This window comes from Bradysia coprophila, unplaced genomic scaffold (assembly GCF_014529535.1).
Source record: "Bradysia coprophila strain Holo2 unplaced genomic scaffold, BU_Bcop_v1 contig_373, whole genome shotgun sequence".
NCBI classification, from domain to species: domain Eukaryota; kingdom Metazoa; phylum Arthropoda; class Insecta; order Diptera; family Sciaridae; genus Bradysia; species Bradysia coprophila.
Window position 1 is genome coordinate 2,740,756 of NW_023503632.1, and position 72,089 is coordinate 2,812,844.

At 36.2% G+C, this 72,089-nt stretch overlaps 1 protein-coding gene and 2 long non-coding RNA genes across 3 annotated transcripts; 2 read left to right on the forward strand and 1 right to left on the reverse strand.

Moving 5' to 3' along the window:
* Positions 1-22,350: 22,350 nt before the first annotated feature.
* Positions 22,351-35,075, reverse strand: LOC119081998. The gene is made up of 4 exons (XR_005088559.1): positions 34,761-35,075; positions 34,511-34,539; positions 33,439-33,441; positions 22,351-22,361 (listed from the first exon to the last, which is right to left on the reverse strand). It is a non-coding gene; the product is annotated as an uncharacterized LOC119081998 (long non-coding RNA).
* LOC119082000 lies at positions 25,682-40,529 on the forward strand. Its single transcript, XR_005088561.1, has 3 exons — positions 25,682-26,016; positions 29,136-29,137; positions 40,516-40,529. It is a non-coding gene; the product is annotated as an uncharacterized LOC119082000 (long non-coding RNA).
* A 6,349-nt stretch (positions 40,530-46,878) lies between these two features.
* Positions 46,879-58,300, forward strand: LOC119081977 (sphingolipid delta(4)-desaturase DES1-like). The gene is made up of 4 exons (XM_037191290.1): positions 46,879-46,980; positions 56,944-57,119; positions 57,212-57,429; positions 57,553-58,300. The coding sequence occupies exons 2-4, from the start codon at positions 56,989-56,991 to the stop codon at positions 58,167-58,169; spliced, it is 966 nt and encodes a 321-aa protein (XP_037047185.1). The 5' UTR covers positions 46,879-46,980; positions 56,944-56,988; the 3' UTR covers positions 58,170-58,300.
* Positions 58,301-72,089: the final 13,789 nt, after the last annotated feature.

Sequence of the window (72,089 nt, forward strand, 5' to 3'; positions counted from 1 at the left end):
TAGTAACACCGATTTTAAAGTCAATCTCACTGAACTAGGAACTCCAACCGCCGGCTCTAGTCCCTCGGCCGATGTACCGACCAAACCGTCTGTTTCTGCACAGGTATCCGATGAAGTCAAAAACCCTACAGTACGACCGCGATACGATTCAATGGGCTCACCAAATATTTCAATGCCGTACGAGAGACAAAGGGTTGTCTATGTTTCCAATTTTCATCCGTCTGTTACCGAGAAGGACGTTGTTAAGTATCTATTGCAGAAGAACGTAATATCATCGGCTGAAGACGTGTCATGCAAGATATTGCTCTCATCCTATGTAGATATAAACAGCGTTTCCTTTGTATCGTTTCGGATCACAGTTAACTCTAACATTTTTCACTCAATAGTCAATAGTAAACTGTGGCCCGACGACGTTGTAGTTCGTGAATTTATGAAACGTTAAATAACCAGTGAATTTTGAACTTTCATTTTGAACTTTAATTTCGTCTTCTTTCAAGAACTAACTTATTGTCATAATTTTAACTCAGCCTAAACCTAACCTCCGATTAAACTAAATGTTGATTGTACTGAATGGTTCTAACTCTAATCAGAATATGATTAGCCAAATCGAGTCTCACGACTTTAAAAAAAACGAACTCCAGGTCTAGTCGACCTGTGCAAATATCTGCTGGTCTAGTCGACTGGCTGTTGCTAATCATTGCTCTTTCAGATGGGCCATTGAGTACATCCAGTCAGTCAAATTAAACAACGCAAACGAACTTAACAGTCGCCGCTGTACTCCTCAACCACGTTATAAGCATATCGTCATTATTAATGAATTTATTTAAATTATTTTAATTGTTATTTGCAAATTGTCAATTTTATTATACCGAAAGTAGTCAGGGGGCCTATGCCATTGATGAAATAAATAAATAAATATAATATAATATATTGATTAATACTACAATTTTAGCTAACCACCGATGCCTCTTAAGTTGTATTGTCTGCTAACAGACCCTGGAAAGCGGCGAATTTCTCGCTTACCTCTTAAATAAAAATGGAACTCGTGTGATTACGGCCCTCGCTTCGCTCTGGCCGCTCGTCCAAACTTTAATTTTTTTTCTTATCATCGATACCAAGATATTACACAAAAAAAAATTGGAATAAATCCTAGAATATTATTCCAGTACACGCACGGAATTTTGAAAACCGACACGTTTTCTGTTTCTGTGTTTTGCTTGAGTTTTCGATTTCTCCGTATAAAAATACATTCAAAATTCACAAAAAAACAGTAAACCACAAAACAGCCAATGTGTCGGTTTTCAAAATTCCGTGAGTGTATATTCCATTAACGAACTTAACCCAAAAATTTCTTTTTTAGTATTTATAATTTTCCTTTGTGGAAAACCATTAAGAATTACTCAACTTAAACACGATAATATCACGGGACGATAGAAAAATTCTTTTGGGAATATCTCTCAGATCCCCCGACCGTTATGTTATAGCCCATCTTTGAACTTATCCTCGGGAATGGAATTCCCCGTCTAATAAAAAAAAAGTTTTTGAAATCTGTTGAGGATTACGTGAAGTTATCGTGTTATCTAGGAACGAGACAAAAATTCTTTTGTGAATATCTCTAAGATCACCCGTCCGTTTTATGACCTATCTTCGAACTTAACCTCAGCAATTTAATTCGCTGTCGATTAAAAAAAAAACATTTTGGAAATCCATCGAAAACTACTCGAGTTATCGTGGAATCAAGCGACAAGCCAAAAATTCTTTTGAGAATATCTCTAAGATCACCCGTCTGTTATAGTCTATCTTCGAACTTAACCTCAGGAATTCAACTCCCCGTCGATTAAAACAAAGTTTTTGGAAATCCGTTGAGAATTAGTCAAGGAATCATCAAAGTGTGACAAACATTTTAGGGTGTTTATCATCCATAAGACCCATGACTTTCAGCCAAGGGAATTATAAATGTGGTTATGGATTATATGAATCGTGTTACTTAAAATTTCTTCGGCTAATGACTTTAATTTTGACTTGTTAAGTTTGAAATGATCGACAAATTGTAAAACACTCTTCCCAAACGTTCCTCTGCTACCGAACCATAATCCTTTCACGGTCCAATCGTCATATTCATAATTGTCTTTGTATTTTTCCTTATAAAACGGAATACACTTTTCGTAAATCACTTGCATCTCTTCGACAATTTTTGAATCTTGATCATTGATTTCGTATCGGATTGTTGGGTCGATTATATATGCTTTTCTTGCTTTTGTATCGAATGCAATTATGTCACTAAATCTCGACCTTCCATCTGAATCGATTGCGTGGACTTCTTCGAAACACGGAAAAAGATAAATGGCTGATTACATATCCTTAATATGACGTGGACGCAGGAAGATGAAGTTGCTGAATTATTAAGATTATCGTTAAAAAAAAAAAACAAACAGATAATAACTCTTTACCAAGACAGAGTAAAGTTAACCAGGCAGGAGCGCTGATTTGACTAGGGACCTGAATAATCTAGTAGCCCTATATTTTTTGCGAATATTTTTTTCAATTTATGTCAGTGTTCATTTGAGTTCATTTTCACACAGTGAATTAGAGCTCTTATTTGACGTCTCAAAAATGAACCTCTACTGCCTGGTTTATTTTACTCTGTCGTGCTCTTTACATATTTCTGTATTTTCAGTTTTTTTTCGACAACATTTACATTTCATGAAACAGATTATGTAGCGAATTTCTCCAGACGTATTTCTGACATAAAACCATGTCTTTATGTCAAGTCGGTCTGATCCATACCATTTCTTACTTATGACCCTGCCATAAAAGGTTGCATCAGTGTGCTAAAAAACAACTGAAGTAGATCGCGTCACAAATTTGGTTGGGTTTAACTGTAGATATTCGAAGAAGTATTTTGGCTGCTGACTAAATCAATTCGTTAGGCTGACAAAATACTCTCCAACGACAAATTTCGTGTGAAGCAGCCAGAGCAACGTTAAGTTGGTACACATGCGGCAAGATATGTAGAAGGAACATGTGAATGACTGCACTGGCACCTATGGGTGAGAATTCAACGTAATACACTGTATAAAAATTAACTCAAATGAACACTGACATAAATTGAATAATTTTTTTTGCAAAATATTGGGCTACTAGATAATACAGGTCCCTAGTCAAATCAAGCGCTCCTGCCTGGTTTACTTTACTCTGTCGTGGAAATATTGAAAGTATGATGTGTCAATATGACAAAGCATAGCCCTGCTCCATCCTAGCATTAACACTGAATTGACAAGTGTCAAATTTGGAAGCTACAGCGTAGGTATCTTTAACTCATACAACGAAAAAAGTCAATTACAAAACAAATGCAGTGTCTATGTGAGAAAACACCAGGGGTCCGTGGTTAGGAACTTGAATGAAATACGTGTGCTCTTGAGTAATGACAAAGAGATAATGTTTTATTCATTCTTCAGGTTGGCTCGATATAAGACTAGCAACTTGCAACTTGCAACATCGCTTCCTTTTCCATCGATGTCACTGGACTCATAGAATTGGTTAATTTTTGATTCGGATCAGCTGGTGTCATAACAGGATTGCAATCAGCCATGTTAAATTTCTCTAGCAAATCGCAGATGTGTCGACGTTGATCCAAATATAAAATTCCATTTACTCGATCCCGGGTTATACGTAAACCGAGACAAAATTTTACCGTTCCCAGATCCTTCATGAAAAAACGTTTAAACAGCTCAGCCTTTAGAAAACGTTTCATGTCTTGATCATTCGAGAATACCATGGAATCATCCACATAAACAGCTACATATGTTCGTTTATCCCCATTGATATGAAAATACTAATACACACAAGGATCCATTGCCGATTGATGAAAACCAATTTCTTTCATCGCGCCATCCAATTTTTTGTTCCACTGACGGCTTGCCTGTTTCAAACCGTAAATTGCCTTGTAGAAATGCTGTGACAGCATCCAATTGATCGATATCCAAATCAAACTGTACAGCCAACGATAGTAAATATCGCAATGAATTATATCGAACGACCGGCGAAAATGTTTCTTCGTAGTCGATACCACGTTGTTGAGCGAAGCCTTTTATTACTAACCGTGCTTTGTACCTTTCGATAGCTCCATCGCCATCGCGCTTTGTCTTGAAGACCCATTTGCACGGAATCGCTTTACGATTCGAAGGTAAAGTGACCAAATCCCATGTTTTGTTTAGTAATAACGACCCATATTCGTCCAGCATCGCTTTCTTCCAATGTTCTCCATCAGAACGAGACAACGCCTCCTCAACCGTTTCAGGATCATTCAAAACGATTGCTCTTGCCGAGTAAGTGATAAAATCGGGCCAAAGTTTTGGCTTTGGTGACCTTTCTGATCGCCTAACCATAGGCTCAACCACCAATGGAGCATTTATCGTACTTGACGTGCCTTCACCAGCACCATTCACTTCTTCAGCATCAGTCAATTCACTCAAACCGTCGAGCGTAAAATTCCATCCAGAATTTGACTGATCAGCCACAAAATTTTCTTGTTTCTCGTCAAATTGTACAACGACTTCATGTGAATCGTCTGTAATAAGAACGTTAGAATTTGTTTCGTTTTGAATCACCTGATTTTCCAGAAAAACGACGTCTCTGCTTTTGACCAATCGCTTTGTTATCGGGTGAAGTAGACAATGGGAAGAAGTACCAGAAGCCTGGGAAAATGCGGTAATTACATTGCTGCATAAAAAAGGAGACATAACAAAGCTGGAAAATTACCGACCCATAAGCCTATTGTCAACACTCTACAAGTTGTTTATGAAAATCATTACGAAGAGGAACACTAACAAGTTCGACTTCTACCAACCTGTTGAACAAGCTGCTTTCAGATCTGGTTTCAGCACAAACGACCATTTGCAGGTGATGAGAACGCTTATTGAGAAGTGTCGTGAATACAACATCGACATAGTCTTGATATTCATAGACTTCGAAAAAGCTTTCGATTCAGTAGAAACATGGTCGATATTGGACGCATTAGACGAATGTAGAGTAGACTCAAGGTACTCCAACACAATTCGATATGTGTACAAAAATGCTACTTCATGTATAAAACTTCATAAGAGCACGGAGAAATTCAGAATTGGCCGAGGTGTAAGGCAGGGTGACACCATTTCACCGAAATTATTCACGGCGATTCTGCAGAGTATTTTTAGGAAGTTAAACTGGAGTAAAATGGGAATAAAGATAAATGGAGAGTACCTGAGCAATCTCCGCTTCGCTGATGACATTGTACCGATAGCAGCGAATCTAGGTCAGGCTCAGCTTATGCTACAGCAGTTAAGTGAAGAGGCGAGCAAAGTTGGCCTCAAGATGAACTTATCGAAAACAAAAGTCATGACCAACATCGGGGACGATAGAGAAATCAAAATTGGTGACACTGTCATTGAACGAGTCGACAGCTATGTATATCTAGGACATAAACTGAAGTTAGGTCTGGACAACCAAACTGCAGAAATAAGACGTAGGATTGGTCTTGCATGGGCAGCGTTCGGAAAACTCAGACTAATTTTCAAAAGCAAAATGAATAATAGTCTGAAACGCAAAGTTTTCGACACTTGTGTCCTTCCAGTGCTCACTTATGGAGCGGAAACGTTAACTTTAACAAAAGCATCCGAAGATAAATTGAGAGTGACACAAAGAGCCATGGAACGGAGTATGCTCGGAATAACACTCAGAGACAGAATGACGAATCAATGGATTCGACAACAAACCAGGGTCGTTGATGTCATGGAAAGAATAGCATCTCTGAAATGGAGCTGGGCGGGACATATTGCAAGAAGGACAGACGAACGTTGGACCAAAAAGATCATGAACTGGCGACCATATAAAAGACGAGCTATAGGTAGACCACCAGAGAGATGGACAAACGGAATTAAGAATATTGCAGGTACAAACTGGCAGCAAATGGCAATGGATCGTACGAAATGGAAAGAAGTTGGAGAGGCCTACATCCAGCAGTGGATAGAAACAGGCTGAAAAAGAAGAAGAAGAAGAAGACGATAACCCTTAGTTTCATCGCAATAACCAACGAAAATGTATTCTTCGGATTTCGCATCCCATTTTTTACGATGTTGTTTCGTACGTGTACCATCGCCTTGCATCCGAAGACTTTCAAATGAGTTAAATCTGGCACCTTTCCCGTCCAAATTTCTTCCGGTGTGTGGCCATCCAAACCTCGGCTTGACGAACGATTTGTCACGTAGACTGCTGTGGCAACTGCTTCTGCCCAAAAGCTTTTATCCAAATTGGACCCAAATAGCATGCAGCGAGCTTTCTCCACAATAGTTCTGTTCATCCTTTCAGCAAGTCCGTTCTGTTGTGGCGTATACGGTGTTGTTGTTTGAAAGCGTATACCATGTTGCTTCAAATAAGTTTCCAAATCACGATTGACATATTCCAAACCCTTGTCGGTTCGCAAAATCTTGATAGTCTTCCCAGATTTTTCTTGAAGAATTTTTGATGAACAGGTTTGTATCGATTGAATTTTCCGTCCAACTTGATTCTCGACCATATTTTTGAATTGTTCAAATATTGCACGAACACCAGTCTTGTTCTCCATAAAATAAACGTAGACATTTCGCGAGAAATCGTCGATAAAGGTGATAAAGTAGCGAGCTCCTCCCAATGATGACTCCTCCATAGGACCGCATAGATCAGAATGAATTATCTCCAGCGGAAATGTAGCTCGATTTCTTGCCTTTGGAAATGGAAATCTTGATTGTTTTCCTTTTAGACAATCAACGCACGGATCAACTGATTTCGGAGTTTTAAATTCAATTCCGTTGACAACAGACCTCAGCTTACATAAGTCTTGCAAATTCAAATGGCCCAAGCGACGATGCCATAACAAACTTTGTTTTGTTTCAAATGTCAACAAGCAGTGATTCGTTGATCTGTTCAACACAAACATATTATTCACATGCCGTCCAGTGCAGAGCCGGTTATAAGGCGGGCCAAGCGGGCCGGGCCCGGGCGCTGGGAAAATTTAGGGGCGCTGAGAAAGTAAGACTAAAATACACAAGCAAAATGTACACCAATCAAAGTGAGGTTTAGATCTCGGTTTTGATACAGTGTTCTTGCTCAGGTATTATCGGTTAACGTCATTTTTAGCCCCGTACGAAGTACTGGGGGCTTATAAGATTAATATGCCGTTTGCAACACGTCGAATTGGAAGCAGACAGTAAGGGCAAAGCATTTGGTTATGTTCATAGATGACGAATCCGCAATAAAAAAAATGTCCGTCCGTCCGTCCGTCCGTCCGTGACCCCTCTAGCTAGAGTAAATCACAACCTTTTTTCAAAATTCTTTTTTTCCCCGATTGGTAGCGACAAAAGTAAGGTCAAGTTCGAAAATGGGCATGGTAGGGTCGGCCCTTCTAGAGCTAAGGCCCTATAGGTGTTTTTCAGTCTTTCGACGATATCTACCGAAATACGCACGCAATAGCTGCTTGTGATATATCAAATGAAAGGTATTGACGAGTAGAACAAAGTTGATGAACATTGTTTTTGGGTAAGATGCAACGTGGGCTTGTTGGGAGGGCTCAAAGGTCGTTACTCGGCCCTAAGTGTTTTTTGCACATAAATCGAGTAATTCTCATCCGATTTTGCTAGTTTTAGTTTTTTATGGAGTCTAATTGAATACCGAAAAGAACGTGACGAAAAACGTTTCAAATTTGGGCCCTTGGACTAAGGCCGCTACTCGGCCCTAAGTGTTTTTTGCACATAAATCGAGTAAATCTCATCCGATTTTGCTAGTTTTTGTTTCATTTGAGAGATAATTGAATGCCGAATAGAATGGTGGCAAAAAAATTTTCATATTTGGGCCCTTGCACTAAGGCCGCTACTCGGCCCTAAGTGCTTTTTGCACATAAATCGAGTAAATCTCAACCGATTTTGCTAGATTTTGTTTTATTTGAGAGATAATTGAATGCCGAATAGAATGGTGGCAAAAAAAGTTTCAAATTTGGGCCCTTGCACTAAGGCCGCTACTCTGCCCTAAGTGCTTTTTGCACATAAATCGAGTAAATCTCAACCGATTTTGCTTGTTTTTGTTTCATTTGAGAGGTAATTGAATACCCAATGGAAAGTTGGCAAAAAATTTTGGGTTTCTAAAATAATGTCGTAAATTGTTGGTTTTATTTGAAAGGTACTTCGTACGGGCTTTCGTAATTGCGCCATGCGCAATTTTAAAAATGAACAGTTTCAGTAAACTTGACAATGCCCAACTTGACTTGCATTTTGGTAACATACGCATTAGAGGGTTGTAGACGTATTAGGGTTCCGGGCTTATTAGGGCTACGGACGTATAATGGTTGCGGACGAAATTGGATTACGGGTTGTACGGGGCTAAGTCGCAGCAAACGCTCCGACTGTTCTGATGCCTTGTTTTCTGTATAAATGGAATTCGTTTAAAAACGGTCCTATTGAAATCGGACGCATTTATATGTGCCTAGATAGGTAATAATCCATAGAAGCCACAACTATTTTTTTTTTAAGTACTCAACTCTTATCCAGTGGTATAACTAATCGAATACTGAAAACATTCCTTTTTCTTGTGGAGGTATCTCCATATACATGAAACGTACAAGGTCGTGTGAAGTGGCATTACAAAGGTAATTGCATGCACTTTCGGGGCAAATGAGGTCTTTGGTTTGGTTTAAACTTTATTTGAACTGAGATATGAATGGCTGGAAAAATGCTTTAAATTTGATGACACCGGTGAACATCTGATGGTTACTATGCATACAAAAAATAACAAAAACATCAAAGGCTGTTGCTACTGCTTTCCAATGACACCAAACATGCATGGGTTGTGACATGATGAATGTCCCTTTGAACTTCAAAGTTTGAAGTATAAATCGGAGACTCAGTTAATCTACTCGAATATTTCCTGGCATTGTCAAAATTTTATCAAAAAATATTTTTTCTGTGGAAGTAAGAGCTTCTGACTTACGTTTGCGATATCAGCGAACATCACCAAATTTAAAACTGTTTTAAGTTACAAATTTCTGTTCACAATTACCTTTCCAATGACATGTATCTGGAGATACCTCTATAAGAAAAGTGCATGTTTCCTGTTTTCGATCAGCTTCCGCTGTTGAGGATTTTTAATAAAAATAGTTTTGCCTTCTATGGGCACGTCTGGTAGGACTGTTTTCAAAAGAATTCGGGCATTCGGGTATTAAATGAGTTGCAAGCGATAAACCTCGCGGGAGACAAATTACAAAGAAAAACGTTTGATAACCGGAAAATCGGGTAATACGTTGAGATCATTTTTCACTAAGTCGAGCTGGTGAACCAAAAAAAAAAAAAAATCGCTCGCTCCGCTCGCAACTCTACGTTCATTTCTATCACAAGAAATCCAAGTAGGAATTTATTGGTCGTTTAAAATTAAAAATTAACAAGCAAACATAATTTAGACAACTTTTCTTAAAGTTTAATTTAATTTTGTTTCTAAAAAAAATTGATAAATTTCGTTTTTCACATTTTTGAGCGGTGCCGTAATCTTACGGCCCAGGGCGCTGGAAATGATAAGCCGGTTCTGGTCCAGTGGCAACCAGGTCCATTTCTTTATCAAAAATTTGACAACCGTCTTTGTTGAAAATAACTGTGTGATCCTTTTGACATAGTCGGGAAACTGACAATAAATTTGATGATAATTCTTCGACATGCTGAACATTGCTGATCGAAATTTGATTTTCCTTTCCTTTGTTGTCGACATAAACTGTCACTGTACCAGATGATGTAACGGTCATCGGAGAATTGTTCGCAGCAATTACTGTGTCAATCGATTTCTTCCCATCCATAACAAGCCAATCGTTACGATGTGACATGTGAAATGAAGCAGCTGAATCTATGAACCAGTCATCATCGTTAGAAACACCAGGAGAAAAAACTCCAAACGCACCATGCTTTGATTGTTGTTTGTTGACATTACTAGATGATTTGTCATTTGACTTCTTCTTTCTTTCAGGACAATCAACGGCTTTGTGTCCTAATTCACCACAAATAAAACATCGAATTCGATTCTGACTGGTAGATGTCTCTGTAGATCGTTTTTCGAATTTTCGAAACTTCTTCTTGTTCGCTGATTTCTTTGACGTCATAAAGGCTTGCGTCACTACACTGCTGGTTTCATTCGATTTTGGCTCTTGCAGCAATTTCGTTTTGATAGCATCGGCCTTTATTGCTATTCCAGAGTTTTCGATCGCCATGATCATTGGACCATATTTTTCCGGCAAACCAGCCAACATGAACACGCCAATCCATTCATCAGACACATCGCAGCCAATACCACGCAATTTGTGAGCAGCATTCATGATGTTCTGAACATAACCTTCCATACTGGGACAAGCTCCAATTTTGTTGTTGTTAATGTCCGTACCAGATGTATACGTCTCGATAAACCAGAATCATCGAATGTTCAATTTCTCCCATACTTCTGATGCAGTTTTACAATCTTGAACATGCGCATAGTTGGTCGGATCTATCAGCAAAATTAACTTTGATTTGGCTTTGGTTAATTTTTCCTCATCAGCTTCCTCTCCTTTTATGCATTTCCATAGATGTTCATGCTCTAGGTAAGCCTGCACTGCGAATTTCCATGTGGTAAAATTGTCGCGACCGATGAGTTTAGCAATGGCGGGTAAAAACTGTGTGTTGGATGCCATGATCAAGGTAAATATAGTGAGGAGGTAATGCCATTCAGACGCGCGACCTAGCACATAAGTTCGATGCCAATGACATCTTTTTTTAAAATGGTTGACTACGATTTACTTGTATTTCACAAAAATATTTTTGCTATCTCACAACAGATGGCCCGACTTTCTATTCCATTTTTTGCTTTCAACGAAGGGATGAGATGGCGTTTATATCGAACTTTCGTGCCACCGCACATCTGATTCGGTTATATATGGCATTACCTCCTCACTATATTTACCTTGGCCATGATGACTCAGCACATACGTAACTTTCACAATACACGACGCACTTGAACGAAAAAACTGACAAAACTAATCGTTCACTATTTTATCTCCACTCAAGTAGCATAAATTCCTTTTTTAAGCAATAACTAATGCCCATAACCTGTGAGAAAACACCAGGGGTCCGTGGTTAGGAACTTGAATAAAATACGTGTGCTCTTGAGTAATGACAAAGAGATAATGTTTTATTCATTCTTCAGGTTGGCTCGATATAAGACTATAGGGTCGGTATGTAGATACTTGTTACGAATTAAGTTGTTAACGTTACACTAGTCCAGCATATAACAACAGTCTACTGTGATTTCATCAACCTCCGAATAATTTCTTATGTTCTGGTTATGGACAGTGCTTTGGGCAAAGCCATAAGAAGAGCACATATAAGTCACCTACAGTAACTTTTCGTGAAAGATAGAATGAACGCTATGAGATATGAACCAATTGAATCTCCCAAATATTGTGTCAATGAAACTTAACATCTGCTCACAATGCTTCGTTTGCTATTCTAGGATAAATAACAGTAGACTTGACAGTACTGCGTTTTGATAACGAGATACGATGAAATACCATCACTATTATCGGCGAGAGCTTCGACTAGCCACACGTGAGAATTTGTTGCATGTAATATTAGGTAATACGCTTCCTGGCACCACACAATAATGAACATTTTTCTTGTTATATATTGTTCACTGCCTACATACCTATGCCCGTCCATATGTATGGTGAAGTGCTATTGTAGTAACACAAACCACTAATTTATTTAACTAACCGATTTCTCAGAGCCGATGTATAGGCACACAGAGAGAAATCCTGGATTAGGTTTAAATCTTTTTCGGATTACATATAGGACCAAATTTATTTTTGGATTGAAATCTAATTTTTCGAAAGATTACTTGCATTTAATCTTTCGAAAATAATCTTTCGAAGGATTAGATCGAAATCTCCCAAGAGATTTAATTTTTTTTTATTTTGAAATTAAATTTTTTTTTCCAACATTTATTTGAATATTGAGTCAGATTTACTTGTTTTATTTATTCTGAAATTGGGAATTTTATTTGTTTAGTTGAAATTAAATGTTTTCTTTTTACTTACTTTGATCAGGATTTGAACTCTTTCACCTCGGTACCTCATTATCTCCAGTCCTGTACTTTACCACTGAGCTATTGGGTTCTTAATCTTAGCAAGATTTAATTTCGAACCGTTGTTACGGAGATTTAAATCTTTCAAAGATTAAAAAATAATCTTCTGAACGAAACCTTTGTACCGACTGAGGTAACCATCATAGTAAACGAGTTCAAATCCTAATCGAAGGCAACATTTTTTTCTTCATTTTTTTAATTATTCAATAAACGATTATTATATTTCATAAATCTGGATAAGCAACGATAAGGAAGTTGAGCCTGGCAAAAGTATTGAAAAGTAGGAAAATATTATAATAAAACGATATTTTGCGCCCCATATTTAATTGTACAATTGATTAAGAAGTATAACAGACCAATTGGCATGGAAGAATTTATTCAATTTTTTAACGATTTTCAACTCAAAAATCAATATTCCTAAAGAAAAGCAAAAAAAAACTCCAACATTTCTGTGCTGTGGTTTTTAGTTTTACTTTGACTAGCTTCTAATCATAAACTCTAGATACCATAACAACGAACTTTGAAAAAAAAAATCGTGGCAAAATGTTCTATATTTAACTTCACTTCTCACTGCTACTATCAATTTTAGCCATTTTAATCCGAAACGTAATCTATCGAAAGATTTAATTTTTGTAATCTTTGAAAAAAGATTGAAATGAAATCTTTAGAAAAATTTAAAATGTTCGTAATCTTTCCGTAGATTAAACATTTAATCCGACTTTTTTCTCTGTGCAATAGGCACTTAAATCTCATTATTTGTACCGCAAAATTCAGAATGGGCCAACATAAATCAATCGTAACGATAATTTATTACAGATCTCGTAATAATTATTTAATTAACCTATTTCTTTTGTACTCCACAGAATATTTACCGATAAATTCGGTTCGGTCAGAATTAATCTAATAAAACAATTACTTCTTAACCATCATTGTTTCCAATTTGTTCTTCTCGGTTGTGCACCATTTACGAATTAAAGGAGAGCAAAAAAAAAACAGCTCGACTGTAGCACGATGAAAATCTTTTAGAAATTTAAAAGTTATTTGTATTTAAAAAGAACAAAAAAAAAGAAACTTTTATTAAGCTCGAGTGTATGGTCTCGTCGGAGAAGTGTCCGGTGCGACGAGAGACTGTGAGGTCTAATGTTCTTACTGTTCTTTCATTTATTTTATTGGTTTTTATTTCATTTATATGATTTTGCTGAGAATGTATAGTAAATATAGGGTTTTGCGGATTTTATCCTATTGTGTACAACCACCAAAGCGAATAAATAATTTTTTTGTTGATTAATTGATAGCAGTCGTATATATGTGAATGAACATTGGAAAAGGACGAGTTTGCCTCACAATTCCATTCGTATTTTAGGGTTTTTTTCTGTAGCAATTTTGATTTAGAGAGACAGAGAGAGATATATATAAGCTAAAACGAATTGAATTTGTCGATTGAATTGTTTTTTAATTTCTGGCCTAACATAATTGATGTCCCCCCATAAATAATGATATCTCATATCCGCATCCATATTCAAACAATTTCTATTAATAAATATGTCAGCTTTGTTCCACCAACAAGACCATTGTGTCATTAATAACATCAGTCACACCAAGGACAACGTCTCTCTCTACTTAGTATACGGGATTATGTTGAAAAGTGTTATAAAATTGATGATAATTCGGTATTATTAATTTCAAATTGTCAATTTAATTTAAAATTGATTTGACGCTGCAAATACAGTCATCACTAATTCACTTGACTGTTAAGTGCAGGTCTTACGTCAGAAAATAAATCTTCAATTTCACTATGATCGGTTTTAAGTGAAACGCTAGCTTTTGGAAAATGTGGTTTCAATCGGCTAGGAATAAAATTCCTGAGGTTAAGTTCGTAGATAACAATATCGACCAAATAATCTAGGAGTTACTGTCATAAAAAAAATTCGATTAGGTTTTGATAGCACGATGACTTGAGCAATCCTGAACCGATTTCGAAAATTTTGGTTTTAATCGACTAGAAATTAGTAGATTATGCACCTCTGTCCAAAATGTTTATTTTGACGATTTGTAAGTTATGTACCGAGACGAAGGCGTCGAAGGCGCTGTTTTATTTGCCGAGAACATATATATCGATATAAACAAATTTGTCCTAGAGACAAGAATCTATCCGGTCAATTGTTTTACAGATGTTTTTAACACATAACAGTGTGTCTGGTAGAGATGTGCGGGTCTACCTTTTCCGGAAAACCGTCAAACCCGAGCCCGCCCGAACATAGACTTTCAAAACCCGCAATTTTTCGACCCGAAACAACCAGACACCCGCCCGAAGCCAGAAACTCGACAGAAGTTCAAAATATCAAATTGGATCATAAATGAATTAACGACTACTCTGAATTAGTTGCGTTTATATATTTACAACACAAAACAATCATGACATTGTGTGTGCGTGATGCAGAAGAACGTTGAACTAACGCGATATTACATCCCATCTACTCTGAAATGGTTTCGCGCATTTCTTTTAAATTTTTCAATAGTCTTTCAATTCTTTCGGGCCGACCAGTACCAGACGTTTTTAGTTGAAACCCGACCAGATCCTACCCGACTTAATTATATTAGAAACCCGCCAGACCAGAACCAGTTCGGGTCGGGTTGTCCGAAAATTCGTTCGGCCCCGCACATCTCTAGTGTCTGGGCTTGTGCATTTTACGGCCTTAATTTAGCGAATGAAGTTTTTAAGTTAAATATTCTTTTGTAAGCGTGTTAGTTATTAGTTATTATAATTTTTGAAATACACGATAAATACCGCTATATTATTGTCTGAATGTCAAAATCGTACCAATGGTTCGAACCGGAAACTCTGTAAAAATTAAGGGTTACACAATCTAAAAGGAAGTTCGGTAACAAATTTTTTGATAAAGATTTTTTGCGGCAAAAATTTCAATTCGTTGTTCAAAGTAGAAAAGATTTAAAAAAAAAAGATAAAAAGAGTACAGCAGAAGCCATCGTAAACTGAAATTACAATCTTTGGTCTACAAAATGTGCGCTAAAAACCGCCGTCACCGTCTATGTATAGAGCTGAAATCTGAAAATTTGTATGGAGATTTGTACCGGCAAATTGGCAAGAATTAAGTTTAACAATAAATGCAATTACAAAACTTTACATAAGGTCGTCTATCTACATACATACGGATGTACCGTGCACGTAAATATATTACTTTACCCAGCTTCAAAGTTTCTCATACGTATGGTAGTTTAAAGAGTTTATGGTTCGAAATTAGTTTACATTCGAATATGGAATGTCAAGGAAATAAATTTTTAAGTTTTCTGGAAATCCTTTTCTTCCTCAATTTTTATTTTACGCCTCAGCGAGCTATTGTTCATTGCGATTTATGACCTTTCTCATCTTCAGGAGATAACAAAAAAAAAGTTTTTTTTTCTTTCTTCTTGTGCCCACATCGAAAGTATACACACGATTTCGATGATATGTTTTCCAAATGTCCTTACATCATTTTGTTAAAAAAAAGAGAGAGAGTAAGTTATGGTAGGTTTTCGTGTTAGATTTATTCACACGGAAAGCGATTTCGTTTCGTACTGTGTATATATGGTCTACAATCAAATGAATCTCAGAACAATTCGTTGGCGTATCAAAATATTTTTCGCAAATTTAAAAAAATAAATAAAAAAGTTTCCAGAAATGTGATAACCCGACAGAACATAAATCTGGAAGAAAGCAAAATATTTATTTTTAACCAAATATCAAATCAAGTTACTTTTTCGATTTTGCGACTATTACCTTCATTATAAATGAAACCGGTATCCTTGCAACCATGTCGTAACCATGTTGATGAAAGCAGAAGTTTAGTTACGTGTCTCATTATGGCTCGTATGCCAACTACACATGCAGAGTTATTACATTTGATCGAAGTCACGTTATTTATTATGAATGTAATGTTTACTACTTACCGAACGCTGTGTCTTGCATAATATTTAATAATGGAAAATGTTTTGAGTGCGACCACACGCTACACGGCACATGTAAATTTAATAGCCGTAAACCATCATGGTTCGTACAGATCGTAAATATGGCAATATTTCGTCAACTTTTGACATTTCTCTCAAATATTTTATGTCAAAAATGTGATAATGATTTACTCCTAATAACACTGAGGAGTGATGAGATTTTAGGAACTGACCTCAGGAGGCCTTCAACTATCCTTAAACTTACAGTCAAATAAAACTGATGAAGCTCACGTTATCCTTGAGTTCTACCGTTGGGAGCAGTTGGGAGCACTTAGAGGACATTCAAGATTTGTCATATTGTGGGAAATTATTCAAAAACACTTTGCCCTAGTAATTCATTCGGTGAAAATGATAAAAAAGACATTAGAAACGTTCAGGTAATTTGTCATTTTATTTAGAGAAAAATGTCTGTGGGAAGGGTGGTGCATCATAGCGGTATATCTCATGTTCTTCTGATACGTACAAGCTCGGCCGGCTAGATCTGAACGTACTAGTCACCAGCTTTCCAACGCACCCCCTAACGTCAAATTTTATTTAGAACTGGCCAGTGAAATTGAGTTAAAAGTTAGCGGTTTTTCCGGTACACTTTTCAGGGAACACAGGATAACTCAGTGAACTTTAAATTTAAAAAAAAAATTGTACTAGAGATTTTAGGTATTGAGCCAACCTTTCCGATTCTGGTCCAACCATAAAAAAATATTCAGTTTTGACCGAGATATTTCACTTTTAAGTTTTACACTAATACCGGTTTTTACCGGTATTTACCGGTTCAAAACGCCAAAAAAATATTAGTTAGGAAAGTCTGGCCCCCGATCATATACAGTCGTCAAAAATCAAAAAAGTTCTGAATCGAGTAGAACGCTTTTTTTCGACATAAGAAACCAGACTATACAGCCAGCGGCAGTAAAATTTCAGCATGAATTTGCTTTAGCCGTTTTTCATCTGATCCACACATACAATCAAAACTGTTTATACGATTGAATCTGCTACACGCTCGCGCTTAATAGTTTAATAGTTGTAAAACCGTATCAAGACGTAATCTTTCTAATGTCGAAGTTTTGCTTTAAACAAGCTTTATCTGCTGCTAAAATTAAGACAATTTCTGGGGGTAGTTGGTGTTGACAATTTCTTGTTACCTCTGCTTCCGTGTTATGGAATAGTGTCGAATAGTACATATATGAATATATGAAGGTGATAAATAACCTACTGTTGACCCATTAATCAATCACATTGACCAATTTCTCTTCTTCACAACAATTGTCATAAAAAATTCCCACCGGAAGCGGAAAATCCAAGTCAAAATCATTTTTCATTAAATTAACATTTCACTTTCGGATGGATAAAGTCATCTGATATGTGCAGTGTGCATTGCATGGAGTAACAACAAACGCAAGGAGTACATAAAATATCGTTTGGAACTTTGTCGGAATTTTAAATTGCACATTCGAAAGAAAAGTGGTAAATTATGTTGTCTGTGGTCGGTTATGCTTAAATAATTGATTTTAATTTTTTGGTTAAAACTGTTGCCAGAACATAAAGTGGTTTGGCAGAAAGAAACACACACTAAAGCAGTTTATTCGCAACCGAAACACCCCACCGAAGAACCGAAAGAGTAGAAAATATGTTTACCAACCGAAAATGTCTTTTTATGGTGGGGCATTTTTTTCATTCACCCAGTTATTTATAGAAAAATGCGTGGCGCCATAAATTTTAGTTTATTCGGTCGTACGATACGTAAATTTGTTTTTATTTGAACCCATGAAATGTGCAAAGTTTAAATAAATAAATTTTGTGCAAATCTCTGAAGAAGAACAGAAAAAAGCGGATACGAATAATAGACTTGTGATATAAAACATAAACATTATAAACAGTATCGACAGAACAGCGTTTAATATTTATAAAGTATTGAGATAGATTTGCCGGATGGAATGAATGAATGAATGGTGTTATGTATATGTACGCTTCCAGATAAATAAATTTAATTTTTTTTTCATACATACTACAGTTCCTATGAACAAGATTAATACGTTCACTCCATCTTCATTATTAAATGGTGCTGTGTGTACGCATTTAAGCAAAATGTACGCGTAAAGAGTTCCTCTTGTTAATGATGATATTGTTAGGTAGTTCTTAGCCAGCATTTAGCTAGCTATATTCACAAGAAATATTTTTAATTTTGATAAATTGTCAAAAATGGGCTGCATGTCAACGGTTCATTTATCACGTTAAATAATTTTAAACGGTTTAATTAAAACTTGCGTCGTTTATAGGCGCAAACATTTTCCCACTTAAATTTTTCTTCCTTTTTGTCGGAAAATTTATTATTTATTTTCCATAATGGAAACGTATTTGTTTTCTCGTTTTTTTTGGACCAATTTCGGCTATTTCGGGGCCTTGTATATATTGCTACACATTAGATACAGAATTTCATTTTGACTAGTGTATAATGAATGGCTATGAATGGATATGTCCCTTAGGAAAAGGCCGCACAGTGCTTCATTTACGCATTTTGTATGAAAAACGGTATTATGATTGATAAGGAGAGAACGAAAAAAATACAAAAAGCTGTTTGTATTAATTAGGAAAATAAAGCAAAAGGTACCGACACCAACAAGTATATAAATGTGCGTACACATTGGGAACATTTTTCAGACTAAAATTATTGGAGGAATTTTATTTGGATTTGAGATTCCGGAGAAATGAAAGATGCCCCGTTTTCAACGATTATTTGAATTGGATTGATGCATTCATTCCACATGCAACATCCACGTTATAATACATGCTTAAATATCTATAACGTTGTGGACTGCCAATTTTCGCAATGTAATTTTGATCAGTTTCAAATTATTTTCCATTCTTAAACTTCCGAATTTACATTTACATATAACTTATTTTTTCAAATTCGAAGAAAAATCCACACATTTATAGCTTGCTTAGCACCCTGAACCTTTCGTAATATAATCGCCTCTTCTTCTTTTTATGTTTAAATTTTAGGGCAGGTGTTATGTTGTTCTTTTACTGTATGTAAATATATTTCGATATTTAACGCCATAACCTTTCCTTGCAGCCTTTTAGCAATGCCTGAATTTTCATTTTAAAACTCACTACATTCTAATTTGGGTTATTGGTCAATCTTGGGCTCTAGATCAAAATGAGATTTAAAAAAATTGAGTTCCTGCCTGTTTTTGGAAGTTAGGGAAGGCTCTCAGAAGTGTCCACACAAATGGCTTTGGAAATATGTGTATGTGGGAGTGGGAAATAATTTGGTAGAACATCTAATGTTTGTGAAATGTTGAAAGTTGGACATTTTTTGATGAATTTGGAAATGTTCAGGTCACTTTCAGGGTATACTTTTTTCTCATTTTTTTCATCATCTCTGCCAATCAAAGTACATACATCAGTTGGTGATCAGCTGTCAAAGTCTGTTAAAGCAAGAACATACTTCAGTCGGTGATCAGCTGTTGAATAGTAAATCTAAACATCTTTGCCAAAGCAAGTAAATACATCAGTTGGTGATCAGCTGTCGAAGAGTAAACATTCTCATCTAGAGTGTTGTGGTTATGTAATACAAATTACAAAGCATTGCTAAATGAAAATGATAATTTCAATTATTCAAAGTTTTGTGGTAATGCCTTATGCGTGCAAATCCATTGTTATATTTGTTTTAAAAAGTTTTCTTCGTAGCGCAGGTCTCCGAAGAATATTTATTTTCTTGTTGAAGAAACGAACAACAACTTTTAAGCGAAATTAACTCTGATATCTCTCTTAGATGGAAAATAAATAGAAGTTGAGTGGTGGGTTTTAGATTTCTTTTGACACATTTATTTGGTGTAATAATTTAAATTGACAATAAATTTTTATTTGAAATTGAGTAGGTTTGAGTACTATAAACAAGTTGAAATATAGACAAAAGGGAGATTGCGATTTTCACTTATAATTATAAGCTGATGTAAATAAAACTTGAAAATTATACATTTACTCCGAATAAAACTTATATGGGGAATTTCCAAGTTTTTCATCAACTTATCAACTTTCAATAAGTAAAAATCACAATGTCGCAAGACTTCGAGGGGCAAATATTAATAAAAACATAGCTAACGCCGACCCGTACGAAACACCTATTCGTATCAAAAGCCTTTACTGTGAAACTCATTTCCTTTACTTCATTCTCTACTGAAAAGCTAGTCGCCCTTTAAAATCACTTACATTATCTTTCTTTGCCTTGTTAGCATATACAAATAAATTGCCGGAGGCAATATAGACAGCCCCGTACGAAGTCAACTTTCATAAATTCCTATTTAAACAGCTATATACCGCTATATTTACCTATATTTTCCTATAAATAAACATTTCACAGATGAATATGCTATTATATAGCTCTATATGCCTGTATATAGCTCAATATAGGTGAATATAGATATATATAGATGTCTATATATGAAATGCCTGAAACACCCCACACACATAACAAATTATTTCTATGTTAACAGAAACACTCTAAGTACCATTTTTCCCAATATATATCACTTTTATTAAAATCCAATATGGCCACCGGCAGCCATTTTGTTAGGAGACCGGAAATTTTACCGACGCTTTACATTCGTTAATACCTTTCAAACAAAAAAAATTTCATGAAATTCGGTCAAAATTTAGGCGTTCGGACAAAATAACTTTCGGACAAAATAACCCCGGACAAAATAACCCTGGACAAAATAACTACGAAACACATATTTTAAAAACAAATTGTGAATAACACCCGCTAGCAGAATATATGGCGTAGGGTCAGTGTACCAATCAACGAATATCTATGAGTTTGAGTAGTCGTATTATAAGAAAACAAAAATTTTAGAATCTTTTTATGTTATTTACTCCAACCACTAGTGTACATAACTCTTTCACAGATCTATTATATATCTCCGACCATATTCGAGTATACTGAGTATGCTCGAGTATATTTTCGAGTACGTATCGACTACATTCGAGAACATCGACTATATTCGAAAACATCGCCTATTCGAGAACATCAACTATATTCGATGACATCGACTACATTCGAGGATGCCGGCTATATTTGAGGACATCGACAATATTCTTGGACATCGATAATATTCAAATACATAGACTTTTTGCGAGGACGTCGACTATGTTCGAGGATATCCACTATATTATATGACATCGACCATAATCGAGTATATCGCCTATATTAGAGTATATCTGGAATATATTCGAATATATCTCGACTTTATTTAAGTATATCTCGACTATATTAGAGTGTCTCTCGACTATATTCGAGTGTCTCTCGACTATATTCGAGTGTCTCTCGACTATATTCGAGTGTCTCTCGACTATATTCGAGTGTCTCTCGACTATATTCGAGTATATCTCGACTATATTCGAGGACATCGACAATATTCTAGGACATTGACAATATTCCATGCCATCGACAATATTCTAGGACATCGACAATATTCGATGACATCGACAATATTCAAAGACATCGACAATATTCGATGACATCGGCAATATTTGAAGACATCGACTATATTTGAAGACATCGACAATATTCGAGGACATCGGCAATATTCGAGGACATCGGCAATATTCGATGACATCGATAATATTCGAGGACATCGACAATATTCGAAGACACCAACAATATTCTAGGACATCGACAATATTCGAGGACATCAACAATATTCGAGGACACCGACAATATTCTAGGACATCGACAATATTCGAGGACATCCACAATATTCTAGGACATCGACAATATTCGAGTATATCTTGACTATATTATAAGATATCTGGACTACATTCGAGTATGTCGAGTATTTCTCGACTTTTCTCGAGTATATTGAGTATATCGAGCGAATTCAGATCGACTATAATTGTGACTACATTGTACTGGAATTCAGTCAATACACATGAGTAGAAAATCCTAAGTGAGAATACGATCATGATTTTGACATAAGTGTCAGCGCCGCAGGCCGTGAAGAATGATGAAAAAAGCGGGGTCGAGGGGGGAGCATCCCCAGCATCCTCAGCAGCCCCCGCTGAGGGGGGTCAAGGGGGAGTATCCCCCCTTGCAAGTCAACATAAACTTTGAGCCCTAGAGCCGAGGGGGTACGCACTCTAGAAAATCTTATGAAAGATTTCAAAACATCTGAAGAATCTTCTTGTTGTAGTAATGAAAATTCCTCTACAAACATTTGTCATGTCAAGATTCACAAGATGTTTTTAGTAATATATTCTCAAACAGCAAAGCTTTAAGGTTCACATACATTCTTTATTCGTCATAGTCAAAACAAGGTTTTTAGCTTTATGAAACTTTTATAACACTCATACACTGAAGAGTGATTTTTCTTTTATCAAAGATTTCTCCTAGAATCACTCAAAGATTTTTTTGGTTACGATAGAAAAATCAGAGACATCACAAGACTTTTGCGACTCTAGAATTACAGAAGATTTTTCATTTCGAGAATTTTGAAACATCAAAGATTCCACCTTCCCCTAAATCACGCAGAATTACAGAAAGATGCTTTATTTAGAAGATTTTCAAACATGGATAAACCGAAAATATAAAAAAAGTTAATCGCTTTAGATCACTTTTCGGAGAAGTTTTCCTTCCACAGAAGTACCCAATTATTGACTAGCCTGGGTAGGGTTAGAGGAAAAACTGGTGGCAGGTGGGATCGAACCCCGGTATTTTGCGTGAAAGTCAACCACGTTACCACTGTGCCACCAGGTCCTACTCAAATGCATGATATTTTGTCGGGAAGGGTCGATCCAAAATCACTCATCTTAGAACTTAGCCTGTCTTTTGACATTACCAAACGGAAAAAAAAGAATTTTCAAAATCGGATGCGTTTTACTCAAGTTTTCGTGCAGACGGACAGACGGACATTTTTTTTCACTGATTTGGCATCTCTAGACAACCACAATAGGTTTCCCCTTACTCAGGGAGTCAAATTCGACGTGTTACGGACGTATGCGTAAACGCATAAGACCCCAGTACTTCGTACGGGTCTAAAAATCCTCTGTCAGCCAAAAGGAAAGAAATCCTCATATTCATAGAAAATCCTCAAGAAAATCTGCAAAATCATAGGAAATCCTTTAACAGGCTCAAAATAAAAAGAAGAAAATCCTTGAAAATAAAAAAAAATCTTTGAAAACTCATCCAGAATCAGTAAAACATTCTCTGAAATTCCTTGGAAAAAGATAAGAAAATCCATCGTCAAGGAAATTTACAAATATCTGTCCTCGTAAGACCTTTAAGATTTTCGGATATTGAAAGTCTTAACAATACTTGTCACATTTAAAATAAATTTGCCTAACAATAGTCATCTACCGATGTCAAGCAAAACACGTGCCCTTTAAGTAAAGATTATTGAGAATCGAAAATTTCGAAAATATCGAAAATATTAGGCTTGCAAAACCGAGTGGTAAATCACTGATCTTATGACAAGGATTATATGAGATTTTCGGGATTATATGGGATTATTTGGTGATTATATGGGAATATATGAGAAAGTGATTACCCCCTCGTACAAAACATCTACGAATTTTTATCGAAGAAAAAGAAGTCCTAATACCCTCTTGCAAAGCTTATTTAAAATATTTACCCCAAAACTTCTAAGGGCATATATGCATTACAAATCTCAACAAGCTAAACTGCACATTGAAAAAAAAACTTTGCACGAAATTATTCGTTTAAGTAAAATTGATTTATGACTAGTTGTAACCACGTTCATTTCAACTTTCGTACTTTTTTTTATAAATTTATTTAAAACCATTTTTTAGACTTAATGGCAGCACGTACTAATGGCTTTGCTGTATAACTTATAATCCTACGATAATAAATAAAATTATCACACAAAAAATCTTTTACGGGGGTAAAAAAGAAAGAACCAAACCAACCAGAGAAAGAGGAAAATTATCCAGTTAATTTTGTTGTACAAATTTAAAAATGTAACATTAAAACAAATGATTTACAATTCAAAAGTCACTGTATATATACCGGGGAAATGTAACCTGAACCGAGTTTAATATGGTGATAAGTTTTTTGTTTTAAATTTTGGGTCGTATAGTGTACTTGGCATACTTGGCGTATTCTCGTTAGCAGAGAAAGGAAATCGTACTATAGGTTTAACATTAATTTCCAACTTTTTTTTAAATATGAGCGAGAGTATATTTTTCAAACAGTGTTGCACCAAAGAAAGACAATTTCGGTGTATTCCACAGATCATTAATGTAAGAAGAATTCTTGTATATTCAACATTAGAAAATAAAAAAAATTAATTGAAGATTATCCTCGTCAAATTTTACGGCGATAATACATATCAGTACAACTGTTCAATTAAGCTTTTGCAGCGTTTTAAGCTTTTTTTATGAAAACTAATGTGTGATCTACAGTCATTAAACTTGTAAAAATGTATGTTTTCAGTACATTTAGCTTATCCGTCTGCCACATCTTTTGACAGCTTTTTACGTGTTAGTACGTTTTCTCTCCCAGCAGCAAAAACCCTATCCCAGCAAAAAAAGAAACTGTATCGAATGCCGCAATTGCATTTAAAAACGAACATTCGGTGAAATACTTTTTTATCACACCAAATGTTTATCATTTTATACAAATATGTTCTTCTTTATAATAACACAACATCGGTCATTTGCATGTAATTTAAACAGAACCAAATCAATTGTTTATGTGTTACATTTACATTATGGTAGAGAAATGTCCCATTCTTTTTCCAAATTTGTGTACTCAAGAGAAGGAAATCATGTCCGGAGCGTTAGCGGAGGACTTGACGCAGTCTAACTTCCAAAAAAAGAACGAAGAAAGACGCGGCAACTATATATAGGCGAGAATTTAAGTTTCTTTCCTTTGGCCTGTATCACCACAAATCCTATTCTATCTTATTTGCGCTTCAAATACGAGCAAAACTCGACTATGTAGCTTTAAAATTACCGGAGATACATCGTTTTGAAATTGGCAAACAATCAAAATCTTTCAACTTACTCTGTATGTTTCTATCTATCTATCTATCTATCGACGGTCGATCTCGGAAACTAGTCAGCCAATCTCCATGAAATTTTGCAGGAGTCTCAGGGTGGGCAAAAAAATAAAAATGTGATACGCCATTACCCCAGGAAAAACCAGAATTTTGTTTTATTCAATGACATAATAGTGTAATAGACAGGAATTACGTGGACGAAATCGTGAAGCAAAAGTAAACTCAGTGTAATATACATTTGATACACACACACTTACACATTCAAATTAATTTTGACAATTTCATTAAATTGTTGCTGACTTTTCGAAATGAACTTTTACCACTTTAAAGGAAAATTCTACTATCAATTACACATAAACTGTTCACTACCTAATTACACTCATTTTCTAACCAATTTTCTTAAACATTTTTTAATTTTGACGATGCGATGGTAACACTTTTATTATAAACTATATATGCGTGACTACTGAACGTGAAAGTTTGTAAATTCATCCAACTGATTGAATTCTCCGATCGTCGAAATTTCTTTCGATCGAAAAGGAAAAAATCACAAAATTAGTTCAATATTGGGGACAATGAGAGATTGTTTATATGAAATATAAATTTCAGTTCGATAAATATTTAATTGAACACAAAAGAAATCCTTTAAACCAATTTCGAAGAAAAAGTGAAAATGCAAATTTTCTTCGCGCCTACATTTCAAAATAAGTACGAAAATACGTAAGTACCATAAATTTAAGGTACTCACACACACAATTGAATATTTCGTATTTGTTTTTGCTTCACCTCTTGAACAAAATATTTACATAGAAGGCCTATCTATCCCACTGTTATATCATTGGTCTTATTGGCCTCGAAGTGGTTTCTGAGTGTGGTTTTCGAGGGTCGGGAACGCGTTTTCGGCTGTATCTTAGCAGGGCTTATTATTGGGAATTTCAGTTCTCAAAATTCTAAAAATTCTTACAAAATTCTAAAAATTCTCAAAATTCTTTAAAATTCTTAAAAAATTCTTAAAATTCTTAAAAATTCTTAAAAATTCTTAAAAATTCTTAAAAAATTCTCAAAAAATTCTTAAAAAAATTCTTCGAATATATTTTTCATTTAATATGATTAAATTTTTCGTCTACTTCCTTGACTGAAAGTCAGGATTTTATGACAGATATTTTGAAAATGTTCTACATTGGCATAAACTCAAGTAATTCTTTATCGATTTTCAAAATTTTGGGCTCATTCGATGGAAAATGAAAATCATGAGGTTAAGTTCGTAGATTAGCAATATTGAAGTAGTGAGATGGGAGTAATTTTATACACAACTTCTTTTCTTTTTAGAGTAATGCTATTCGACCGCGTGGGCAAATAGCCATTCCTAGCAGTGACGACTATTTGACCGCGCGGGCGAGTAGCCATTCCTAGCAGTGACGACTATTTGACCGCTAGCGGGCGAATAGCCAGATCTAGCAGCGCGAAATTTTATTCCACAATTTTTTGAGCGTTCAAATAGTCTACACTGGTAGGATTAGCTTTCTTTGACTCCTGATATATTTTTTCATTCAAGCGGTAATTATTAAAGATGAGAGGGAACTCTATCTGTTAAGGGCTTTCAAAACTTGAAATTCATGCTACTACAAACCGAGAAACATGATAACATAATATTAATATTGATTCACCCTTTTGTAAATAATTTTCTGTCTTACTTTCACCAACGCATAGCGCAACAGTTTTTCACGTTTCTACTAAAGCCTCCAAATCACGAAACATTGTAAAATTAATTCAATTATTTATTTGGGATTGCGAAAGTGGACTGGACTGACTCACACTTCACATAGAGCGCTGTGATCTGGATCCACTCCCAATTAGACAGCTTTTTAAAAGCGATAGTAGCAGTCATACATGACATCTAACTGCGAATTTGCCTTGACTAGTTTCAAGTTCTCTGCAGGACCATAGAGGGCATCATTATCATTACACACGTTACATGACTGTCCTAAATGTTAGCACTTAAATATTACTGTGCATGCAGTCAAACTAGTTACTTTATGTATTTTCAATATAGTGAAACATTATAGAGAATTACCGGGGATCTGACAGTCCACATCCATCATACATACCCCTCCATGCATCGCAAAACATCGCGAAAGTAGACCTCCAGCACTAATCTACTCTAATATGTGTGAAACATCTAAGACTCAAAAAAATTTCGTAAAAGGAAAATCTACTCCGATCTGCGTGAAACACCTAGTTTTAAAATTTAGTTTGTAAAGGGAAATTTTCTCTAATTTGTCCGAAACGCCTTGGTTTATGATTTAATTTATAAAATTTATAAAAATTGACAACTTAGCTATATTATAAAATTATTGTATCTGGATGTAAAACAAGCAAATACCATCGAGTTGTATTACACACAACGAGTTTTAGCGACATTTTTTGCAATGTATCGCATTCATTTTTGCGAACAAAAAAGAAGAAAAACCAATTTATTCTTTTCGACAGTGGAAATTATCAATCTAGACTTACCCATGTGTTAACTATCGTGCCTGTTATTTGCATGAAAAAGTTAGACGATACGGGTATTTAGATGATATTTTACGAAATATATTTCCCAAAAATATAGCTTGAAACAAAAAATTTTCAAATGATTTCACGATAGAAGCGGTCAAATAGTCTACAAAGGAAGAACTGGCTATTCGACCGCGCGGTCAAATAGTCTACGAAGGAAGAACTGGCTATGCGACCGCGCGGTCGAATAGTCACTCCGTTCTTTTTATTACCACGACATTTTTTCGTTGGTTGGTAGACTAGTCATTAAGTTCTAGAAATTGGGTTTGTATAAGGACAATTTTCGTTAAAAGAAAAAAAATTGTAGAAGAAAGCTACTTTTTACTAAGAAAAACACACATAAAATACACATGAAATCACTGAAAGACGAATAGAGAGAGATTTAGTTTTATGATACGAATTGTTAGCCATATTGTTTATAGAGATATGGGCTTAGGTGGTCTGTGGTGGAGGAAAATAGTCTTATAACTTCACTCGGTCTTAGTTCAGAAAAGTGAGTTTTGAAAGTAAGTTTAAGCATGGATTTACATGACATTAAAATGTTTTCTGGTGGTTCCGACCAGTGGGTGGCTAAGTTCGAATAAGTTAATTTTTGCGTGAAATTATATTCTTAAAAGAATTTTTTCCATGCTTATAGGACATATGAAAGGTAATATTTGAACGAGTGTAAATATTGCGGCCAGAGCGAAGCGAGGGCCGTAATTCAGAGAAGTTTAATTAATTCAAGAGGTAGGCAAGAGATAGTAGACTCATATTTATTGGGTGCAAACCATCGCTCGCTGAACCTTCAACTCACAGCTCTCTTTGTTTCTTCAGAAAATTAAATTAATTTTTAGTTTTTCAGTCAGTGAAAATAAAAGAGATTCACAATTAATGATGTAGCAAACAGACCATTCTTGAAAACACCAGCTTATTTAAAAATGGTAAGGGACTGCAATTATTGGAAAATTTAGTCAGTCAAGCGGCCTGACCCACCTAAGAGGTAGGGCCTAGTTTCAAACTCAAAATGGTCTTAACATTAACAATGGTTTGTTGTCGCTTTGACAATGCTTTCATTTGAGTTTGTGAGCGTTTTGTCCAGCTCGTTTAAGATGGGTCGGCACTATGTCAGGGGCGACTTCATCAGTCGAAATCGTATCAGACACAACTTCATCTGATAAAATTGAATTTTGAATTGTTCGATTATATAAACGTAACTGACAAATGAATTGCATGAATTTATCTTTTTACAGCAAAAACAAAAAATTCTTAAAAAATTCTTAAAAATTCCTAAAAATTCTTGAAAATTCCTAAAAATTCTTAAAAATTCATAAAATTCTCAAAAATTCTTAAAAAGTCTTAAAAAATTCTTAAAAAATTCCCAATAATAAGCCCTGTATCTTAGCTGTATTGAAACCTACAGAGGCGTGCGACCCATCAAATGAAAGGTATTCGTAACACGATTCGAACCAAAAAATAATTAAAAAAATCGGGGCAGATTCGTTTGAGCTAGAGTGATTAGAGTGACCAAATTTTGAGCTACTCGAGCGTAGGATGAAAGGACTAATATTTTTGCGATTATGAGAGATAGAGAGTTACTTTCTTAGGCAAAGTCTCAGAGTTTTACGAGTAGAACATAGGGGCATATGTGAAAAATGTCGAAAGTTAGAAATGGGTGGGTCAATTAGGGTTTTAGAGTTATTTTGTGAATGGTGGCAGATAGAGAGTTACTTTCTTCGGCAAAGTCTCAGAGTTTTACGAGTAGAACAGAGGGGCATATGTGAAAAATGTCGAAAGTTGGAAATGGGTGGGTCAATTGGGGTTTTGGAGATATTTCTTGAATGGTGGCAGATAGAGAATTACTTTCTTCGTCAAATTTTCGAATTTCGTCCAATTTTCGATTTTCGTCAAATTTTCGATTTTCGTCAATTTTTTGATTTTCGGCAAATTTTCTATTTTCGTCAAATTTTCGATTTTCGTCAAATTTTCGACTTTCGTCAAACTTTCGATTTTCTGTTATATTTCTGTTATAAAAAGCAGTGTTCTAAAACTTCTAAAACGACTGATATCCCAACAAAAATCTCTTCGAGAAAAGTGTGACGCAGTCTTTGAAGTACAATTTCTAAAATGAATGATATCGCTAGAGTTGACGCTTTCAGCTTCGTTACGCAAAAATTAAATTTTACACCCAATTTTAGTTCAAACAAGCTGGCTTAGTTTTTCTCATCATCTGCCAAATAATTTTTACCAAAAAAAAAAATTTACTGGAAACAACCAAAATTTTACCAAAAAAATCTGCGTCGTAAAGTGGCAAATAAATTTTCTTGCTGGTATGTTCCTCATCGAATGTCAAATTTTGACAAACACATCTGATTGATGCTAAAGTCCCAACTGAAATACTAATTTAACAAAACTTTCTGGGTCAGAGGTAAAGTAGAGCTGAAGCTATTGCGCTAAATTTGAGTTTTGTAAGATTGGTATGATACAGAACACATCAATATCTAACTTAAATAGAAACTCCAGTAAACTAGGGACTCCTTGCCCTTTATTATTGGTAGGTCTATACTCCGTCCAAGATTAAACGTATTGTTGAAATCATGTGCTTGCAGAATATTAATAAAACTGGTCAATATACAAGTCTTGTTACTATATTTACACTAGGTGTATCCCGTGCCCATAAGGGCACCCCCACATTTACAACGATCGGGGTCTTCGACCCCTCTGCATTCGAATGGTTCAAACATTCTTATGAAAAGTTAGCCCCAAACAACACCTTCTTCTTTTGTAATGCCTAATATCGTCTTTTCATTATTTATTTTTCATGCCAGGGGGCTGCCGCCCCCTGGACCCCCGCAATCACCTATAATACACCTTTTCATGCAAAACACCTCATCCCGTGTGACACTCCCACATTTTTACAGTTAAGTTAGCCCGCAACAACACCTTCTTCTTTTGTAACGCCTAATATCGTCTTTTTATTATTTATTTTTTATTTTTCTTCTGGACCCCCGCAATCGCCATTAATACACCTTTTCGGAAAAACACCTCTTCCCGTGTGACACTCTACAGAAAATCATCAATACCGAACAACTTTGCCGAAAAAACCAACTTTCCGTCTGCTTCACATAAAAAATTACAAAAATCGAGGGGGTGGTCACTCAAACACAAAAGTGTACACTGTGGTCACTTCCATACAACCACTCTTTCAATAACCAACAACTTTGCCGAAGAAACCAACTCTCCATCTGCTTCACACAAAAAGTTACAAAAATCGAGGGGGTGGTCACTATTACCTAAAAGCGTACACTGTGGTCACTTCCATACAACCACTCTTTCAATACCCAACAACTTTGCCGAAGAAACCAACTCTCCATCTGCCTCACACAAAAAGTTACAAAAATCGAGGGGGTGGTCACTCACACACAAAAGCGTACACTGTGGTCACTTCTATTCAACCACACCACTCACCTCTCAAACCCATACAACTTTCCCCAAAAACAAATCCATTTCACCCAAAGAAAAACTCAAAATCATCATCGATCACTGTACGTTGGAGTAGCTCAAAAATGGCCCACTTGGAGAGCTGTCACTCGCTCGAAATTGATCCGAATTTCCTAAATTTTTTTTCCCTCGATTCGTAGGATTGTTACCTTTCATTGAAACCCTCACACGCCCCTCTAGCTTCTAAAACAGCCGCTCCGAATTACAAACGTGTTCCCGTTGGTGGTCAAACACCCTACTTACCACCTTAATTCCAACAAATTGAATCCAATTTTTTGTAATATAGTATTACACAAGTTTTTCAAACGAATACTTTTACTATTATTACTATTTTACTATTATAACGACGAGATGTTTGTCTTTCTGTTTGTCCGCTATTTACCGTCAAAATGAAAGTTCAGAGCAAAAAAAAAAAAAAAAAACACTTTTTGATATGTTGTAGGGAATGGTCTGAAACGTGGAGAAAACGTGGTCCGGTGAAAAGTCTGTTCGGAGATAGTGAAGTTATGACTGTGCGGAGGTGGAAAATGGCAGAATCGATATAACTCGGTTATTTTGAGAGATGGAGCGTCGGTGGGGGAAGAAGAAATGTTCCATTTATTGTGGTGAACAAAGTTGCAGAAGAAAGTTTTTTTCTAACTTTTCATCGGGAGGTGGTATAGTGCATTTTATGGGTTTTTTTGAGGGTCTGGAAAATGTTTTAAATTGTGGAGCGGCTGTTTCGGAAGGTGGTGAGGCGTGTGAGACCTCAAATGAAAGGTATTGATGGTACGAAGCGAAGAAAAAAAAGTGGAAAAAAATTGGATTCAATTTGTTGGAATTAAGGTGGTAAGTAGGGTGTTTGACCACCAACGGGAACACGTTTGTAATTGCGGAGCGGCTGTTTTAGAAGCTAGAGGGGCGTGTGAGGGTTTCAATGAAAGGTAACAATCCTACGAATCGAGGAAAAAAAAATTTAGGAAATGCGGATCAATTTCGAGCGAGTGACAGCTCTCCAAGTGGGTCATTTCTGAGCTACTCCAACGTACAGTGATCGGTGATGATTTTGAGTTTTTCTTTGGGTGAAATCAGGCCCTAAGATTGGGGAATTCATTTTGGAATTTTGGGAATTTTTGGGAATTTTGGGAATTTTGGGAATTTTTGGGAATTTTGGGAATTTTTGGGAATTTTGGGAATTTTTGGGAATTTTGGGAATTTTTGAGAATTTTGGGAATTTTTAGGAATTTTTGTGAATTTTTGAGAATTTTGGGAATTAATTCCCCAATCTTAATGAGATATTTACTTTTTTCTTACTAGTTCAAACAAAATCACTTCTGTTGGTCATTATTATTATTTGCTGAAATAACCATAAACGACACGAAAATAAAGGGTGTAAACATCTTTAAGTTATAAGACCCGGAGCAAGTCTTAATCAGATTAGTCGATATTTTCTGAATTACATTTCTTGTGACTTGTATGGCTTGTGTGATTCGATATATTTTTACTAAACCACAACCAATATCAGCAACCCTTTTTCACTGAAAGTAAAGATATGGTAGAGATATGAAAAAAAATCGAATTCTGATGTTGTTATCAGTGTTCGACCAATTGTGCTTATATGCATGTGTTGCACCTTTACTAACATTTATAAGAAAGTCTTTAAGACTACATCCTAGAGAGGTCCCGCTTTGAAGATGATCGCACGCGAAAAAGAATTGCAACTGAGCTGCCCGACTAATAACGAACTAGTGACACCTCGAGTGACACTAGTCTGCGTTAATTTGCTGGTGAAACAATTTAATTTTATAACTATCGAATAATACTGAAATAACATACATCGGATGAAACTAAAATTTTGTTCGATCTAAAATTGGGTGGTCTCCGTTGCGATGCAAAAATTAAGATTTGCACAATTTAGTCTGGTTAATAATAATGTTGACCTAAAAAACGAGAAAGTAGCTATTTTTTCGCCTCATGCTTTTGTTTCGGGGAGAAAAACGTTAAATCAAACCTTACAGACATGAAAAACGTTGTGTTAGCCTCGGGGAGAAAATAGGAAATTCCAACACGGGCGAATTGCGGCCATCGCTCCGCTCAAGTCGAAAGCTTCGTCTTAGTTGGAATTTCCTATTTTCTTCCCTTGGTTAACAAATAACTAGTTCAACCTTTTCAACCTTTTTCGATTTCATTTTTATCACTCATGACAAAATATGATTTTCGCCTTCAGCTCTGTCTGGAAACTTCTCACACGCTAAAGAAGACTTTTAGTCCTAGGTACGAAATGTACTATTTCAAATAAAAAAGACGGGGATTAAGACGGTTGGAATGAAAAAAAAAACTACAATTTTCTCACCAATCATTAGGGCTCGCTGGTAAAGATACACTGAGTTCAATAAAAATCATAAGATTGGATTAATGTGAACAGAAATTGTGTAGCAATTTTTTGCAATCGTTTGCATTTGTAAAAAATATTGAAAAAGCTTTGTTCTCTCTTTTGATTGAACGGCTGTGAAGGGTTGATAGGAAAACTCAATTTGTATAATTTTTCAACTAAAATCTTTCTTTTCCAAATTTCTTTATCTTGGGAACTATTTTAACAAGTGAGCAGTCTTTTTTAACAATTGACAAGTAAAATGCGAATCTTCAGTCTAATTTATTTTAAGACCAGTAAACTATTGACTGATCTATGTTTTTGACACACGATATAGAAAGAAGTGTACCTTAGTTATGCCAAAGGGCCTTGAGCGAGTTTAAGACGAATCGACACATAGCTAAACTATAGCCTAAATTTGTGCAAAAAATAGTAATTTATGCAACCTCGAAAAGAAGTTGCTCGCTTCGCTCGTTTCATAACCACATCGTGTGACGAAAATTACCTCGTTTCGCAACATGTTGCATACAACATTTTCTGCAAACAGCTGCGAAAAGTGAACTTTCGAAATGCAAACTTGCCACAAATTTTTTTACAACAAAATTCGTAAATTTTTCAATTACTTTAATCATAGAAGCTCTGCTATTCAAGTAACCATTCACAGTCAATGTGTAAATAGAAAAATTCAGTATCGCGTTACTTGTGTATTAATTCGCACAATTTTGGTGAAAATTGTTTTTTTTTAAAGTAATTTAGTGAATCTGTGCAATGAATCCGGTTCGGTTTTGTTGAAATTCTTAAAGCGACATTATAATGGTTCAGCAGATGATATTTACTTGGCAGCATAATAGTGATGAAAAGTAGTTTCTTTTAGTCACTTGTGATGAAAATTAAAGACACCAGGTAACCAGCGAAAAAAAGAGGCAAATCGAGGCATTAGAAAGTTCACTTTTCGCAACAAGTGACGAAAAGTAGGACCTTCCGTTCAAGGCTGCATACTTTGGGGACGTCACGCAGTTTGCCATTTTATTAGATAATACACACCACATCTGATGATTTTATGTAAAGAAATTCACCACATCATCAAGACGACGAGAATCATCACAGGAGGTGAATTTTTGTATGAAATCGGTCATTTTATCATCAACTGTGGTGTGTATCCCGCGTATCTGCATCTGCGTGACCTCCCCAAAGTATACAGCCTTGCTTCCGTTGCCTTTATTGCGAAAAAAGTTGTATACAACTCTGAGATAAATGATTTTTTAGGCACACGATGTGTATTGTCACACTTGACCTGCGGTCTCGAGTGACAATCACATCATTGCCTAAAAAAGCATTTATCCCTCGATTGTATAAATTACTATTTCGCAGCGCCGTTACAGAAATTCCTAGTTTTAAATATTGTGTTGATTAATTTTTTACAAAATGTTTTTTTTTCTCATAAATTGGTTTTTGAATGCGAACCATCGATTTCCTATCAAAACTACGCATTATCTTGACGAATTCATAAAATTTAAGCACAGCCCCAAATTTAAATTATCGAAAAAAGTTGAACCACACCGTGGCTAACAATGACTTAAATATGCAGCATGTTTTAATCATCAATCCATAGGACATCGTCATGACAAAGGCAGATTAGCGCCATTCGAAAACTTAGATAATAGTCTGAAACGCAAAGTTTTCGACACTTGTGTCCTTCCAGTGCTCACTTATGGAGCGGAAACGTTAACTTTAACGAAAGCATCCGAAGAAAAATTGAGAGTGACACAAAGAGCCATGGAACGGAGTATGCTTGGAATAACACTCAGAGACAGAATGACGAATCAATGGATTCGACAACAAACCAGGGTCGTTGATGTCATGGAAAGAATAGCATCTCTGAAATGGAGCTGGGCGGGACATATTGCAAGAAGGACAGACGAACGTTGGACCAAAAAGATCATGAACTGGCGACCATATAAAAGACGAGCTATAGGTAGACCACCAGAGAGATGGACAAACGGAATTAAGAATATTGCAGGTACAAACTGGCAGCAAATGGCAATGGATCGTACGAAATGGAAAGAAGTTGGAGAGGCCTACATCCAGCAGTGGATAGAAACAGGCTGAAAAAGAAGAAGAAGAAGAAGAAAACTTAGATCCTAAATCTTTCTATTCACAGCACAAATTAATATAATATGGCATGATCGTAATTTTATTACAATTGCTAAAAGTTTCTTATATGCAGAATGAGCACCAGCTGAATACCACCAGCTGGTGTACATACAAACAAAAACACTTTGTATTGTATACAATTCAAAGACAACCTACACACAGTGCATTTTTACGTTAAGATGACGCACATAACACGTATGAATGAAGTAAACACATTGTTAAGAATGTGTTTTGATTGTTTATCATACAATAAGTGTGTGTTAGTACATCCAGCTGGTGATATTCAGCTGGTGCTCATTCTGCATATATGAAACTTTTAACAATTGTACATATTCTCATTTTCTCAAAATGAGAGAAACGAAGAAAAAGATAATATGTAGCAAATAAGTGAAAATGGGAACATGAACACAATATTGTGCATGACAAACAGCCTGTAAATATTTTTCATTTTTACAGGCTGTACAGTAACCTAGAGTAGGTGATTTTTGTGAATTCTTGGGAATTTTGGGAATTTTTGGGAATTTTGGGAATTTTTGGGAATTTTGGGAATTTTTGGGAACTTTGGGAATTTTTGGGAACTTTGGAAATTTTGGGAATTAATTCCCCAATCTTAGGGCCTGGGTGAAATGGATTTGTTTTCGGGGAAAGTTGTATGGGTTTGAGAGGTGAGTGGTTGAATAGAAGTGACCACGGTGTACGCTTTTAGGTAATAGTGACCACCCCCTCGATTTTTGTATCTTTGGCTGTGAAGCAGATAGAGAGTTCGTTTCTTCGGCAAAGTTGTTGGGTATTGAAAGAGTTGTCTACTGAAAGTGACCACAGTGTACGCTTTTAAGTAATAGTGACCACCACCTCGATTTTTGTAACTTTTTGTGTGAAGCAGATGGAAAGTTGGTTTCTTCGGCAAAGTTGTTGGTTATTGAAAGAGTGGTTGTATGGAAGTGACCACAGTGTACGCTCTTGTGTGGGAGTGACCACCCCCTCGATTTTTGTAACTTTTTGTGTGAAGCAGATGGAAGCTTCGTTTCTTCGGCAAAGTTGTTGGGTATTGAAAGAGTGATTGTATGGAAGTGATCACAGTGTACGCTTTTAAGTAATAGTGACCACCCCCTCGATTTTTGTAACTTTTTGTGTGAAGCAGATGGAAAGTTGGTTTCTTCGGTAAAGTTGTTGGTTATTGAAAGAGTGGTTGTATGGAAGTGACCATAGTGTACGCTTTTGTGTGTGAGTGACCACCCCCTCGATTTTTGTAACTTTTTATGTGAAGCAGATGGAGAGTTGATTTCTTCGGCAAAGTTGTTCGGTATTGATGATTTTCAGTGGAGTATCACACGGGAATAGGTGTTTTTTTCGAAAAGGTGTATTAATGGTGATTGCGGGGGTCCAGGGGGCGGCAGCCTCCGCTCAAACCATTCGAATGCAGAGGGGTCGAAGACCCCGATCGTTGTAAATGTGGGGGTGCCCTTATGGGCACGGGATACACCTAGTTGTGTTGAGAACCTTAAGTGCCCATTCCACTCAACAAAAAGTACTCCGTGAGAGAGCAAACTGTCAAATAAACAAAGCAAAAATTGAAACAAAAATCAATTTGGTCTTCCACACGGAGTACTTTTTTCGGTAAGAGGAAACTAAGCATTAAGATGCTTTCTGTCTCAAATAAACTCATCCGTTTACGAAAAAATGATCATTCGTTTACTTGACAGATTGGTTTTAAACAATAATCAAAGATTCTCTAAGAATATTGCACCATGATTTGTAATGAAGCCTCGCTTTTTATAGCACGTGATCTTTTGTTTAAACACATCTGTCAAGTAAACGTATGCACCAAACGGACAAGTGTGAATTCAGCTTTAAAGTAAAACTGCACATTCTAAGCAGCTCATAAATAGCATCAATTTTATGGACGATGGACTTTTGTGCGGAGGAACGAATTGTGTATAAAGTCGATGGACTTTTGTGCGGAGGAACGAATTGTTTTTTTTTGTGTATGAAGCAGATGGACTTTTGTGCGGAGAATGTTACTTTTTTGTGTGTATGAAGGATGGACTTTTGTGCGGAGGAACGAATTGTGTATAAAGTCGATGGACTTTTGTGCGGAGGAACGAATTGTTTTTTTTTGCATAAAGGATGGACTTTTGTGCGGAGAATGTTACTTTTTTTTGTGTATGAAGCAGATGGACTTTTGTGCGGAGGAACGAATTGTGTGTTAGAAAAGTCTATAAAAGCCGGTTGCACCATGTATCTGTATTGTAGTTACTCGTTAACTACAGCCCAATCAACTACTAAAAAAAATCGTTTTTCGTAAATTTAAAGTAAATTGTTTAAAAATGACCAATTATTTTTGTCGAACCTGCGGAGTGCCAGGCGATCCGTGGGTGGAATGCGAGAATGTAATCTTTGGTGAGCCGTGCGGTGGAATCATAGATTACATGGAATCGGTTAATTGCCAGGCCTGTGGCGAAACGTTCTCGAAATTCGGTTCAGATCCCATTGATTGTCCACTTTGTGGATTTGGGGAACCGGTGGTACCAACTCCAATTGTCAACAGCCATCTGGACGCGACGCGAATCGACCACTTGGTTGTTGTGGAGCCAAAGCCCGTCAATCGAAACGAAGCCTGTGGCGGCCATGTCGTTAAGTTGCATGAAACACGGTGCGAAGCTTGTAACAATTTGTACAAGCTATTTCATGCCAAGACATCATGTCCGTACTGCGAACATGATCCCATCACATACATCTGCCCGATACGTTCATGCCGCCAGCAGATTGACTGGCTCGCTTTTGAGTATGGCATCTGTCCGCATTGTGGCGAGGATCCGAGCAGTGTTGTTACTGCAGGTTAAAAAAAAATGCTACAAAAACCCCAAAAAAAAGTTTAAAAAAATCCCGAAAATCAAAAAAAAATATTTAAAAAATCCAGAAAAACCAAAAAAAAATTAAAAATACCGCAAACCCACAAAAAAAGTTTAAAATCCAGAAAACCTAAAAAAAAATAATACAAAATTTCAAAAACCCATCCCCAAAAAAATCCATAAAACGAAATCCTGAAAATAAATCATTTACAATATTCCTCCGCACAAAAGTCCATCTGCTTCATACACAAAATGTTGCAAAAGCCCATCGTCCATAAATTTCCATCGACCATACATATACACGAAAGAGCACGCAATTATTGTATAATGTTATGCGTGGTGTACTTTCGTGTATATTGTGGTCGATGGAAATTTCAAAAGAAATGTAACCTTTTATGTCAGTATGAACGATGGGCTTTTGCAACATTTTGTGTATGAAGCATGGACTTTTGCGCGGAGAATGTTACTTTTTTTGTAGTATGGATGGACTTTTGCGCGGAGGATACATTCGTATGTGAGCAAAGTCTATTTAAGCCGGTTGCAATATGTATCTGTATTGTAGTCGCAAATTGACTACAGAACAAACAACAGATCAAAAGCTATCGTCATTTTTGAATTAAATTTTTTTCTTACGTGAAATTTGTGCGTCGTCGTAATTGTCTTCATTAAACAATGGATACTTATGAGCCCATCGAACGCTGCAGCCATTCTGCTTTCAAGGGACATTGTCTCTCATGCCGAAAAATTAAGGCCTTGAATGCGGTTTTCCAGCACTCAACGGATGTGGTTGAGGCCACCGCTGAATTTCGGATGTTAAGTGGCGGAAGACGACTCATTCTGCACACAATCTGTCGATCCGGTAAGGAGCATACCGCACGATGGAATGGCCGGAGAATCAGAGAGAAAAGATTCGATTGCAACTGCAGAATCAACCGTTCGAAGGCACTTCTTCATGATTCCATCAATTTCCATCGCAGTTTATGCTTTCACAAGCAACCCGTTAAGAACTGCTCCGTGTGCACACGCAAATCGAACCTTGAACATGTTTTCCGGTATTCAACGGACATTGTTGAAGCCTCTATCGGTACTCGCATACATAAATCTGGGAGAGTTGCTGCAGAATTGTACAGTAAATGTAAAGCGGGCAAAGAGCACCGTCGCCTGCTGACCGATTTGAACAAAAGAAATGTTGGTGATCCCAATCAGTTCGACTGCCGATGCGTCAATAATTGGATGCGTGTACGTCAGAAGAAAACAATGATGGAACGGTACGGTGTGCCATGCACAATGCATGTCCCGGCCATGCGTCAAAAAGCCATTCGATCGGCTTATTCACACAAGACGTATGAGTGGCCGTCCGGACGTACCTCGGCATATCAAGGTTGGGAGAACTTCCTCTTTGATAAACTGCTTCAGCAACATGCCGAAGCAGATATTATCGCCGGAACAGACCAGCAAGAAAATTGCAAATTGCAAAAATTTATCTGTATACTGAAAACATACATATCAACAAGTTTAACGACTGTAACTGACAAAAGCATAAACATTATTGGAAGTACCACATCCAGGAGCGTGGAACAAACGAAACTTGTGGCATCATTACTTTTTCGTTTCCGTACACTTCTGAGTATCCCACGTGCATTTGAAAAAGGAATGGTGCCACAAGTTTAGTTTCTTCCAGCTGCACAAGCCACTGGATGTGGATTTTAAAGTTGGTAACGTCGACCCACCCTAAAAGACATTCTTTTATTTTAACTTAAAAGCTCCATTCTCAAAATTGAGGCCATAAAATGCATAAGTCTAATCGCGCTGAATTACGCCCGACTGCAAAATGAAACAATAAAATCTAAGGCCTAGACTAGTATATTGACTCACCCAAGATGTGGATATAGTTACATTTGTCTGGTAAAGTTTGGAAAAGAATGCCTGTTGCATTGCAGGTAATCAGTGTGTCAGTGTGCTGTTTTTTACATCTCAACGAGTTATGAAATTATGAAATCTGCCAGGTGTTAGTAATCATACATGGTTACTGGCGTGATATCGACATAATGAAGTGCATTACTCGTCGATTGAAACCAAGTTTGTGAAAATCGGTTCACAATTACCCAAGTCAAGCGTTGCAGGTATTCAGGGCCGTAGCTACTAAGGAGCGAAGGTGTACTGGGCACACCCTGGAAACTCTTGAGCACACCCTGGACCGACTTGAGTTTAAAAAAATAATAATAATATTAATAGTAGATTACAGCAGAGCCTATGTAAATGAGTAATACATGTGTGCGATGTTTGCGGCGTGTGAGCCGTCCCTTTGCGTACCTCCGTTTTGTTCATTTACGAAAAAATGATCATACGTTTACTTGACAGATTGGTTTTAAACAATAGCACACATGATAGGCCTTTTATAACACGTGCTCTTTTGTCAAGTAAACGGATGAACCAAACGGACAAATCTGAATTCAGCTTTAAAAGTAAAATAACGAAAACTGCACATTCTAAGCAGCACATAAATTGCATCAATTTATATGGACGATGGTCTTTTGTGCGGAGAAATGTAATATTGTGTGCAAATAAAAATAATAATTTGAAAAAAGAAAGAAAATCAGTTTTATTTGCATACAATATTACATTCTCCGCGCAAAAGTCCATCCTTCATATATACACAAAATGTAACATTTCCCCGCGCAAAAGTCCATGCTTCATACGCAAAAACAAAACAATTCGTTCCTCCGCGCAAAAGTCCATGCTTCATACACAAAATGTTGCAAAAGCCCATCGTCCATAAATTTCCATCGACCAATAATATACACGGAAGAACACGCAATTATTGTGTGTATAATGTTATGCGTTGTGTTCTTCCGTGTATATATTATGGTCGATGGGCTTTTGCAACATTTTGTGTATAAAGCATGGACTTTTGCGCGGAGGAACGAATTGTTTTTTTTGTGTGTATGAAGCATGGACTTTTGCGCGGAGAATGTTACTTTTTTGTGTGTATGAAGCATGGAATTTTGCGCGGAGGAACGAATTGTTTTTTTTTTGTGTATGAAGCATTAGGCCTGTTCATTTTAGAGAAATAGTCTCAAATTCATCCGGCATGGTGTCTATCTGGTCCGGAAGGCTTAAATATTGGACCCGTATTTTTTTTAGAATTTAAAAAAAATAGTTTAGATCTGGGGAGCGAAGCATTTGTTCAAATGTACGAATGCGTTTTTTAGAAGAGTAAAAAAGATATACACCATAATTCTCCTCTCTTCTAACCAACGCTTTCGTACATTTGAACAAATGCTTCGCTCCCCAGATCTAAACTATTTTTTTAAATTCTAAAAAAAAATACGGGTCCAATATTTTAGCCTTCCGGACCAGATAGACACCATGCCGCATGAATTTGAGACTATTTCTCTAAAATGAACAGGCCTAATGAAGCATGGACTTTTGCGCGGAGAATACAATTGTGTGTGAGAAAAGTCTATATAAGCCGGTTGCAATATGTATCTGTACTGTAGTTACTCGTTGACTACAGCCCAATCAACTGCTAAAAAAAATTGTTTTCCGTAAATTCAAAGAGTATAACAATGGAGTCACACGAAAGTTGTGACCACAGCGTATTTAAAAGACATTGCGAGTCTTGCCGGACCAAAAAATACCTTGAACAAGCCTTTAAGTATTCGAAGGCATAAGAACCAAAGTCGATCTGCACACCGTATGCACATCCGGGAAGACCCACGTTAGACCCTATGAAATCTTACGGCGATACAACCGTGAGATGCCTGATCAATTTGATTGTAATTGCAATGGAAACTTGATGACCAAACGCAGACGGCAAACATTGAATTTTGATCGTGTAGTTTGCTTCCATTGCACGTTAAGAGTCAAGAGTTGCACGGTTTGCAGAAGAAAGAAGAAAATTGAAGCCGTTTTTAAAAGATCGAGTATGTGGTGGAAGCATGGATTACATCGTCCAAAAAAAGAGAGTCGATCTTACATACCATCTGTCAGTCGATGAATTTATAAACCTTTAATTGAAATCCAGAAACGAAAGATCCAAACCTATTAATAAGTCATGATGTTTGTGTTAGACCCATAATGTTAGACGAATAACTTAACAGGAGGGTATACCATGAATTATTTGTAAATGTTTTTTTTCCTCGGAGCTGAGCACACCCTGAAAATCGAGTATAGCTACGGCCCTGCAGGTATTTATGGTTTTTAGCTAACATCTAATACACTTCTCTCAGATAAAAAAGCTCTGCTCCCAACAGAAATTTTGGTTAACCAAATTGTTCAATCAACGATGAAATACATAGCTGCGACCCACAATGAGAAGTCCCCGCTTTCATGAAATTGAGCCAAAAGCCTTAAAAATACTACCTACTACATGCGGTTTTTTATGCAATACAATCAAATTAAAAGTTAATTTTCATAATACAAATAATGCAATGCAACAATCGTTGGTAACGAGGTGTACACCATCGCCTATCCGATAATTTATTGTCTAAAAAACGTGAAAAATGTTTAATGCAAATTTATTAACTTACACACTCATTCACATATCATGCAAATGGAAAACGGTTAATGCCAACATAAATTATGTATTTTGTAGAATATTTGAGGGGAAGTAGACTAGCTAAATCAGCAGAATTATAATTTATTCATTGAAAATAGACGAATAATTGAAACGTTCTTTTTTCATCGCATTTATCGAAAATGTGTATTAACATTTTCTGCACGTAAGCCATTTTATTTCCGAAACTTACCTAAACACCAGCCAATATTATGTACGTACATCGTAACAACATTTTGGAAAATTAAATCATTCGCTTAACACCGCCAAAGACTGTCCCAAGCCAGTTTGAAAAAGAGTGGAGGGAATGAAGTTTAACGAGGACGTAGCAGTAAATAAGATAGGATTAGATAGATCAATCTTAAGGCTGAATGAATCGTGAGCTGGAAGCCGAAAGAATTGGGGTTAAGGGACCAACGTTGAGGTGGAACAACACGATCAGGAAGCCAAAGGATAGAACGATCCCAGAATTCTTATTAGCTACTAGGTTAAGCTTTTAAAGGACGAATAACCTTTTGCTCAGATAGGTTCAAAAGAATGGGCAAAGCTTTATGGAAAAGAATGTTCAAAAAGAGTAACACTACCCCGTCGGGCACTGTGCACTTTGATAGGCACGGTGGTCCCGGAACGTGCAGAAATGTGCGGGTCAGAGCTCGAGGATTACCGGGGGCGAGCAAAGTAAAGCTTTCATACTCACCAACCCGCAGTAGCAAGCGTGGTGTTTTAATGCTAAAAACCTTCAAACGAAGCCATAACGAATTATACATTGCCACATATAATGTCAGAACATTGTCGTCAAGACAAAAAATGCAAGAAATGGAAGAAGAGCTAGAAAAGATAAAATGGGATGTTGTGGGAGTGAGCGAAGTGAGAAAACCTGGAGAGGAATGCCTGAAATTACAATCAGGGCATACATTCTTCTACCGAGGAAGTGACAGTCAGATGCTGATGCACGGTGTTGGATTGTTCATAAACAAGCGGTGGTCGGATCGCATAATTCACACGAAAAGCATATCCGATCGAGTGATATACGTAAGCCTGAAGATAAATAACAGATACAGTGTCAAATTAATTCAGGTTTACGCACCCACGTCCACTCATGATGACGAAGAAGTAGAAAGATTCTATGAAGATGTCGAGAAAGCTCTGGACGAAAACCCTTCACATTACCAATATCTAATCGGTGATTTCAATGCGAAGCTGGGAAAACGAGAAGAAGACTCCGAAGTTTCTGTTGGTAGTTTTAGCAACGACCAAAGAAATGAGCGTGGAAATACTTTACTCAACTTCTTACAGCAACACAATTTGTACGCAATGAATTCATTTTTTGCAGGAAAGCCTCAACGGAAATGGACTTGGGCTAGTGCAGATGGTGTAACGAAAAATGAGATCGATTACATCATAACTGGCTGTAAGTCAACCGTTAAGAACGTTACGGTCCTAAACAATTTTTCAACCGGTAGTGATCACCGAATGGTTCGTGCAAGAGTCACGTTAAATACCAGATTTCAAAGATCACAACTAGTTCAGAAAAGTGAAAGGATTGACGTACAACGGCTTTACACACAAAATGAAGAATTTGCTACGAAAATGACTGCCGAATTAGATAACGTCAACAATCAATGTGAAACATTGGACGAATTGAATACCAAAATCGTCGATACAATAATGGGTTTCATGAAATCCAAATGCAAATCCGTCCAAGGGAAAGAATCAAAACTCAGCAGAGAAACATTAGACCTGATCGCAAGCAGAGCAGAGTTGGTAAAAAACGGAGGACGAGATTCGGTGGAATACCGGAACCTGTCTAAAAGTATCAACAAAGCAAGGAGATCAGATGAAAGAAAATATAATGTCCAATTGGCTCAAAACATAATTGAAGCTAACTGCAATATGAAAGTCCTACGGAGAAAAATGACAAACGCCAAAATAGAAATCTTCAAATTACGAGACAAAACAGGAACGATCCAAACGGATCGAAATGCAATATTAAACATTGCAACAGAATTTTATGAGAATTTGTTTTCTTCAGCAAGACAGAGTCCAACGGAAGAAACCGAAGATAGACCAATAATAAGAAACGTGGGATCGGAGGATATGCCCGACATAACTGTTGATGAAGTCAAAGCTGCAGTAGCCGAGATGAAAAACAAAAAGTCTCCCGGAGAAGATGGTGTTCCAGTGGAAGCCATTAAACTAGGTGGAGACTCATTATTAAAGGCAATCACGGCTTTGTTTAATCAATGTCTCCAATGGGAAGAAGTACCAGAAGCCTGGGAAAATGCGGTAATTACATTGCTGCATAAAAAAGGAGACATAACAAAGCTGGAAAATTACCGACCCATAAGCCTATTGTCAACACTCTACAAGTTGTTTATGAAAATCATTACGAAGAGGAACACTAACAAGTTCGACTTCTACCAACCTGTTGAACAAGCTGCTTTCAGATCTGGTTTCAGCACAAACGACCATTTGCAGGTGATGAGAACGCTTATTGAGAAGTGTCGTGAATACAACATCGACATAGTCTTGCTATTCATAGACTTCGAAAAAGCTTTCGATTCAGTGGAAACATGGTCGATATTGGACGCATTAGACGAATGTAGAGTAGACTCAAGGTACTCCAACACAATTCGATATGTGTACAAAAATGCTACTTCATGTATAAAACTTCATAAGAGCACGGAGAAATTCAGAATTGGCCGAGGTGTAAGGCAGGGTGACACCATTTCACCGAAATTATTCACGGCGATTCTGCAGAGTATTTTTAGGAAGTTAAACTGGAGTAAAATGGGAATAAAGATAAATGGAGAGTACCTGAGCAATCTCCGCTTCGCTGATGACATTGTACCGATAGCAGCGAATCTAGGTCAGGCTCAGCTTATGCTACAACAGTTAAGTGAAGAGGCGAGCAAAGTTGGCCTCAAGATGAACTTATCGAAAACAAAAGTCATGACCAACATCGGGGACGATAGAGAAATCAAAATTGGTGACACTGTCATTGAACGAGTCGACAGCTATGTATATCTAGGACATAAACTGAAGTTAGGTCTGGACAACCAAACTGCAGAAATAAGACGTAGGATTGGTCTTGCATGGGCAGCGTTCGGAAAACTCAGACTAATTTTCAAAAGCAAAATGAATAATAGTCTGAAACGCAAAGTTTTCGACACTTGTGTCCTTCCAGTGCTCACTTATGGAGCGGAAACGTTAACTTTAACAAAAGCATCCGAAGATAAATTGAGAGTGACACAAAGAGCCATGGAACGGAGTATGCTCGGAATAACACTCAGAGACAGAATGACGAATAAATGGATTCGACAACAAACCAGGGTCGTTGATGTCATGGAAAGAATAGCATCTCTGAAATGGAGCTGGGCGGGACATATTGCAAGAAGGACAGACGAACGTTGGACCAAAAAGATCATGAACTGGCGACCATATAAAAGACGAGCTATAGGTAGACCACCAGAGAGATGGACAAACGGAATTAAGAATATTGCAGGTACAAACTGGCAGCAAATGGCAATGGATCGTACGAAATGGAAAGAAGTTGGAGAGGCCTACATCCAGCAGTGGATAGAAACAGGCTGAAAAAGAAGAAGAAGAAATCATTCGCTTTTGTATCTTATCAAAAATTTATTATCACACACACAAACACCGGGGTTATATATGTTTTTATCAATAACCATCGATACCTAGATTAAGTAGATTATTGATGACTGTTTTTCGGCTCGCTACATATGACTGAAGTCTCGATGTGCGGTTCAGTTCGAATTAGTTAACATTAGCATTCAAACAGAAAAAAATATCAAAATTCGGTGCTGGTCTATTTTCCTATTATTACATCAACGGGTATGTCTGATTTCGAATCGTTTTTTTATATTTAAATTGATGTCAACGCTAAGGTCAACGCATATTATGACCCTATACGGAAATTTATGTCGTTGAGTTCACTGTAGTAAAGTAAGAACGTGAAACGATTCGAAAGATTTACTAAAATAGTACGGATATTAGCCACGATTTGTAATTTCGGTCATTATCATCATCATCACCAATGATTATACGAAATAATAGAAGTGCACGCAAAACCATAATCAACTCTGGTTTCAATCGTAATGCTATAAATTATCTGTGCTCGGATAGAAAGTGACGCACGAATACACCAGCGTCCAGGAATGTGGAAAACTCGAGATTTATTTTGTGAAATCGTTTAATGTTTCGGCTTTTCTCTAAAACTTCTTTTTAATGAAGCAATCAATTGCAAACTAATTATTTAACTATCCTTTAATTAATAGTAGCATTAATAGTATTGTGTCCAGGATCTCTTTGAAATTACGTCGTTAAGAATTGGGTTAACCGCATTTTCGTTTTTACATATTTCAAAAGTGCAGTACATTATGTAAATCGAATAACGTGGTATTTATTGATTTTGTGTTCTCACACATTTTTATTGTGGCCAATAATTTGACATGGAAAATTTTTAATTAAAAAGTTTCAGTGTATCCTCTGTGTGTAAGCCGATGACAACATTGCTGTTTATATTTTACCATATTTTCTTTCTGTTCAGAATAAATAAAATTATGAGAAAAGTTTGAAACGTTGAAATCGAATCGATTTTATTTGTGTAAATTCTGCAGCATATAGTTTGTCGTCATCGGTCAAAATTAATTAAATGATTGTTGATTTAAACGGTAAACTTTATGCGAGGAAACTGAGGAAACAGACTTTTTTTCGGAAAGACCGAGACGTAATCCTCACCATTCCATGCATACATTCAATTCCACGTGAATGGATATTTCATCTGCTCACTGAAATGCGAAAATATTTTTCCATTTAGGCGGACCAAAAACGCCACATTCTCTCACCAGAACGAAAACAGTTTTTCATATTTTGTCCCAGTTGTGTCAAATTTTTTTCGGAATGTGACGCCTGCATATAAAATAGTATATATGTTACACGGACCAATTAAGGTGTAATTTTTGACCAAGGTGGTACGCTTATATTCCATTCAACAACCGAACGAAAACTAATATCAAGAATAAAATAAATATAAAAATAAGGCGAAAGTGAGAGAATAGTTTTTATCATTTGACCAAGATGTAGAAGAAATTGAAGGAAGCTTTTGAATACCATTTTTGCATTTTAAAGCCATCTTCCCTGGTCGTCAGGTGCACTTTGACGTGTGACCCCGTCTGAACAGATAAGGATGGTGTGGTTATTAGATAGTTATGTGAAAGTTCCTTGCAAAAGAATTTTGTTCAAAAAAATGTACACTCGCGGAATTCTGAAAACCGACACATTTTCAGTTTTGTGTTTTTTCAGTGTTTTGTGATTTTTGCATGTATTTTTAAAGGGAGAAATCAAGAACTCGCATAAAACACAAAAACAGAAAATATGTCGAACAAAATTCTTTTGAAAATTATCAAAATTTCACTCATTTGGCAAAAACATTTTCCAAAAAGAAAATTCACAGAAAACTCTTTCACATTCAAATGTAAATGTTCAGATCACGAATCCAATCTATTGATTTGTTTGTCACTTTATTGAGAGTGCAGATCACCGTTGAATTTTCGAAGAGGACAATCCTGCAAGACATGGTGCATCGTTTGTATCACATCTTGTTGATAATCACAATACGGAAAATCTTTGAATCTGTACATTTGACCGCCTGCACATCCAAAACCATGTCCCGAACGGAAGCGATTCAAAATTTTCCATTGTGTCCATTCTAGATTGAATGCTTCCAGTTTTTCGTACGGGTTCTCGATTCGGGTACTCAACGTTAGTGAGGCACATAATTTTACTTTTGAAATCTAATTTTTAGCACATGATGTGTGTGAAGTATCTGCGAAAAAAACCTGCGAATTTTAAATACCCAAAATTTGTTTCTTCACACACATGATGCACATTACTGTGTTAGTTCCATCAAAACAGAAGTGTTTAGATCAACAAAGTTCCATTCATTTTAAATTACTCAATCGTTGTATCCATTCATTTTATTGTTTCTCTTTTCGAATTTCTTTTTAAAATTGTAGCACTTATACATAAAAATTGATTTTTATGTTCTCTAACATCAATTCAAAATCTTTCCTACTGCTCCTATTTTTACTTTAGAGATGAAAACGAAATAAAATGGTGAAATTTCTTCGAGTGTGGGTCGCTTCTGTTTTCAGATGATTTTGAGCAAACAATAATTCTGATTTTTTTTAGTTTAATCGAACACTAATTGGCTTTCTGCAAGAATTTGTCAGCAATGTGAATGACCGACTTCCCACTTCTCATGTATTTACCATTCATACAATGGAAATATTTTTGAACAATTCACATTGTGTGGAACTATATATCATATATCAGGCATACAAATTAAGGAGTCACGATGACTGCTTCAAAGATGAGTGTAAAATATTTCACTGTTCAATGATATTTAATCTTCCACAATTGTTTCAATGCCGTCTTACTTTTTACTTTCCGAATATAATTAAAGATAACAGAGCTTAAATTTCGAGTGGGATGTCTGGAACCCCTACAACGAAGGAAAAGAATCAAAATAAAAAAGCGCTTTCGGATACATTCACCCATACAATGATAACATACCAGAGATTTCACTAAAAGATTGACAAAGGTCATCTAAGTAATTGAATAAAAAAAACCACTTAACCCAATTGATTTGTTAACATTCTCTTGTATATATACGCATCATACACAGTTCTCCAACATTATGCATACTTATGTTGTTTTCCTAATCGACACGATAAAGCTTGTACTGATGTCTAATCACAAATGGTTCGAGTATGAATTCCCAAATTACTGTCGAACTGATATCTGATTTATTCCAAAATTTAACTGATTATCGTACGAAAAATATCGACAAATCATTAAATTCGTTTAGATAATTCATTGTTTACACTGAAAGAAAAAACACAATCAACCCATTCGTAATATCTCTATAAAATATAACATTGTCGTTTTGTATATGCCTGTGTACTTCGTGTGCGAACTGAAACGATCTCATTCTCGATTATAGCACATATCACGACAATTTTGTTCATTGATATCAAGTTGAAGTGGAGCGGAGCAACAATTTTTCACACACAAGATTATGCTGTCTATTATTGGCATATGTTGGAAAACTTGTGCAGTGTGAAATTTATTGAACAGTGAAATTGTCTTATGCAGCTAAAATTTAGTTGATGTCACAGTTATTATTTATTTAGCGTATGACTTCGTTCTACAATCAAAAAATACTTTTTTCGTCTGAAAATATAAAGAAAGCGCATTGAGTTACGGACATAGAAAATTATCACAAGTTTCAATTGAATGACTAGGTCACAAAAACGATGAACAATAAAATCACCCAGAGTTATCATACGTTCAAAGTTCTAGTTGCGTTAACCAACGTACGGCATCAGGTTCCAGGTCAACTATATCTTGCAGTTGTCCTTGGTATGACAGAATCGAACAGCCGGTGAGAATGTGATCTGTTGTCTGTCGTGGGTGACCACATTGACGAGCAGGGTCGTCGATGTAGTTCCATTTATAAAGGAGGTCATTGCATCTTCCGTGGCCCGTTCGCAGCCGATTCAGATTTTTCCAGGCCCGTCTCGGCAGGTTGAAGTCTGGCGAACGCGATGTGTAACTGTCAAACATGTAAAGAGGGCTGGTTACACCGAAATTGTTCCAAGTTTCCTGCCAGGCGGATCATGGTTCGAAATCTGAATCGATCACGCGCTTTGCATGTACTACTGGCAGTTTCCTTGATATCAATCTCGGGACGGGTGGGTCCAGCAGATCGTCGAACAGCGGCATGTCTGCGTTCTCTGACTCTTTTCGGTATTCTCGGACAAGCGCTGTTTGCCTTCGTATGGCCGGGGGGGCAATATTACATAGTGCAGGTAGCCATTCTGTCGGTGTTGATGTAACCGTTCCTGTTATTAGCCGCATTGTTTTATTAAGGACTACGTCAACTCTCTTCGTGTGCACACTGTTCAACCAACTTGAACAGCAATACTCTGCAGTCGAATATACTAGCGCGAGAGCAGAAGTTCGTAGACACGTTCCATTTGCGCCCCAAGTGGTGCAAGCTAGCTTTCTCAGCAGGTTCGTTCTAGTGTTTAGCTTGAGCTCGAGGTTTTCAGTAGTAGGGTTTGTTTTACGCACAACATGTATTCCATATTTCTTTCGTATTATCTCATTCAAATATTTTCAATTTCTTCTATGGAAAGGATTATTACTGTCGGTAATGTATGAAAACATGGCAAAATGTTTCCTCAAAATTAGTCTCTGCTTCTATTACTTTTTAGCCCCGTACGAAGTACTGGGGGCTTATAAGATTAATATGCCGTTTGTAACATGTTGAATTGGAAGCAGACGGTAAGGGCAAAGCATTTTTCTATGTTCATAGATAACGAATCCGTAATAAAAACAAGGCATCAGAACAGTCGGAGCGTTTGCTACGACTGAGCCCTGTACGACCCGTAAACCTATTTAGCCCGAAACCATTATACGTCCATAGCCCTAATAAGCCCCGAACCCTTATTCGTCCGATATCAAAATGCTTCCGTAACCTTATTGCGTACTTGACATCATTGTCTATTTTTGCAAATTGTAAACTGTAAGCGTTCATCTTTAAAATTGCGCTTAGCGCAATTACAAAAGCCCGTATGAAGTACTTCTCAAGTATAAAACAAAAGTTTACGATGTAATCTTAGGAATCCGAATTTACAACTTTTTTTTATCCCAATTTTCTTTCGGTATTGAATTATCTGTCAAACGAAACAAAAAGTAGCAAAATCTGATGAAATATACTCGATTTATGTGCAAAAAACACTTAGGGCCGAGCAGCGGCCTTAGTTCAAGGGCCCAAATTTGAAACTTTTTTCGCCACGTTCTTTTCTGTATTATATTACCTTCCATAGAAAACTAAATCTAGCAAAATCGGATGAGATTTACTCGATTTATGTGCAAAAAATACTTAGGGTCGAGTAGCGGCCTTAGTCCAAGGGCCCAAATTTGAAACTTTTTTAGCCACGTTCTTTTCGGTATTCAATTACCTTCCATAGAAAACTAAATCTAGCAAAATCGGATGAGATTTACTCGATTTATGTGCAAAAAACACTTAGGGCCAAGTAGTGGCCTTAGTCCAAGGGACCCAATTTGAAACTTTTTTCGCCACGTTCTTTTCGGTATTCAATTATCTCTCAAACGAAACGAAACAAAAACTAACAAAATCGGATGAGATTTACTCGATTTATGTGCAAAAAACACTTAGGGCCGAGTAGCGGCCTTAGTCCAAGGGCCCAAATTTGAAACTTTTTTTGCCATCATTCTATTCGGCATTCAATTATCTCTCAAATGAAACAAAAACTAGCAAAATCGGATGAGATTTATTCGATTTATGTGCAAAAACTACTTAGGGCCGAGTAGCGGCCTTAGTCCAAGGGCCCAAATTTGAAACTTTTTTCGCAACGTTCTTTTCGGTATTCAATTACCTTTCATAAAAAACTAAATCTAGCAAAATCGGATGAGATTTACTCGATTTATGTGCAAAAAACCCTTAGGGCCGAGTAGCGGCCTTAGTCCAAGGGCCCAAATTTGAAACTTTTTTTGCCATCATTCTATTCGGCATTCAATTATCTCTCAAATGAAACAAAAACTAGCAAAATCGGATGAGATTTATTCGATTTATGTGCAAAAAACACTTAGGGCCGAGTAACGACCTTTGAGCCATCCCAACAAGCCCACATTGCATCTTACCCAAAAACAATGTTCAGCAACTTTGTTCTACTTGTCAATACCTTTCATTTGATATATCACAAGCAGGTATTGCGTGCGTATTTCGGTAGATATCGGCGAAAGACTGAAAAACACCTATAGGGCCCTAGCTCTGGAAGGGCCGGCCCTACCATGCCCATTTTCGAACTTGACCTTACTTTTGTCCATACCAATCGGGGGAAAAGAGAATTTTGAAAAAAGGTTGTGATTTACTCTAGCTAGAGGGGTCGAAATACGCACGCAATAGCTGCTTGTGATATATCAAATGAAAGGTATTGACGAGTAGAACAAAGTTGCTGAACATTGTTTTTGGGTAAGATGCAACGTGGGCTTGTTGGGAGGGCTCAAAGGTCGTTACTCGGCCCTAAGTGTTTTTTGCACATAAATCGAGTAAATCTGATCCGATTTTGCTAGTTTTAGTTTTTTATGGAAGGTAATTGAATACCGAAAAGAACGTGGCGAAAAAAGTTTCAAATTTGGGCCCTTGGACTAAGGCCGATACTCGGCCCTAAGTGTTTTTTGCACATAAATCGAGTAAATCTCATCCGATTTTGCTAGATTTAGTTTTTTATGGAAGGTAATTGAATACCGAAAAGAACGTGGCGAAAAAAGTTTCAAATTTGGGCCCTTGGACTAAGGCCGCTACTCGGCCCTAAGTGCTTTTTGCACATAAATCGAGTAAATCTCAACCAATGGAAAGTTGGCAAAAAATTTTGGGTTTCTAAAATAATGTCGTAAATTGTTGGTTTTATTTGAAAGGTACTTCGTACGGGCTTTCGTAATTACGCTATGCGCAATTTTAAAATTGAACAGTTTCAGTAAATTTGACAATGCCCAACTTGACTTGCATTTTGGTAACAGACGCATTAGAGGGTTGTAGACGTAGTAGGGTTCCGGGCTTATTAGGGCTACGGACGTATTATGGTTGCGGACGAAATAGGATTACGGGTTGTACGGGGCTAAGTCGCAGCAAACGCTCCGACTGTTCTGATGCCTTGTTTTTATTGCGGATTTGTCATCTATGAACATAACCAAATGCTTTGCCCTTACTGGCTGCTTCCAATTCGACATGTTACAAACGGCATATTAATCTTATAAGTCCCCAGTACTTCGTACGGGGCTAAAAATGTCCGTCTGTCCGTCTGTCCGTGACCCCTCTAGCTAGAGTAAATCACAACCTTTTTTCAAAATTCTCTTTTTTCCCGATTGGTATCGACAAAAAGAAGGTCAAGTTCGAAAATGAGCATGGTAGGGTCGGCCCTTCCAGAGCTAGGGCCCTATAGGTGTTTTTCAGTCTTTCGACGATATCTACCGAAATACGCACGCAATAGCTGTTTGTGATATATCAAATGAAAGGTATTGACGAGTAGAACAAAGTTGCTGAACATTTTTTTGGGTAAGGTGCAACGCGGGCTTGTTGGGAGGGCTCAAAGGTCGTTACTCGGCCCTAAGTGTTTTTTGCACATAAATCGAGTAAATTTCATCCGATTTTGCAAGATTTAGTTTTTTATGGAAGGTAATTGAATACCGAAAAGAACGTGTCGAAAAAAGTTTCAAATTTGGGCCCCTGGACTAAGGCCGCTACTCGGCCCTAAGTGTTTTTTGCACATAAATCGAGTAAATATCATCCGATTTTGCTAATTTTTGTTTTATTTGAGAGGTAATTGAATACCCAATGGAAAGTTGGCAAAAAATTTTGGGTTTCTAAAATAATGTCGTAAATTGTTGGTTTTATTTGAGAGGTACTTAGTACGGGCTTTCGTAATTGCGCAATGCGCAATTTAAAAAGTGAATACTTTCACTAAATTTGACCATGCATTTTGGTAACAGACGCATTAGAGGGTTGTAGACGTATTAGGGTTCCGGGCGTATTACGGCTACGGACGTATTATGGTTACGGACGAAATAGGATTACGGGTCGTACGGGGCTAAGTCGCAGCAAACGCTCCGACTGTTCTGATGTCTTGTTTTATCTAACAAGTTGCAAAATATTGATGAAAAATCTTTTACTTCATTTTTTAACATTCATTTTGCTTTATAAGGACACATTAGTCAGAACTTGTAGTTTATTTTTGTCACCGTTATCGAAAGTCGCACATAAAATTTTGAACAATCCGCCAATTCTGTTATTAATCTGAAGTCGGAACGAAATAACATATTTCGGCTGTGGGTTTTTTTCCCAAAGTCCTTCAAAATTCACACTACTAGCTACAAATTCAATTTTAGCGTTGAAAAAACAATTTACAGTTAGAGGCAGTGAAGTTTCAGCATGAATTTGCTTCAGCTGTCAAAACTGTCAAACAATCAAAACTCTAGAAACTAGAGACTAGAAATTAGGAAAATTAGGGTGGTAAAACTCAAGGCTGTAAACTTTGATGAGGTCACGCGACCGCCTTTTTATTAGATACGCGGGAACACACCACGGCTGATGATTTTGCTAAAAAAAAAAATTCACCACATCATCACGGCGATGACAATCATTACAGTAGATGAATTTTTGTATGAAATCATCAAGTATCTGTATCTGCGTGACCTCTCTAAAGTTTACAGCCTTGGTAAAACTGTACAGTGTGTAGAAAATTTTACACTTTTAAAAATATGTGATATCAATAAAAAAAATTCATGTGCACGACATATCAGATATGGACATTTTCAAGCTCACCTTGTGCTCCGTCATTTTGGTGTGCAAAAATGAAATACAGTTTACAATATTTGTCTTTTTCGTGTGATGTCGATATTGCTTTAATAAAACGCGGCACGGCAACTTTATTACAAAAAAAAATCACATTTGTCAACATAAGGTAGTATACGAAGTTTGGTTGCTAGAGAGGGTATTGTCAAAAAGGTTCATGCGTCTTTATGCGGTTTTGTCACCACCACCACGATCGTGCATGTATAAGTATAAGTACTTCTGATTTTATATATGTAAATCAGCTGAAAAGCAGCTGAAGCAAATTCGTGGTGCAATTTCACTGCTTATGACTGTATGTATTTCCAAACACACGGAATTTTGAAAACCAACACATTTTCTGTTTTGTGGTTGATTTGTTTGTTTGTTTGTTTTGATGAATTAGAAAACTTATTTATCTCCTGTGATGTCATAATATTCACAATTTGAGTGTCACTTTTAGAATCACAAAATGGGCTAGATTTAAACACGTCATTCTCAGAACGTACGTTTATTAACTGAAAATTTCGATAAATGGTCATTTGCGCACGGCTAACTTCGATAATTTCACATTTATTCACGGAAAACTTCGATAATTTCTCATTTATGCACTGAAAATTGACAAATTCTTGACAGTGTACTAGATGTGTGTTTTATTTGTGGGGAATATGAATGGGTGACGGTGTCATGGCGTGTTTATGTTTCAGTTTGATTTTTTAAACTTGTTTTTTATGGTGATTATGACATTATAGGAGATAAAACTTTGTTCCTAACACGGTAGTAAATGGGGTTTTGCGCACACGATGTGTTGCCGAACTCGCTTCGCTCGTATCGGCAATCTCACATCTAGTGCGCAAAACAATCCCATTTACTACCTTATTATGAAAATAGCTATTAAAACGCAGAAACAAAGATGTGTCGGGTTTCGTGTTTTCCGTGCGTGTAACAATGATCAATTTTTTTTTTTTGTTTGCAAAGAAAACCACTTTCAAACTCTTCAAACTGTTTACCAAATGGAACAGTATGACCTAATTAGGCGTATAAGCATACAGTGGATTCTTTTATAGGAAACAATTTTTTTTACTTCGAAATTTGTTAATTTCTTTTACGCACAAGTAACATTTTGTCCCGAAGCTGAAAAACAAGCATATCATTTCAACTGTCCGTAGCGAGAAAAAGCTGTTTTTATACATTTTTTTTGCCTGTTAAAGCGCTTCAGGTGGTTTGAAGAATATCGAATTTCTACCTTTTCCTTTTCATGAGCTTTCTTCATTTACATAATTTTTATTTCTCGTTTTGTATAATTTTTGACGGTTAAATATCAATGTTTTCTTAGGTGATAGACATAGATGCAGTTATTGAATATATATTTTCAGGATTACATCCATTACACCAAGATATCGTCAAAAATAGAATGTGCCATGGGTCAACGTGTTTCTCGAATTGATTTTGAATGGACTTATTCAGATGAACCGCATACCAGTCGACGGAAGGCCATGCTTGCTAAATATCCACAAATCAAGAAACTTTTTGGGATTGATCCAATGTTTAAGTAAGTTTCTGTTTTACATTTTCTCAATTCTATTTCGTTGAATTCTTCTTCTACTCAAAACTGAAACTTTTCTCATTTCGCTGCATATATAGGTATGTCGTTACATTGATGGTATTAACACAATTCTTAATGTGCTACATTATGATTGGCAAATCATGGTCGATGATACTGTTGGTGGCATATTGTTTTGGCGGTGTAATAAATCATTCCTTGTCATTGGCAATTCATGAAATCTCACACAATCTGGCATTTGGGCATGCTTATCCGACAGCGAATCGTTGGTTTGGAATTTTCGCGAATTTACCGTTGGGTGTGTACTATATTTGTATACTTAAATAGATGCAGAAAAACAGACAATATGTGTGGGAATGTTTATGCTAACTGATTTTTCTTTCGTTTTTCTCTTCTTTCTTCTCGGGGCATCAACGGTTAGGTGTGCCGATGTTCATGTCCTTTAAAATTTACCATCGTGAGCACCATAAATATTTGGGTCAAGACACATTGGATCCGGATCTACCAACGCTCATGGAAGCGAAGCTTTTTAGCACAACATTTGGTAAATTCTGTTGGGTTTGTTTGCAGCCATTATTTTATGCCATAAGGCCACTTATCGTTCGACCGTTGAAACCAACTCAAATGGAGTATGCAAATGTATTCGTTCAATTAGTATTTAATGCAATTGTAACACAGTATTGTGGATGGCACGTCATGTTTTATCTGGTGATAGGAACACTTTTAACAATGGGATTCCATCCCATTGCTGGTCACTTTATAGCCGAACATTATATGTTTGCAAAAGGATTTGAAACGTACTCGTATTATGGACCATTAAATGTTTTAACATTCAATGTGGGCTATCACAACGAACATCATGATTTTCCGTACATAGCTGGCAGTCGTCTGCCGCAATTAAAGGTTATTGCACCAGATTTTTACGAAAATATGCCACAACATTCTTCGTGGATTCGAGTATTGTATGATTTCATAACAGATCCGGCAGTCGGTCCATATGCTCGACACAAACGGAAAGCAATGGGATTAGATTCTTAGAGACAAGTTTTTTTTTACTTTTACAGTTTTAATTTCTAATTTTATTTTGTTGTGGAATATATTGTGAAAATTGTGGACAGTACAACAAAATTCAGAGATAAGAAGAATTAAAATGTCGTTTTCGAGTTGCATTTGAAAAGTTTTCGTTTGTTGAAGATTTTTTTATTTTTTTATTTTCCACGGGCCATAACCTTTAATGTTTGATACTACGAATCGCCTATTAACTGCAACGGTGATGGTGTGAATATTAGATGAGAGAGCTTATCGAATAATGGGAGGTCAAAAGTCAGAAATCGCGTTAAAATATTTTGGTTTGTCCTTTCATTGAATGTTGTCGGAAATAAAATTTCAGTTTAGTTAGATTTTCCATGGCACTGGCACATCGTCACTCTGTGTAAACTGCACATGGAAATTGTGAGATCATTTATTTTTTAAATTGTACAACAACAATATTAACGACACAGTGGAGAGAGACACAGTACATCTGCATATTTATCCAGTTTTTTAGTCGCCACAAATAATGTATGGAAACAATAGAAAGAGTTTTCATCTGCTTTGTCGTATTTACAATGCATGTTTGTTTATTGTAAACTTAAAGGATGTGTAACATGTGTTCTTACAAGTGAGTGATGCCAGGTCGTCGGTGTAATTTTTATAATACCGGGTTCTAATCATGGCCCTACGTTAGTGAAGGGCCGTGACGCAAGTCCGTTCACACTGAAAAATTTGACAAAAATTTTTTTCCGCAGGACTGAGGAACATATATACACGAACTTTTTGACTTTCCCCCCTTTGCTCCTACTACCCCCAAAGTATTTTATTCGTAATCTGGGCGTCCATACGAGTTCAACGAGCTATCAGACGCCTCATAAGGTTAAAATTTGGCCGTGATATTAAATTTCAAAACTTGGAAATTTGCAGAAATTTGTATGAAGAAATTCATTTTCATACATTTTGAAATTGATGAATTTTACCAACCTTTGTTACTTTGTCACTCTGTTACTCTGTTACAACGAAACTTTTGAATTTACCGGCGGATTTGGCTGTTCAGGGTGTGTTAAGGACGTAATTCTAAGAAACTAATTTGAAGGAAATTTTATAAAAGCTTATAACTTCGGAGCTATCTATGGGCGTGTTAACCTATTGAGCTATGTGACCTATAACTCGGAAAATATGGCAGATAGAAAGTTCGTTTAAAGGACAATTTTATAGAGTTTAACATTCTAGTCGACACGTGTTTCATGGTTTTCCTAAAAAGTCGCGTATTTGGGAGCTATGAGCGTTTTAAGTGCGAGCTATGTCAGCCATAACTCGGAAAATACGACAGATGTAAACCTCGTGTAAAAGACAAAGTTATAGAGTTTTAGATTCTAGTTGATACGAGTTTCATGGTTTTCCTAAAAAGTCGACTATTTGGTAGCTATGAGCGTTTTAAGCGCGTCAAATTTTCGATTTTTGTCAAATTTTCGATATTCGTCAATTTTTAGATTTTATTCAAATTTTCGATTTTTATCAAAGTTTTGATTTTCGTCAAATTTTCAAACTCCGTCAAAATTTTCGAATTTTGTTAAATTTTCGATTTTCGTCAAATGAAAGCTGGAAGGTTCAAATCAAAGAGAAAGTTATACAGTAAGAAGAATATTTTCGTTAAAACTGCACAATATGATTGTCTATTATCTGCGACCAAATTCTAAAAAATCACAACTTACAAAAGAGCTGCGTCACAACTCACAAGTGGCAGATGTTGAGGAAGGAAAATTTTTAAAATTGTGAAATATATTGTTTTAAAGAATGGAATTCAAACGGAAGAAAGCCGAATCAACATCTCAACATCTGCCACTTGTGACGCAAACTTTTTTATTATAATTCCCTTGACTGAAAGTCAGGGTCTTATGAAAAAAAATACCCTTAAATGTCCGTAACGCTAAGATATTTTGAAAATGTTCTACATTGGCAAAAAACGTTAAATACAGAAAACGTCCGTACACTTGTGGACTCGATAACTCGAGTAATTCTTTACCGATTTGCAAAATTTTGGTTTTAATCGACGGAGAATGAAAATCATGAGGTTAAGTTCGTAGATGGGCAATATTGGAGTAATGAGATGGGAGTAATTCTCAAGAGATTTTTTTACTTGTTACCGCGATAACTTCCATAATTCTTATCCGATTTTCAAAGATTTTGTCTTAATCGACGAAGATTGAAAATCTTGAGGCTGAATTTGCAGATGGATAATGTTCGAACAACGAGATGGGAGAAATTCTACACAGACGCTTTTCCTTGTGGACTCGATAGCTCGAGTAATTCTTTACCGATTTGCAAAATTTTGGTTTTAATCGACGGAGAATGAAAATCATGAGGTTAAGTTCGTAGATGGGCAATATTGGAGTAATGAGATGGGAGTAATTCTCCAGAGATTTTTTTACTTGTTACCGCGATAACTTCCATAATTCTTATCCGATTTTCAAATTTTTTGTGTTATTCGACGAAGATTGAAATTCTTGAGGTTGAGTTTGCAGATGGATAATGTTAGAACAACAAGATGGGAGAAATTCTACACAGACGCTTTTCCTTGTGGACTCGATAGCTCGAGTAATTCTTTACCGATTTGCAAAATTTTGGTTTTAATCGACGGAGAATGAAAATCATGAGGTTAAGTTCGTAGATGGGCAATATTGGAGTAATGAGATGGGAGTAATTCTCAAGAGATTTTTTTACTTGTCACCGCGATAACTTCCATAATTCTTATCCGATTTTCAAAGATTTTGTCTTAATCGACGAAGATTGAAAATCTTGAGGCTGAGTTTGCAGATGGATAATGTTCGAACAACGAGATGGGAGAAATTCTACATAGACGCTTTCTCTTGTTACCGCGCGATAACTTGAGTAATTTTTACCCGATTTTCAAATTTTTTGTTTTAATTGACAGAGAATGATATTGGAGTAGTGAGTTTGGAGTAATTGTAAACATAACTTGTTTACCACGACATTTTTGCAACGGATTTCCAGAAAAATTTCTTATTTGACGAGTAGTGAAATTCTGGATTTCTGGTCTAACAATTAAGAAGTACTTCCCAAAAGAGAAACCGATAAGAAACCGAGAAACCGATAGCTCGAGTAATTCTCAGAGGCTTCAAAAATCAATTTCGACCAGTAGCGTGATTCATGTGGTTAAACTCGAACATTGGAACTTAATTGGACTAGTAATCTGGGATATACGACAATTTTTGCGTGAAATTCGTATTCTTAAAAGAATTTTTTTCGTTCCTAAAATGTTTGAAGGAGTGTGAACTTTGTGGCCAGAGCGAAGCGAGGCTTTTCCTTGTTATCGTGATAACTTAAGTAATTTTTACCCGATTTTAAGTTCGTAGATGGATAATATTGGAGTAGTGAGGTTGGAGTATAATTGTAAACACAACTTATTACCGCGACATTCAACGGATATCCAGAAAAAAAAAATTATTCGACGAGTAAGTGAATCTGGATTTCTGGTCGAACAATCTAGAAGTCTAGAACAATCTTGCTTGCTTGATAACATGATAACTCGAGTAATTCTCAGAGTCTTCGAAAATCGCAGATTTGAAAATATTAAGTGTTTTCGACCAGTATCGTAATTCATGTGGTTAAATTCGAACATTGGACTTTATTGGACTGGTAATCTGCGATATACGACAAATTTTGCGTGAAATCGCGTTCTTAAAAGAAATTTTTCGTTCCTAAAGTGTTTGCACGAGTGTGAATTTTGCCAGAGCCGTAATTCACATGAGTTTTTTTCTTTCAAGAGGTAAGCAAGAAATGCGCCACCTGTTCAGCGCTTTTAGTAAACTATATAGGAGACTCAACTTAGGAGTAAGACATCGCTCGCTGGACCTTCAACTCATAGCACTTTTTGTTTCTTCAGGAAATTAAATAAATATGAGTAAAATGAAGCATGTGATGACTGCTGTTTTCTGAATAAAAGAGACATCACCTTTTCATGTGACTTTAATTTTGTGATCTCAAAAACACCACCGACACCACCTCATTTAAAAATGGTTAGAAAACTAAGGCTGGAATTATAGAAAAAAAATAGCCAGTCAAGGGACCTGACCCACCCAAGAGGTGGGGCCTAGTTTTCTTTCTAAAATTTTTCTGGTAAGATTTTTGTTGATAAAACTTTCGCGTACTTTCCACATCAGCTGCCATTTGTGACGCATACCTTTTTGCGTGTAGAATCTGTAAGCGTCACCTACACCGATATCAGTTCTTTTGTAAGTGGATAACAGGACTTGCGTCACACCTCCACTGTAAGTGGTTTTGGGTTATTATAATACCAGAAGATGATTTTTATATGAAAAAAAATTTCAAAACGAAAATCGCCCGGGCAGAAATTTATTGTCTTCTAACCGCCCGAGTCAGAGCAAAAGCTGGATCCGCCGCTGGGGTTCTGTTGGCAATAATTTTATGCCTTCGATTATCTACGATGTAAACTGAACTCAAAATAAGATTTCATATTCGGTGTGATTCGTGTGGTTTAAGAGTTTTGCTTGTTCTACACAACCCACAGCGCTTTCAAAGCTAATAATACAATAAGTATGTCATGCTGCCCTCTCATTCAATTTAGTCGAAGCTATCAATTTCATTAGACACATACACATTTTTCAGTTGAATAATTACAAAACCAACTACATGATACCGAACGATTTAAATGCAAAGTGACACAAGTCAGGTTCTGTTTTTAATTGATCAATTAGTTTTGGTGTTTCTTTTACAAATTCTTACACATTACGTTAGTTAGGCTCTACTTTACACATATCGAATAGTTTTCTTTCTTAGTTCTTGGAGTGCGAAATTTATTCTACAAATCGAGTTCATTGGTGCTGCTTTATGTTCTCATTAGCCTAGTGGGACTAAATTTCTAATGATTAACCGAAGGATAAAACATTTTGAGGATTTTAAATAGCTTACGGCTTACAATATGAAAATGTAATGACATTTTGGTGGACAAAACACCGCAGTGAAGCGATTGTCGAAAGTTGAGTTAGAACATCTGAAAAGAATAGGGGAGGGACTTATCGATTTTATTCGCGATTTCTTGTCAAATATCAATAGAAATACGAAAAATAAGAAACTCGTACATCGGACATCCTCAAAATATTGTCTCATTTAAAAGATTTTACAAAAAGAAAATCTATGAAAATAGCACTTCCCACTCAATTTCACACCCAAATCACATCCACCTTGAACTTAGTCAAAAATATAGTTTAACGAATAAAATCATCGTAAAAGTCGTTCATCGGAACATAGTTTTTCAAACGTCAAATCGCCAACACAAAAATTTAGTGTTTGTTGTGAAAATGTCATGATTTCGGTGATTTCGGTGTGATTTAATTCAGATTTTGTGAGGAAATGTGCTTCTTGTGTTGTTTTTAACAGTTCACTTATCGGTTGACTTAAAATATTCGTCGAAGCAACCAAAATTATGAAAAAAAATGTATGACTAATCATGTAAACAAACAACAATATTGTCGTTTGGTGGGACGTGAGTTGCAGAAGAGATGACCCAGTAGAAATAAAATGACGGCGGTAATCTTAAAAATTACGTTTTAGCGGAAACGTTTTGCTTTAAATGTGTGTCCGTTTCCGATAAAATAAATTAGTGCGAAAGCAACTACTTTTCATGAGCTTTATAATAACACCTTTAGTTAGGGGTGGGTCACATCCCTCATTGCGATAGTCGCCTTTTGATAAACACACACTTGGTGCAATGACATCTCTTTTAGGCTTGGTGTCGAAATAACTAATTTTAAATAACTAATTACCAAATTAACTAATACTTAAATAACTAATACGTCAATAACTAATAAGCAAATAACTAAAACTAAAAAAACGAATGACCAAAATAATTAGTAGCGTAATTAACTAGCAAAATTATTTTATGAGATTAATTAGTTTGAAATACGGGGGCTCCGCCCCCAAACCCCCGCGCCTGCGGCGAGCTTTCGTTTACCGCCTTGCAGACGTTCATGTAGCGTAATTAACTAGCACAATTATTTTATGAGATGAATTAGTTTAAAATACGGGGGCTCCGCCCCCAAACCCCCGCGCCTGCGGCGAGCTTTCGTTTACCGCCTTGCAGACGTTCATGAATCGTATACAATTGTTTGAATATTGTTGGAACCACATCGAACGTACCACCCATGTACCATTCATCGCAATATGATAAGAACGAAAGATTGGTATTTGTTGAGAATATGACTATTCGCTTCGTATCCGATTGATTGTCGTACAAAACAAAAAGATCGCCCTTCAAGGTCAATGCATTGTCTCCATCAATTCCTAATTCAGCCAATGTTTTCGGATTTTTCGGATGAACTCCCGTTTTGTTACGAATCCTGCGTATACCACGTGTCATTCACAATTATTCACATTTTGACACATTTTGTATAAGGAAGATGTCACTTTGTGAATTATTGTGAATGACGCGGCGCGAGATTCCTTAACACCGTCATATTGATATTACTGGGCAGCTCTACCGAGGACACTCTGCCAATCGAACATGTGATGTTGCGTAGAATTTTTCTTGGTGGTTCAGTTGTGGAAAGTGCTCGATTGCGAATATTTTCAAGTACTTTTCGAACATTTCCTTTACGAACATCAGGTGCGTGCGAGTGATCGAGAACTTTTTTCACATTGATACCGACACTATTCATGCGCCCAGGACAGCGAGTCATGGAATATCTTTTGATAAAAATAACAAAAGAGTTCAAATCGTTAAAAATGGCTTTTGATGTGAAAATATTTCTAATTTAATTACTGTGTACATCTCCAGTATTGGGTCTCAGTAGATTTCCCGTTTTTAGTGTATTCATATCCTTTGTGGAGAGCAACCTCACCACCTTTTTGATTACGCACAATTTCTAACGTAGACATTATCACACTTTAAAATAAATGACACAGTTTTTGTTCTTCAATGCGCGATGATAATTGTAATACTAACAGCAACAATAGTCGTAACAGTGTTGGGAGAGTTTTTTTTTTCATACAAAAGAACATTTGCTTATTCCGGTGCAGTGTTCACATTTTACCGAAAAATAAAAACCAGTGAGATGATAAAATCGAGTACTTTCTCTAATCAACATTTTAGATATTTTGGTATTAGTTTTTTCTAGCTTAGTTTATTTGACCATTAGTCATTTAGTCCAGTAGTTATTTTTGTAGTTAGTTTTTTTGGTGTTATTTATTTTGGCAGTTAGTTATTTAAAATTAGTTATTTCGACCGAGTGCTTGGTGTCGAAATAACTAATTTTAAATAACTAATTACCAAATTAACTAATACTTAAATAACTAATACGTCAATAACTAATAAGCAAATAACTAAAACTAAAAAAACGAATGACCAAAATAATTAGTAGCGTAATTAACTAGCAAAATTATTTTATGAGATTAATTAGTTTGAAATACGGGGGCTCCGCCCCCAAACCCCCGCGCCTGCGGCGAGCTTTCGTTTACCGCCTTGCAGACGTTCATGTAGCGTAATTAACTAGCACAATTATTTTATGAGATGAATTAGTTTAAAATACGGGGGCTCCGCCCCCAAGCCCCCGCGCCTGCGGCGAGCTTTCGTTTACCGCCTTGCAGACGTTCATGGGGCTCTGCCCCAAACCCCGTTCCACCCCTTAAACCTCGCAAGGGGGATACTCCCCCTTGACCCCCCTATGCAGGGGCTGCCGCCCCTTGACCCCGCTTTTTTTTAATTTAATTATTCAACTTTCAAGATCTACCACCTTCTAGTTTTACGTACTTACGAAATTACAATTATAAAACCTAAATTAAAACTGCCTTACAGCAGGCGGCCTTACGGCTAACTTCAATCTTCTTACTAAATTATGTTAACTAGTCAATGGAAACAAAAACAATACATTTCAAATATTTATTAAAGTGTGAAACAAGCACTAAATTTAGTCCTTACATCGAAACGCCCGAAAAAAGCAAAGTATGACTAACTTCATTATCAAATAGAAAATATCCAATTTTCAATTTCCACTTCTAAACGAAACAAAATTCATGAAAAGACTTACAAACTATAAATTACTTCATTATCACAAAAAAAATTAAATATTTTAAAATTCTACATCCAATTAATTGAAAGCACTTACAATATTGCTAGATGTGCATCACTTCTTAGTAGATGGATACGAAATTGCGCTGCTAATTCCGAATAAATAATCTTTTATGTCGAAAGTAGCATCATCAATCTTATACATTTTTACCACTGCGACCAATCGCTCACCGAGTTCTATTTGTTTCTTACTTTGTTTATTGTCTGTTGGTATGCCAGACATCATCTTAGCAATTAAAATCTCTGCGGCATCTTGCTCCTTTTTAATGCCTTCAATAAAATTATAAATACAAGGATGATGCACACCGAACAATATCGTAATGGCATTATGCCAAGCCTCAACTGCGTTATTGGTTCTTGGGAAGAAAGCAAGAGTTTGGTGGTAAACATTCCACAAATCAATTGAAAATAGGGGCTCAACAAATCTATTACGCGCGAAGTGGCCGATCCAAGTTTTTTCAAAGTATGACAACAAATTTTGTACTCCAACATCAACAGCTGATTTACCGCTTAACTTCGCTTTAAAAAAATCTAATCCTTTCAATTCTTCATATCGTTTAACCACTTCTTCGGGTGGAACGAATGCTAATGCAGCTAAGCATCTCATGTATTGGGCAAAATTCTCATCTTCACCGTAAATACTTTGTAGACCTTGTGCTTGTATATGGCGGTATATGCACTGGCACATATGAAAAAAACATCCGTAGACCTCCACTCCAGGAAATGTTTGTTGAATGGCTTTCATGGCAGCCTGTTCAAAGTCTACCATAACGGTTTTCGGTTTCAGTCTTGGTTGTAATTCCTTAAGTTTGCGAAAGATTTCAGCGTAGGTGAAGAAATCCTTACCACTAGCCAAGACGTACACGCACGGAACATAAGCTTTATTTCGTCTGCCTAATTATCAATCACACAGATAGATACAGAAAAATGGCCTCAATTTTTTAACGTTTCTAGTTCTTACCATGAATCGTATACAATTGTTTGAATATTGTTGGAACCACATCGAACGTACCATCCATGTACCATTCATCGCAATATGATAAGAACGAAAGATTAGTATTTGTTGAGAATATGACTATTCGCTTCGTATCCGATTGATTGTCGTACAAAACAAAAAGATCGCCCTTCAAGGTCAATGCATTGTCTCCATCAATTCCTAATTCAGCCAATGTTTTCGGATTTTTCGGATGAACTCCCGTTTTGTTACGAATCCTGCGTATACCACGTGTCATATTGGGTTGCTAGGAATCTCGCGCCGCTTCATTCACAATTATTCACATTTTGACACATTTTGTATAAGGAAGATGTCACTTTGTGAATTATTGTGAATGACGCGGCGCGAGATTCCTTAACACCGTCATATTGATATTACTGGGCAGCTCTACCGAGGACACTCTGCCAATCGAACATGTGATGTTGCGTAGAATTTTTCTTGGTGGTTCAGTTGTGGAAAGTGCTCGATTGCGAATATTTTCAAGTACTTTTCGAACATTTCCTTTACGAACATCAGGTGCGTGCGAGTGATCGAGAACTTTTTTCACATTGATACCGACACTATTCATGCGCCCAGGACAGCGAGTCATGGAATATCTTTTGATAAAAATAACAAAAGAGTTCAAATCGTTAAAAATGGCTTTTGATGTGAAAATATTTCTAATTTAATTACTGTGTCAACGCACTGCTACTAGCATGAACATAAGAAATATTTGGAGGCTGATGAAGTCACAGTAGGCACTGCAATTTTTTCGTAAAGATAGATGACTTGTTTTCGTTGTATGAGTTAAAACACACAATACAATCAATTTTAAGCGGTAGCTCTCATCACAAAAGCCTCCAAATTGGACATTTGTCAAAGTAGTGTTCATGCTAGGAGCAGTGCGTTGACTGTGTACATCTCCAGTATTGGGTCTCAGTAGATTTCCCGTTTTTAGTGTATTCATATCCTTTGTGGAGAGCAACCTCACCACCTTTTTGATTACGCACAATTTCTAACGTAGACATTATCACACTTTAAAATAAATGACACAGTTTTTGTTCTTCAATGCGCGATGATAATTGTAATACTAACAGCAACAATAGTCGTAACAGTGTTGGGAGAGTTTTTTTTTCATACAAAAGAACATTTGCTTATTCCGGTGCAGTGTTCACATTTTACCGAAAAATAAAAACCAGTGAGATGATAAAATCGAGTACTTTCTCTAATCAACATTTTAGATATTTTGGTATTAGTTTTTTCTAGCTTAGTTTATTTGACCATTAGTCATTTAGTCCAGTAGTTATTTTTGTAGTTAGTTTTTTTGGTGTTATTTATTTTGGCAGTTAGTTATTTAAAATTAGTTATTTCGACCGAGTGCCCTCTTTTATTCATTATCATTGTATTATACTTGTTAAAACAATATTTGACTTAAAACAACAAAAATTTTACCAAAAAAATCTGTGTCGCATTTGGCAGATAAATTTTCTCGTTCCTGAACATCTACCACTTTGCGACGCAGATTTTTTTGGTAAAATTTTTGTTGTTTTAAGTGAAATATTTTTTTGGTGGCAGATGATGAGGAAAACTAAACCCGCTCATTTGAACTATTGAACTAATTGGGTGTAAAATTTAATTTTTGCGTGACGAAGCTGAAAGCGTCAACTCTAGCGATATCATTCATTTTAGAAATTGTATTTCAAATACTTCGTCACACTTTTACCCCAGCAGTCTTTGCTCGGGACTAATATAAAAAGAAAATATTTTAAACTAAATTTATGTCAAGGACTATTTGCACACGTCAAAAGTTATTTTTCATACCTAGGACCCGAAAAGTGCGAAATATTACTCGTACCACGGACTAAAAACCTTTTTTAACGTATTCGATTCACACGCTAAAAAAAACTTTTAGTGCTAGGTACGAAATTTACTATTTCTTTCAAAAATATTTTCACGCGTCAATAATTTCACGCGTCAAAAAATTCAAGCGTTACAAAACTTTCTCAATATTACGTCGTTTACAATGCTCCAGCTCCTATAGAGAGACAATATAACAAACCGAAAATTTTTATATGTTAGACTAATGCTTCAGTGAATTAAGTTCTACCCAAAAGGGTAAAAAATCAATAAGATCAAGTAGATCCGCTAATGATACGTTCCAATCGGTAGATAAACAGGTTGAATTTATCAAATGTAGCTGACTAAGTTGAGTGTCGAAAATAAGCATCGTTCTAATATTCAATGCGTTACACATGAGCACATCTAATTATACTTTTATATGAAATTCGAATTTACGTCGACATGTAAATGCAAGAATAATTTTTTATTCTTTTGAAATTGGAGCTTAACAGCAGCACGGAAGGAAATTTAAGCTTCGATTGAAATGTCTTTGTAAAAAAAATTACATTTCCTGTTCCACATGTATCAGCCGCTTAAAAACCGTTAATCAACTGTAACCGCCAATGTAACTGTAACCGGCGCTGTTCTCATAGCAAAAAAAAGTGAAGTAAAAGATTTTGTATCATACACTGAACAGTGAACAGCTTTTGAGATATATTGCTGTATGTAAAAAGTTAAACGAGACGATGGTAGCAGCACACTCAATTGAGCCATCAAATGCAACACTTTAGTTAAGATGCACCGGAACTTTGCTGAAAAGCCTACATTAGGGCGATTTTTAAATACTGGATTTTAGTTTACTTTTGATGATATCTTTCTACCAGAATCCTTTTTCAAAAATGTACGACCGCAATTCCGAACACAAATGTGTTAGCTTTCAACAGAAAATAGATTTGGTTGTAGCAGCTTGACCACTGCTCACTTTTCTCAGAGCTGGTCAAACGACTACAACCAAAACTAATTTTGATTTAAAGCTAACACATTCGTGGTCGGAATTGCGGTCGTACATTTTTAAAAAAGGATTCTGGTGGAAAGATATCATCAAAAATGAAATACGAGGCACACAAATGTAGGCTACAATTTTAGCTAAGTACCGGTGCATCTTAAGCTTTATGTCGATCAGTATTCAGCTACCCACAAAGTACAGGACGAATATATCTAACAAGAGAACAAGAGAATTGCGAAGATAACATTCCGTGATTTTCTCGGTGTATTGACTGTAATATTGTCATGTTGTTGGCGAATTTATTTATTGTGCCGATTATTCGATTATTCTATAGCGGTAATAACAAAAAAAATCGAAATTAAATTTCGAATATCATCAATGAAATTTTGTTAAAAAAATATATCAAAAATTCTCATAAAATTGGTAGATTTTTTTTTTGTATTTTTGATGTTGAATTAAATTATTATGGAAGGGATTAAAGTCGGGACAGACTCTGAATATTAAATGATGTAAAATTAAACTAAGGAATACGTGACCATTAAGCATCATATTGGAATATATATCTGGCTAACATTATTCAAATTCACAAGAGAAAATTCAACTCATCACCATTCACTGCTCTGCTTTTCATTAATCTTATCGACCGAACTTCAATATGGAGCAAGGAAAACCTCTCACCCTGTTGCGTCTCGACATTAAATCGAAACTATTTTGGTTTGTTCAAGATAATTCTTTGCGAGACATTTATTGGATTATCTTTTCTTCCTAATTTTAACGTTTCTCATCACATTATTTGTGCAGACAAGTTTTATTACTATGCGTTGGGGTTAAAAATAATAAAATAGAAACACATCTCTCTCACCCTCAATCTGAACACAGATATCAATATTTTATTCATCGCGCCAGCTGGATTATTTTTTGATTTTTTTTTTTAAATAGAAAATTTTACCCTGAAACGAAATCAATTGAAAGAAGCAGCAGCTTCTGTAGACGTTCCGTAGGAAAATACTCATAATAGAATGATAAAATGCCAGTGAATGGAATAATGTTTAAACGTTTTCGTTTTTCTCACATAACAATTTGCCTACAAATCATTTTCTCGTTTTTCTTTTGCTGAATGTTGACCAGACATTGCAATATGTGAAATCGTACGGGTTAAAGGTATTTGTATAATACTATTAGGGTTACCAGCCTGGCAAGGTCGGGAAAATATTAGAATGAAAATAAAATGTGAGAAACAGTACATTGTATATACTCCTCAAAACGACAATAGACAGTTTGCGCAAGTGATATAAAATTATAAGTCAACTTATAACTTCCAAATTATAAGTTATAAGTCAGTCACTTATCAGTTATAAGTTAGGTGGTTATAAGTCATAAGTTATAAGTCTGTTACATATAAAGTGAAATTTATAAGTTATAAGTCAGTGAGTTATAAGTTATAAGTGAATTTTCAAAATCTCTCAGAAACGTCCAAAAGTATCAAAAAAGTGCGAATTCGACGTTTTTGAGAGATTTTGAAAATTCACTTATAACTTATAACTCACTGACGTATAACTTACAAATTTCACTTTATAGGTATGTAGCCGACTTATAACTTACGACTTATAACCACCTAACTGATAACTGACTGACTTATAACTTATAATTTCGAAGTTTATGTCATTTGCGCAAACTGTCTAATACTTTGTCGACGACAAAATGCAAACAGTGAATATCAGAAGGAAAACTCAATGTCACATTTACAACCCATTGGATTAATCTTTAAGATAAATGAAAAAGAAATGTCAAAATCCAGTATTTCCGAGAACGTCGTTTAGTTAGGTCTAAGTAACAATTCAAGTGAGTAAGAGGAGCCACGCCAGAATCCAAGTTTTTATTTATAGAAAATGCTTGGATGCCTTATTAAAGGCAATCACTGCTTTGTTTAATCAATGTCTCCAATGGGAACAAGTACCAGAAGCCTGGGAAAATGCGGTAATTACATTGCTGCATAAAAAA

Bases quoted from the DNA above. Each gene is read 5' to 3' on its own strand.
- LOC119081977 (XM_037191290.1), top strand. From the start codon at position 56,989: ATGGGTCAACGTGTTTCTCGAATTGATTTTGAATGGACTTATTCAGAT. The intron at 57,120-57,211 runs GTAAGTTTCTGT...CTGCATATATAG, and splicing joins GGGATTGATCCAATGTTTAA to GTATGTCGTTACATTGATGG. The intron at 57,430-57,552 runs GTGTGTACTATA...ATCAACGGTTAG, and splicing joins TTTCGCGAATTTACCGTTGG to GTGTGCCGATGTTCATGTCC.